The sequence below is a fragment of the Lagenorhynchus albirostris genome, chromosome 14 (genome assembly GCF_949774975.1).
Source record: "Lagenorhynchus albirostris chromosome 14, mLagAlb1.1, whole genome shotgun sequence".
In the NCBI taxonomy this organism is placed as follows: Eukaryota; Metazoa; Chordata; class Mammalia; order Artiodactyla; family Delphinidae; genus Lagenorhynchus; species Lagenorhynchus albirostris.
The window spans coordinates 41784659-41856747 of record NC_083108.1 but is presented as its reverse complement, the minus strand read 5'-3'; the positions used below and the strand labels follow the sequence as shown (position 1 = coordinate 41856747).

The 72089-nt window shown below is 40.7% G+C and overlaps 1 protein-coding gene and 1 non-coding gene across 3 annotated transcripts; one reads left to right on the top strand and one right to left on the bottom strand.

The window, feature by feature from the left end:
* The first annotated feature begins 19584 nt into the window (after nt 1-19584).
* Nucleotides 19585-58453, top strand: RNF125 (ring finger protein 125). Of its 2 annotated transcripts, none has more exons than XM_060121290.1 (6): nt 19585-19927; nt 39165-39318; nt 43226-43320; nt 45691-45781; nt 53121-53228; nt 56189-58453. In XM_060121290.1, the coding sequence occupies exons 1-6, from the start codon at nt 19764-19766 to the stop codon at nt 56273-56275; spliced, it is 699 nt and encodes a 232-aa protein (XP_059977273.1). In that variant the 5' UTR covers nt 19585-19763; the 3' UTR covers nt 56276-58453. The 2 variants fall into 2 exon arrangements, with proteins under 2 accessions (XP_059977273.1, XP_059977274.1); XM_060121291.1 differs by lacking the exon at nt 19585-19927 and adding an exon at nt 38897-38997.
* A 10395-nt stretch (nt 58454-68848) lies between these two features.
* Nucleotides 68849-68955, bottom strand: LOC132504585 (U6 spliceosomal RNA). Its single transcript, XR_009534971.1, has one exon. It is a non-coding gene; the product is annotated as a U6 spliceosomal RNA (small nuclear RNA).
* Between the last annotated feature and the right edge of the window lie 3134 nt (nt 68956-72089).

Sequence of the window (72089 nt, the reverse complement as noted above, 5' to 3'; positions counted from 1 at the left end):
CCTGCAAGGGTCTGCAGCAGCACCCAGCAAAGGGTGACGGAATCTGATGAAGGAGTTACCATAGAGCAGTGACAACGCCCAATGGGAAAGGACTCTTTTGCAAGCATATGTGAGATACCTCTTGATAAGCCCCAGAAATACTTGTGGTCAAACTGAAAAAAAGTAGATGTCCTGCTTCAGTGATTGTGGGGCTGAGAATCACTGACATTTAAATGATGATTGTTAATATACTTCCATGTGTTCTACAAACGGATAAAGCCTTGGTAAACTGGCTCATTTTTTTTCCCATAAAGAATAGTTTTCACTACATATACATAAATGACATATTTATACACCTTAAGCAAATAGTTTTCAACTACTTTCAAATAATTTAGAAGACTTGGTTTGCTTATAAAGTTACGTTCCTGTTAACATTAACAATTCAATTTTTCAGGAACTCCCTATATTCTTATATTTTATGCTAAGCATGTAGATAGATGATAGAAGTAAAAGTTTCATTCCCGGAAGAGCTCATTTGAAAATTATCAGTAAATGTGGAGTGACTGTGAGTGGCTAGTTACAAGGAATTTCACTTGGCATTTAACAAACTTTCATCAAGTTCCCACCATGTTTAAGACCTTATGCTAGATATTAGGTCCATAAGGTTGAATGAGATCCCTATCTGGGGAGGCAGACAAAACAACTGATTACTGCATTTTTAGATAACCCTTGACAATAATTTCAAAGCCAGAACATCTAATGTAAAATGAACAATGAGTCACCATCATAATAGCAATACAAGTAAGGTCAAATAAATTAAGTTGCTCATTGTTCTTCTCTGTTGCTGACATAATCCCCTGTTGAGTTTTGTTTTTTGTTTTGTTTTGTTTTTGACAGCCATGTTATTTTAATGAAAGACAGAAGGATGCATACCACCGAATCAGGGAATAAATAACCAAAGCAGAGCAAACTGCACGACCTGCCAAAAGGAGTTTGGTCATGGTGGAGACGAGGACACAAAAAGTACACCTGGAGACTGGATCACAAACATCTGGGATGAGACAGGCAAGTACTTCTAAATCCATCCAACGTTTTTTTGTTTCCCCAAAGACACCAATACTCAGTCAAAAATAGTGGCTGCTGAATTATCTTGAGTAGACCATGCAAAAAAGCTCATAATATTGTTTGCTTCTTTTGATTTCTCTATGAAATTGAGTAAAGTAGTAAGATTATATATTCGGATTAAGAAGATGTGACTGAAATGACCTGCGGTCAAGGTGTGGACACCTTCACACACTCCACGAAGCCAGCCGTTCTCTCCTCACCATCCCCCAAGCCTTCTAAGGATGTAGCGCAAAACTGTGAGCGCGAAACATGTATATCCCAAGGGACTCACATCTGGACAAGCGTCCCATTAGAGCCAAATAATCCTAGTTAATTTAGTATTTCTCTTCCTGCTGACAAACTCTGTAACGGGAATAACATAAACTTGAACTTCAGTAAACGATTTTAAATGTTATTCCTTCCAAGGTGTTACTGCCTGAAAAGTTGTTGCCAAGGAATGGTACAGAAGGTGTCCCATACGGTGTTGACGATGAGCGGGAGTTGGTCTAGCTTATCACTGTCCCTTAGTTCGCTCGCCAGCTGAAACTGTGCACCTCTGATGGACTTGAACCCAGGTGCCGGGACTCAAACCCAGCCAAAACCCAGTTTGGGACTTGAACCCGTGGTCTTTTAACTGAGATCACAAACCTGGCCTTGGCCTCAGGACTTAATGAAGCTCAGGTTCTTGATGTCTCACAGCAGAAAAAATTCAGTGAGAGACAAAGTGATAGTTAAGAAGTAGATTTATTCAGAGAAGCACACTCCACAGAGTGTGGGCCATCTCAGAAGGTGAGAGGCCCTCTGTTAAGTTTTTACCTCAATTATATTCTAGAATAGATCATCTTTCTTAGGCAATTCATTAGGCTGAAAGTATAGTTTGGGATTCTTGAGTGTGATTGGAGATTAGCTTGCAAAATTATCAATTTTCATTAGTGCTCTATATATCCTGCCTACTCAACCAGTCGATCCAGTTGAATTACTGACTGACAGGGCAATATATAGATCACTTCCCATCATCAATTACTTCACTTCCCATTGTGTAGCCTCCAAATGGTTGAGAAACTGATGACAGCTATAGGGGTATTCCCCAACCTGATAAAATCACCCCCTTCCCCAATTATTACTGTAGGATCCCAGGCCTAAGTTATTGAAACCATTCTTATTTTGAGAATGATTATGACTTAATTCAGGCCAATAAGGGAAGTTTCTTAAGGCCTTTCTGGAAATGCCCTCACTTTGAACATCTGATGACCATTCAATCCCTACATAATCCCCATGAGCTGGAAAGCCTACCATCAGGAAATAGGTTGCGTAGGACTTCCCTGGTGGTACAGTGGTTAAGAATCTGCCTGCCAATGCAGGGGACACGGATTTGAGTCCTGGTCCAGGAGATCCCACAAACTGCATAGCAGCTAAGCCCGTGCACCACAACTCCTGAAGCCCACGCACCTAGAGCCCGTGCCCTGCAACAAGAGAAGCCACTGCAATGAGAAGCCCGCTCACTGCAACGAAGAGTAGCCCCCGCTCACTGCAACTAGAGAAAGGCTGTTTGCAGCAACGAAGACCCAACACAGCCAAAATTAATTAATTAATTAATTAAAAATAAAAGGAAATAGGTTGCATAATAGATGTAACCCTTAGGCGAGGATTCTGTGCTGATGCTCACCCCAGATATGGCCAAAGAGGACATTGGATAAAAGACATCATCCCAGAGGACAGAACTAGGGCTCAGTAAGGGCAAGAGAAAGGGTGATCCTCTCAGGGACACAACTCTGACTACCAGTGTGGTTAACCAAAGACCTCATGGCTCTGCATGGCATAGAGGACTCACTATTCCTGTCTTACAGGATATATGTGTTTGGAGCTGTATGTTGTTGCCCAGCCTCCCATTTTCCAGCTCTTTAATCAGTTATCTTGTTCTTTGATTACTGGGATATTGGAGGTTATTTGTTACTCAGATATAGGCCCCCTGAGGAGCTATGGCTAGAATTGGTAAAGATGATGACATAACACCCAGATTGCTGAGGTGCTAAGACCACAGTTGGATGTCTTTGGGTTGACTCCTGAGTGAATGCATCTCATGGAAGTGGGTGCAGGAAGGTGTAGGTACTGGATGTCACAGTGCACCACCCAGACCCCCCCTCCATGACCAAGCCACTCTTCCCCCACCAGCTTCCCTGAGTGATGTCTGCTAATGCCTCACCACCAAGTCCCACCCTAGAAATTGTCCTATCTCTGAATTAGACCTATCCTCAGGGGAAGCCTGCATCCAACGTTACTCACAGCGGGGCAGGGGTGTGGAATGAGGAGTGGAACAAAGGCCTCAATGAAGGACAGCTCCCTGCCCACCTCGCCCCACAGGCTCTGTTACAACAGCATCCCAAGTCAAGTTCTCCCTCTGCCCAATCCTAACCTCACTCACAGTGGTTGATCTCAAGAGTACTATCCAATAACTTTCCTACACCAAAATTCCTATCTCAGAGTCTATTTCCTGGAAATTCAAACTAAGATAATAAATGATAATGATAATAACTTTGGGGAATACTTAACGAGGACTTATCATGTACCAGCCACTCTTCAAAGTGTTTCACATGTATCAACTCACTAAATTCTCACAAGCCCGTGTCATAGGTGCTATTACTAACCTTGTTTTATCGATGAAGCAAAATGAAGCACAGAGAGGTTAAGCAAGCTCTCCAAGGTCACATGGCCAGCTGTTAAGTGCCAAAGCTGGGATCTAAGCCTAGGCATTCTTTTTTTTTTTTAATACATATGTATTTTTAAAATTTATTTATTTATGTATTTATTTTTGGCTGCGTTAGGTCTTCGTTGCTTTCTCTATTAATGAAGCCTGGGTTGCACGGGCTTTCTCTAGTTGCGGCAAGCAGGGGCTACTCTTCGTTGCGGTGTGTGGGCTTCTCATTGCGGTGGCTTCTCTTGTCGCAGAGCATGGGCTCTAGGTGTGCAGACTTCAGTAGTTATGGCACGTGGGCTCAGTACTTGTGGCACACGGGCTTAGTTGCTCTGCGGCATGTGAGATCTTCACAAACCAGGGATCGAAACCACGTCCCCTGTGTTAGCAGTAGGACCACTGCGCCACTAGGGAGGTCCCAGCCTAGGCACTCTGTTTTGAGATTTCTGTGCTCTTAACTGTGCTGCCTCTTAAACAATTGGGATAGTACTTACTATGTGCTGACCACTTCCACATCCAGTACCACTGCTGAGACATTCAGGGCCAAGAAAAATATCACATTGCCACAAGAAGCAGCCACAGTCCAGATAAAGTTTGGTGGTGAGCTTACCCACTCTCAGAGATCCCTGGACCATCCCTGGCCTCCCAGGCTGTCTCAGAAGGAGCAGTCATCAGCCATACTGAGGGCACCAGAGAGCAAAGGCTCCTCAGTGCAGATTAAAGACTCTAGTGCCTTCTTTAAGCAAAGAATATGACAGGGCCAGTGGCCGCTGAGGACAAGAAGAAGACTCAGAGGGAAGCCAAGATTCTGAAAAATCTCAGGCAGTCTGTATCCACAGCCAGTGCTGTTCATACTATACCCATTGTTTCTCAGCAAGGAGGAAGAAGGGGCACCTGTAAGGATGCTAGCGAGCCCAAAGGGGGGCTAGAGTGGACTCCAATATCTGTTCTACCCCCGCCCTACAGTAGCAACCATATTCTTTTTTTTAATTTTTATTTTATATTGGAGTATAGTTGATTAACAATGATGTGTTAGTTACAGGTGTACAGCAAAGTGATTCAGTTATACCCATACAAGTATCCATTCTTTTTCAAATTCTTCTCCCATTTAGGTTATTACAGAATATTGGGCCTAGTTCTCACTGCTATACTGTAGGTCCTTGTTGGTTATCTATTTTAAATATAGTAGTGGGTACATGTCAATCCCAAACTCCCAGTCTATCCCTCCCCACCCCACCCTTTCCCCCTGGTAACCATAAATTCATTCTCTGAGTCTGTGTTTCTGTTTTGAAAATAAGTTCATTTGTATCATTTTTTAGATTCCACATATAAGCCATATCACATGATATTTGTCTTTCTCTGTCTGACTTACTTCACTTAGTGTGATAATCTCCAGGTCCATCCACATTGCTGCAACTGGCATTATTTCATTCTTTTTCATGGCTGGGTAATATTCCACTGTATATATGTACCACATCTTCTGTATCCATTCATCTGTTGATGGACATTTAGGTTGCTTCCATGTCCTGGCTATTGTAAACGGCGCTGCAATGAACATGGGGGTGCATGTATCTTTTCGAACCATGGTTTTCTCCGGATATATGCCCAGGAGTGGGATTGCAGGATCATATGCAACCATGTTCTTCAGGAAGATAACCTTGTTAAATCTCCATCCTGCTTTCCAGACGTTAGTTCAGGAACTTGGGCCTCACCGTAGCACATGACATTGCCCTGGCCACAAGGATTGTAGCAAGAATTAATGTGAAATGTGTTAGGGACATTAGGAAAGTTTCCTTGAACTCATAGTTGGTTATCTCACCACTTGCCTGAGAAGGATGTGGGCATGGAGGTGACAAGATAAACAGAAATGGTGCTGATGTCCCCAGGTTAAGTCAGCCCAGAAGCTTGCGTTTCCTCCGCACTTGCAGCTGCAGAAGCCAGTAAGTCTTCCTTGCTGGTTAAGTCGATGTGAGTTGGACTGTCTTTGCCTGCACGTGATATGATAGAAGGGGCATCTCCAGACTTCACTCACACCACCGCTCCTCCAGACCTTTCGATGTTCTTATGAGACAGACAATTGGGAAACTGCTTAATGCATTTATTTTTTTTAATAGAGTATTAGTTCAGAACTCTTTTGGTTGCAAGTGACAAGAGTGGATTTTAGCTATCTTACACAAAAGAAAGAACTTTCTGGAAAATCAGGACACATCACAGAATCCAAGGACTGAGCCCCCACTGGGCATCAGGAATAAACTAAAGCCTGAAGCACTGTAGAGAATCCAAGGTCTTCCTCATTCTCCATGTCTCTCCAGTGCTTCTGCATTTTTCTTACTGCGAAAGGCTTTCTCTATTCTGCATTCCACGATGAAGAACATAATGACACAAAGCTTCAGAATTTTACAAGTTACAGCCAATGCAGAGAGGAACTGATTCATTTTCTCTCCCTTCCACCCTCCCTCCCTCCCTCCCTTCTCTATATTTTGAAATCTCTCTGCCCGAATTTCGAAATGCCTATGGAACAGAATTCTCAGCCAAGCTTCGGTCAGGTAGCCATCCCTGAACTAATAAACAGTGGCGGGGGACTTCCCTGGTGGTGCAGTGGTTAAGAATCCACCTGCCAATGCTGGGGACACGGGTTCGAGCCCTGGTCCGGGAAGATCCCACATGCTGCGGAGCAACGAAGTCCGTGCGCCACAGCTACTGAGCCTGCTCTCTAGAGCCCGTGAGCCACAACTACTGAGCCCACGCACCACAACTACTGAAGCCCTTGCACCTAGAGCCGGTGCTCTGCAACAAGAGAAGGCACCGCAATGAGAAGCCCGCGCATCACAACAAAGGGTAGCCCCCGCTTGCCACAATTAGAGAAAGCCCACACACAGCAACGAAGACTCAACGCAGCCAAATAAATTAAAAAATACAAATAAAGTAAAAAACAAAACAAAAACAGTGGAGGGTGGCTGGGGGCGGGGTGTTGGGTGCAAGGTCATTTCTAGGGAAGTGGTTACTCTTGCTAAACCGAAAGGATATAGTAGGTGGAGACAACAATAAACGGAAAAGAAGTTGCCATTGATATTCCTATGAATAATGAAAGGGAATGCAAGAAAATGAAAGCAGTTTTACCAGGGCTATGGGATTATTTATGAAGTTATTCTCTTAAATTCTGTACTTTAGAACAGAAAACATAGAACAGCAATTAAACTGAAACTTCATTGTCATACAGACCCGTGTCTACCTTCCAGCTCCACAACTTAACAAGCTGCATGGTCTTATGCCAGTTATTTAAGTTCACATTGAGGTAGTAATACCGGTTTTAAGAGTGAAGGATGAAATGAGCTAAACTATGTAATGTACTTCGCACTTTAACGGCACATGGTAAGTGCCTCATAAGTAGTAGCTAACGTTATTTATGAATTTTCCTTTTTTTGGGGGGGGGGGTACGCGGGCCTCTCATTGTTGTGGCCTCTCCCGTTGCGGAGCACATGCTCCAGACGCGCAGGCTCAGCGGCCATGGCTCACGGGCCCAGCCGCTCCGCGGCATGTGGGATCTTCCCGGACCGGGGCACAAACCCGTGTCCCCTGCATCGGCAGGCGGACTCTCAACCACTGTGCCACCAGGGATGAATTTTCTTTAACTGATTAAAATACCACTTCAACACAAATCAAAAGTGGAAAAGGGAGGAAATTTCTGCTGTTTTGTCTGAAAACCAAGTCATAACTCATTGGTACTGGGAAAAACAGTCTTTGCTAGGGCCTGTGGGTGAGACCGCGCCGGTGGCTTCCTCTACCTTGGAGGTCAGCGGTTCACGAGATATGAAGTCTGCAGCCCCGCCCTGCTGTATCGGAATTTTTCCACAGGGGATTTGACAATAACAGAACCATTAGCAAAATCTCCTTGAGAGCCATCTGGCATTGATTTTTCCACTGTTGCCTGAAGGAGTACTCTCCAGAGCCTGAAAGTGAAGGAAACACTGCTCCTTCTCTTACCTCTGCAACTGCCGACCTAGAATCCCCTGATTTTTCTGTATTCTCTTTGACACAGAGACAAGCTAGGAGGCCACCGCTATGCCATAGAAAAGGCCATTATTTCTGAGTTAGGCCAGGGGCACAGTGGTTCAGTTTACAATTCGTGGTTAGTTTTTCTTCTTGTAAGTTTTATGTTTAGGATAGGATTAACTCATAATTAATGTTAATTTTATATTATTCTAACATAAAAATTTTCCATTTAAATTTTGCTTGTCCTTTGCATTACTGCTACTCTACCATCACTATTGATAACTTCAGTTTTTGACCAACCTTTTGGCTACTCATTCTTATCTGGCAATGGAGTTCCAGATGATTCTCTGAAGCAAATCTAGTAAAGCAGTATTTCCATTAAATCTTTTGAGTGTGTTAGTTTATGTATTGCAGTTACCAGTTGTAAATACAAAGGTTAAATATAAGGCGAATATAGAGCTGCTTATTTCTCTTTTTTTGAGTGGAATCATGTTTGATTAGACTCATATGTAAATTTTAAATTTTATTTAAAAAATTGAGAAACTATTGCTGTGTTTCTTTTTTTAATTAATTTTTATTGGAGTATAATTGATTTACAATGTTGTGTTAGTTTCTGCTGTACAGCAAAGTGAATCAGTCATACATATATATATATCCACTCTTTATTAGATTTTATTCCCATATAGGTCATTACAGAGTATTGAGTAGGGTTCCCTGTGCTATACAGTAGGTCCTTATTATCTTTTTTTTTTTTTCTGGTACGCGGGCCTCTCACTGTTGTGGCCTCTCCCGTTGCGGAGCACAGGCTGCGCAGGCTCAGCGGCCATGGCTCACTGGCCCAGCCGCTCCACGGCTTGTGGGATCTTCCCGGACCGGGGCACGAACCCGTGTCCCCTGCATCGGCAGGCGGACTCTCAACCACTGCACCACCAAGGAAGCCCATTATTATCTATTTTGTATATAGTAGTGTGTATGTGTCAATCCCAGTCCCCCAATTTATCTCTCCTTCCCCATTACCCTCCATAAGTTTGTTTTCTACATCTGTGACTCTATTTCTGTTTTGTAAATAGGTTCACTTGTACCGTTTTTTAAGATTCCACACATAAGCGATATCATATGATTGATATGTTTCTGATAACTAAAACAAAAAAAGAAAATGCTCACTAGACCCTCATTGGCATTTTAATAGTGACTGGTTTTACATATTGGAAGGGAAGCCAGTTTTATACTGGGACCAATAAAAGAAGAAAATAGGCCAATACAATTCATTAGAGGTATATACATACACTACAAAACAATTGTGGCACATTCTACATGCTGGATCGAATTGCCTGGTGCTCTGAAGAAGGACTTATGGATTTAAGTTAATTCTCTTTGTATGATCTTTTATATAAATCTTGGATATTGTGCTTTTAATAAATTTCCATTTACAGTGATGATATGTTATTTTGGTGTACTCCAACTGCAGTTGGAGAACTGCTACACTTTTAATAATCCCAGTTGAAGTCTTAAAATTAATAAACTTACTCCAGTGTCCATTTGTCCACAACACCTCTTCTTTCAACATATGCTGTTAACTGTAAAGGGACACAAAGTGACCCCACCCAGCCAGCACCTCAGCACCTAACCTGTCCGGGCACCATCTGGAAAAAGGCTCTGTGTATCTAGTATGGCACCTGGAGGGTTGCTTCACAGCATGTCCTTATCCTGGCCCAGGGGTATGCACCTAATTCCCAGGTGGACCGTGTCTTTCCACCCTGTCCCACTTTTCCTATTGCTTGTGCAAAAGATCAGAAGACCAAATACAAACAGAGGAGGGAAAAGAGGAACACAAGCACTGCATAAAACGTATTTATTCTAGCAGTTTCTTATAGACAGTAGTTGTTTATTTCAACATCTGAGGCCACCGCTGGTCTTTCACATGGTGCAACTGATATGGATTTGGATATAATGTCAAAAAAATGACACCCACAACCTTTACTGCTATGCTACTTTTTAAGAGGAGAAGTTGTTCTTCAGTTTGAGACACAGAAAAAGAGCTCTTACCATTAATTTTCCCAGAAATTTCTTCATAAAATTCATACAGTAGCTGTTGTTGCCACTCCAGATCATTGGAGTTTAACCTCTACCATAATTTCTATGTCTCTTTTTCAACTGACGTACCTTTCAAATTGTGAGGGCATAGGCTAGAAATAAATGGTGTGTTAGGCCTATTTGTATGCTTGAGTTGTCCATTTGTAAAGTGGGAATAACAAAGTTTACACCTGCTTTATTCTAGGGACATCTTTAATACTGTAAGATATTTTCAGTTACCTATGTTATGCCTTAAAAAAATCAAGTCTGTTTTCACCATATCCTATATTATTTTCTGGATTTGGGAACTCAGAGTGTCAACCTAAGGAAACAAACAGCATAAATAAAACAGACTCAGTCCTACCTGTATATCTGACGCTATAATGGGAAAAACCTGACACCTGTAGCCTTGTGTAGTAACCACAAACATAGACTTAGGAGGCTGAGCTATGTGGTGCCAAACTCTGGCTCTGCCACATGGTGATTGTTCGACTTTGGACAAGTTACTCTCTTAGCCTAAATTTTGAAAAGGGGATCAGAAAGAAATGTGTCATTGAAACATTCAACTATACACACATATGTGTATAAACGCACATGTATGTATATGAATGTATACATGGCTTAATTGTTATAATACTGACATATACATACATCCATATATGTACTTGGCATTAAACATTGTGCATGATTTGTAGTAATCAATCAAATAGTATCTGTTGTTATCTTTACTATCTTCTAGCTTAAAGACTTCCATAATGGGAGCATATTTATATACACTCATGTGTATATAAATGAAAAGTCAATTCCTCCAAAGGAAGAGGATGTGGTGCTGTTACTGAAAAAGGTTAGGAGATACTGGGCAGACAAAAACAACAGCTTCCACTCCATTGAGTCTTTTTTTTTTTAATACATAAAGTATATATATATTTTTTTAATACATAAAGTATATTTTTGCCTTCCCCAGGTGAAAAGACACCTTTCTGCTTTTATCACAGAAAGCAATCACATTTTTTGGAATTAAAGCCTGAAGCATTGACATTATTCTGTGATAAAAGATGGATAGTTGTGTTCGTAATAGAAGAATATTCAATGGCAAATTGTTGCTGTTGTGCAAAATCACAAAGAGATCTTATATTTGTAAGCAATTAATCATGGACTACTTTGTTAATATTGCTTCTAATTTTGTCTTAAACTACTATTTAAATCATTTATTGTTACTTATCTTTTCATCATTGTGACCTTGCCTCCCCAAATAGACTATGTCGCTTATAAATGTGCCAATGCTTTCCGAGTACTTAATGCCTTAATTTTTCTATCAAATGTGTCCATTTGAAATGTTGAAGGATGCAGTGTAACTGCTTTCACTTCACTGGAAATCAGTTTACTAATCTGCAAAATGAGAGAACTGGGTCAGAAACCCTCTATGGTCCTTTCCCATTCTAGGCATGCCACGATTTCATGTTCGTTGAAGTAGAATGTTTGGTTCAAATATTACTCAGTTGTGCTGTCCACTGAAAGTTACAGAAATATTTCACCGAGTTATTCCTGGAGTCAGACAGCATGTTTTGAGAATATGCTGTAATGTGACTGTCCATGGTTGCAGAAAATGGCAATGGTCAGAAAGGCACGGGGACAGCTGCCCCTAACACGCTACCTGGGAAACCTAGCAACAAACAGCAGTGAGATTGCTTAGCAGGAAAACTGAGGACAATATTCAAGTATGAAAAACCAATTATGCTGAAACCAGAGACGAAGATTTAGGACCTTACCTGGGGGGGAACTCATAGGTCTTTCATTCAGCAAAACTTCATTTGTGATGGTGTTCTTCTCCCTTTAAGAGAATCGTGCCTCATTGTACCATCAAATGACACTTCAGATTGTGGAGGTGTGCTAACACCGTTCAGGTTCACATGTCGGATGCCCATATTTCTGATGAACACTATGAATCTTTATTACTCTCGATAGGTTTATAGGTAGGAATTTTTAAATTGTCTTTGTAAATACAGAGATATGTATGTTTTGGTGCCATGGTATTTACCAGTGTAATTTCATCCAGTATTGAGGAGGCAGGGTCAAGGTGGTGGACAGATTACATTAGCAATGCATGTAAGTAACTCTCTCCTGGAAACTGACATCTCTGCTGTTGTCAAAGTAACCCAAAGGATCTGCTGCTTGCCCATGATGTGGAACCACATTTCTCAAGGAATGGTCCATTGACCCCCTGCATCAGAACCAGCTGGGGGACTGTTAAAAATGCAGCTTCCATAGCTCACTCCTGGCTCCCTGAATTGAAATACCTTGGAGTGAGGCCATTTTAATAAACTCCTCAGGTGATTCTGATGCTACATAACGTTCGAGAACCCTTGACATGAACAGAGTGACTTGTCAAAATCGCAGTATGGCCATTTCACTCTTCTACCTAACCTCCTAACTGGCTCCACTAAGCCACAGAAGCAAGTTGAAATTTTTTCACCTGTCAAATGATATAACCTCTGCCTAGGTCTCTGGTTTTTTTCTCTCCTTACCACCTGCTGTGTGCTTAAAATTGCAGCAACAGAACTGCTTGTAGACTCTAACAGAACATGCTGCTGCTTGCCTCCTTATCTGTGCTCACCAGGTCCTCTCTCTGGAATGCTCTGCCCTTCTGTCTTTTATTCCAGATTCCCTCTATTTGGAATGCTCTTTCTTTCTCCTCCCCTTCATTACATTCCACCTGGGCTAAGTCAGCACCAATAATGATCTTTCTCTGTATAGATTGGTCTTATCATCTTGAGTTACAAAAGTAATGCTATTTTTCTGTCCATCTTACCTACTTGGCCATGAAAGTCCTTGAGAACGCAGAATAAATATGTAAGTGAGTTTGGTGGCAAGCAACAGAACTCAACTCAATAAATTAATCAAGAAAAAAGAGGAAGCACTGGTAAGATACTGCATAGCTAGGAGATAAATAGGAAGTGTGTCAACTGTACTTAGGAAGGACAGACACCAGGGAAGCTGCAGATCCCAGCAACAGGAACTCCTACTCAGGACAGGGGAGGGCAATGAGGGCTACAAAGCAGACACATGATTGGTGGCTCCACTGAGGTCATGTGAGATGAAAAGTCAATTCCTCCAAAGGAAGAGGATGTGGTGCTGTTACTGAAAAAGGTTAGGAGATACTGGGTAGACAAAAACAACAGCTTCCACTCCATTGAGTCTTTTTTTTTTTAATACATAAATCTATTTATTTATTTATTTATGGCTGTGTTGGATCTTTGTTGCTGCGTGTGGGCTTTCTCTAGCTGAGGTGAGCGGGGGCTACTCTTCGTTGCGGTGCGCAGGCTTCTCATTGCGGTGGCTTCTCTTGTTGCAGAGCACAGGCTCTAGGTGCGTGGGCTTCAGTAGTTGTGGCACACGGGCTCAGTAGTTGTGGTTCGTGGGCTCTAGAGCACAGGCTTAGTAGTTGTGATGCACGGGCTTAGTTGCTCCACGGTATGTGGGATCTTCCTGGACCAGGGATTGAACCCATGTCCCCTGCATTGGCAGGCAGATTCTTAACCACTGCACCACCTGGGAAGCCCTTCCATTGAGTCTTGCTCCTGCTTGTGTCCCCAGAGTCTAGTGAGGAGCGTGACACCCGGTAGGCTCTCCTTGGATGTTTGCTGAATAAACAAAGCCAGAGATAACTAACATTTATTTAATACTACCTGCCAGGCAATGAGCAAGGGTTTCAACATTATTGCATTTGACCTCTCACAACAGTTCTACAAGTAAACATTATCTGTGTTTTGAAAATGAGGAAACGAAATCAAAGAAGTAACTTGCCAAGATCACTCAGCAAGAGAAAGAGCTAGGACCTTGAACATGTACTGCACTGCCTTCCCCCAGTGAGAAATATATAATGCTTTTTCTTCATAAGAAGTATAACATTTCTTTTTTCAACAATATCCCTGTTTAGTTAACAGTGTCTTAGAGATACCTCCCATGTTATCCCAGGGAAGGCCAGTATTGCATAGTGGTTAAATTCGTAGGTACTGAGAGAGATTTCCTGGATTGGACTCCCAGCTCTGCTTTTTACCATGAATGTGATCTGAGGCAAGTTTTTAACCTATCTGCACCTCTGTTTCTCTGGAAAATCAGGAGGACAGAATTAGTTACCTATGTCATAGGGTTACCTCAAGGATCAAATTAGTTACTATATATAAAGCATTTAGCTTAATACCTGATATATAGTTAAGTGCTATAAAACTTTGCTTGTTCTTTTTATTACTGCATTGCCTTCCACAGAATGTGTGTACCATAATATATTTAATCATTCCCCATGGAAATTTTGTTAGCTGCATATTTTTGATATTATAGACAATGCTTCAAAGAACATTTCTGTTTGTATCTCCTTGTTATATGTTTGTCTACACATTAGTTCAACGATTAGAATTATTGAGTTAAAGGGTGTATGTATGTTAAAATTAATTTTTATCTATTACAGTGCATATACAGCACAAATATCAAAATATGCAAAAGATCATGCAATAAAATTACTTCTTCCCATTCTTGCTCCCCAGCAACCAATTAGTTCCCCTCCCTTAAGGCAATCACACTTATTCATTCCTTGTGTATAGTTTTAAGGATATTAATATGCGTATGCCAGTACAAATATGTGTGTGTGTATGTATGTGTGGATGCATGCATATGGGCTTTAAAAAATATAAATGATAGTATTCAATACATACAGTTGTGCTCCTAAAGCCTTTTTCACAACAATATATGTTGGAGAGCTTCCTTTGAGGAGAGTTACAGAGTTGCTCTTCTTTTTTAAAGACTGCTAGTATTCCATTGTAAAGATGTACCATAATGTATTTAATCACTCTTGTATTGGTAGACATTCAAAGTATTTCTAATATTTTGCTATTACAAACAGTACTATAATAAACATCCCTGTCTTTTCACCCACATGCATTTTTAAAATGAAACACTACAAACGGGCCTAAAAATGGCAAGCTGCACGTTTTTTGGGGGTGGGGAGATGGCTGCGTTGGGTCTTTGTTGCTGTGTGCGGGCTTTCTCCAGTTGCGGCGAGCAGGGGACTACTCTTCCTTGCAGTGCGCGAGCTTCTCATTGCGGTGGCTTCTCTTGTTGCGGAGCACGGGCCCCAGGCATGTGCGGGCTTCAGTAGTTGTGGCTCGAGGGCTCTAGAGCGCAGGCTAGTTGCTCCGTGGCACGTGGGATCTTCCAGGACTAGGGTTCGAGCCCCTGTCCCCTGCACTGGCAGGTGGATTCTTAACCACTGCACCACCAGGGAAGTCCAAGCTGCACATTTTTAAATGGTGCTTTATCTGTTCGTTAAGTAAATTTACCATACTTTACAAAAACATTTTCCTATTATGGACATTTAGATTTCCTCTAAGTTTCCGGTATGAACAATAAACTTCAAAGAATATAGAGACGTCTTTCTCATATCTTCAGCACTACTTAAAATTGTAAATTCATTTCTTTTCATTACTCCTGGAAGGAACTAAGTAAGGAAAGTATGTATTTTTTCTGGCAATTTTATTCTCCTTTTAATTTAGTGAGAGATTCATCAGCCTTCTTGATACCAGAGATGTTGATTATAGGGCTTTCAAATTTTTTTTGTACTAACCTATACTTCTGATGCCTTTCAGGGCCTAGAGTCTGGATTGTAAATTCATTCTCTGGCTGATTCCTCCATCATCATCATCATCATTACTGTCAATTTTATAAGTCTATTAAGAGCCTTATAAATAATATCAGATGTTTAATTTTCATCCAGCCTCCCAGGTCCCAGTTTCCTGCCTTAATTTATCTAATTTTTGTCTTATTCTTTTCTAAGATTCTTAGTACTTCTCATCTCTACACAAGTGCCTTAGTGAAAAACACATGGATTTTAAAACAAAAGATCTGGTATTAAAGTATGGGTCTGCCACATATTTGCTATGTGACCTTTGCTAAGTTACATTCTCTGAGCCTATAAAATGGGAACATATAATATCTATCTTGTGAAATTAGTATTGAATCACATATATAAAGATAAATACATGTATCAGCTCCTACACGCAAGGCTCCTCCTACACTTCACCTTCATTATGTCTACTCTTAGAGTAGCCGCCACAGGAGAAATAGGAAGGCCAATACCGCAGACTATGAGAAAATCAAGGAGATGATAGTATGAGATGGATGTGGTGTAGAAAGTCACCAAACTAAGACCTGAGATTTGAATTAGAGGAGCTGAGAGTTGTGGGTGTTGGTAGGAAGTGTTCAGACAGAGCAAAAAAGCATGTATAAAGGCGCTGAGGTCAGAAAGAGCTTGGTACAGTCAAGAAATTATAAGAAGTAGAGAAATTTAGGACCATACAGAATAAGGGAGAGAATGATAGCAGATGGGGCCCACAGTGGTATTTTGGGAGGCCCTATTGTTGGCCTATCCAATTTCCTTATCTTCTTCTTTCCCAGTAAAGAACCCCTAATTGTATTGGTCAGACAACTGAAGAGCCAAGCCCGGTGGAGTTTATTATGAGTTTAAGCCAGTTAGAGTACCCTCATTATCCTCTGCCGGTGACTGCTTTAAGAACCATCATGGGGCCCAGTTTAGACAAATAGGATATAAGGGGAAGTCTGCAGAAGAAGGCCCCTAGGAAGTGTTTTCCTCCCACTTTAAAAGGAGAAGGAGCTAATAGAAGGAAACTCTATCTTTCCTTTCTGTTTTTGGAGATGGTTGTGTGTAGATGTGATTATTGGAGCACTTCCTGCCATCCTTCTGCCATGAGGAAGACACTACTGATACACTGGGGATGGCAAAGGGCTGAGACCTTAAGGACATCTTTAACTGCTGAGCCAACTCTGGAACTGCTTCGCTCTGGACTAATTTACATATTAGATAATAAATACCCTTATTGATTAAGGCGCATTCAGTTGAATTTCTATTCCCTGCTGCTGAAGGTATTCTACTGATTATAGTTATGGAAGGAGTAAGATCATGGAGAGCTTCGTAGATCATGCTAAGTATTTGAAATGTAATCCTAAGGGTTATGGAGAACCATTTAAGTCTTTTGAGCATGGAGTGACACAAGATAGGATATCTTTTCAAAAGGTCACTTTAGTTGCGATGTGGATAATAGATTGGACAGTGGCAATTGTGGATGCAGGTGGAGCAGATAGGAACTATTGCAACAGGTCACACAAGAGAACACAGTGGTTTAAAGTAAGTGGTGGCTGGCCATGGGAATAGAGAAAAATGAAACAATTCAAGAACTGTTGAGAGATATATTGGAGGCAGAACTGTGATTGGGATTGATTCAATGTGAGTGAAGACGAGGAAGAAATCAAAGATGGCTCCCAGGTGTCTGGACTGAGCTACTAGGTAGATTATGATGCCATTTACTAAGAGAGGAATAAACAACTGGAGGTAGAACAGGTGGGAAGTCACAATAATGAGTTCATTGTTGGCGGTGTTGAGTTGAAGGTGCCTGAAGCAACCAGGTGATTATATCAAGCAAGCAGGTGGGCATTTGAGTGCCTAGAGGAAAGATAAAGAGTTTGGAATCTAGATGGTAACAGAATCTGTGATTTTTGAGATTCTTAGGTAGGGAATGAGTGATCAGAAGGGAAAAGGTCCCAAGACAGAATCCTACGATCCCTAGCATTTAGCTTTTCCATGGAGCAGGGGAGTCCAGTGAAGGAGACTGAGAAAGAAGAGCCAGAAAGAAAGAAGGAAAGCCAAAGCATGTTTCTACAAGGAGGGAGCAGTCAGCACTGACAAATGCAGTTGAGAGGTGAAGCAAGAAAAGGACTGAAAGGAGTCTATTCGATTTATCCACATAAAAGCCACCCACCACTGACACTGATGACGAAGCAGTTTTTGGACAGATAAAGTGGTCAGCTCAGAACCCAGGTTAGATGGCATAAGGATGGAGTAATTAAGAAATGAAGACCTAAAAAGTAGAGAATTGGGTCAAGAAATTTGGCCTTAAAGAAGACATAGTGTAGGAGCTGAGGGAAATGTGGGACCAAGGGAAGGTTTTTGTTTATCTTTTACAGGTAGCAATAGCTATCTTTCCTTCACTCCTATACCCAATTCATTAGCAAGCCCATTTAGGTCTTTGTCTAAAATATATCACAAACCTGTCCATCTCTCACCTACTACCCAGATGACTCCCTGGTTTGGGCCATTATTATCCTCACTTGGATTCATTCAGTAGCCTCCTAACTGGTTTCTCTGCTTATTCTTATTTTGTTCCTGTCTTTTCCAAACCACACAGCAGTGGAATTAAATCAAACATGGCACCTGGAATAAAACCCAAGCTCTTGGTCTTGCCCTGTAAGACTGGGTATGATCAGGACCGTCTCCTACCTCATCTCATGCCATTTACAGCCCTGGTCCCTCATGCTCCAGCCCCACACCCTGGTTTTTGTTGTTGTTGTTCTTGCCTTGCTCACTGTTCCCAGAGCTTAGCAAGCTTCTTCCTAAATCTCTGAGTGGCTGACTCCTCTTCATTATTCATGACTCTGCTCAAATGTCACTGCATCCAAGAAGTCTTCCCTGACCTTCTTACCCTCCCCACCCCCATCCTCACTCCCTGTTTTATCTTCTTTTTGGCTCTTATCAGCTGAAATGAACTTGTTCATTTATTTATTTATTGTTGATTACTTATATCTTCTCATTAAAAGTAAAGTCTGGGGAAAACTGGGTGAAGTTTATAGGATTATTATGTATTATTGTTTGTGTGTATTGCATATGCATATTATGTATTACCATGGATTTTTTTAAATAAAAAGAGCGTGGGACTTCCCTGCTGGCGCAGTGGTTGAGAGTCCGCCTGCCGATGCAGGGGACACGGGTTCGTGCCCCGGTCCGGGAAGATCCCACATGCCGCGGAGCGGCTGGGCCCGTGAGCCATGGCCGCTGAGCCTGCGCGTCCAGAGCCTGTGCTCCGCAACGGGAGAGGCCACAACAGTGAGAGGCCCGCGTACAGCAAAAATAAATAAATAAATAAAAATAAAAGAGCATGAATTTATATCTCCAAAAAAAAAAATGTTTTTAAAGTAAGTTCTGTGAGAACTGGGATTTTGTTTGCTTGTTGGGAACTGTGTCCCCATCACCAGAAAGGAGTCTGGCATGCAGTGGGCATTAAAGCCTTATTAAATGCGTGAATTAATAAATGCTATATTTGGTCATAAATATTCAAAAGAGGATGGAGAGGGGAATACAAACAACAGCAGGAGATTCTAAGGCGACGAAACTGGACGGGGTGGGGGGTCGGGAGGGTCCTAGGATTTTAGCACTAGAATCCCTGTCCTAGCGTTAGGATTCGAATCCAGGTCCCAGAACTCTTTCCACTACTGCATGCTACCTCTCCATTTATGCAGTGTTGATTACATGACGGAAGTGGTGATTAGCACTTTCTTAGGAGACGCTCGTAGATCATCTTTGTGGCCTATTATGATTACAACAGTGCAGGACCCATAGGACAACCACCTTACAAATGGGTGTTCTCTGACTGCCTTCAAAGGGGACCACGCCCGCACTTTCATTCACTTGCTACAGTGGTTCGCAAGGAGGAGGCGGGCGATTGCTTGGAAGACTCACTGCCCGCCCAGGTCCTCAGCTCTGCAGTTGAGGTGTCAGGTTTCAATCCTCCCAGGGCCACTGGACGTCGCGGCGTGCCCGGTGCGGCGGCCGCCTCCGCCTCCAAGCCTAGACTTAGGCAGCGAGCGAAGGCTCACTTCAGACGCGCGGCCGCGCACTCGGCCTGCCGCAGACCGAGGCTGGGCCGCGCGGCGGAGGCTGCTTCGGGGCTGCGCTGGCTGCGCGCTCTGGGCGGCGGCGATCGCGGCTGGGCCGGGACTTACTTCCTCTACCGCAGGACAACAAAACAAGCCGGCTGCAGGCACCGGGCTCTTGGCAACGGTCTGGGCCGTAGGCGCAGCGATGGGCTCCGTGCTGAGCAGCGATAGCGGAAAATCCGCGCCCGCCTCGGCCACCCCGCGGGCCCTGGAGCGCAGGGGGGACCCCGAGCTGCCCGTTACGTCCTTCGACTGCTCCGTCTGCCTCGAGGTGTTGCACCACCCCGTCCGGACCCGCTGTGGCCACGTGTAAGTGCCAGGGGAGCTGGGTTTGCGCGCCCACCCCCTGGGGAGGGCGATGTTAGCGGAGCCGTTGGGGATCGGGGGGTTCAGAAGCCGGCGCTTGAAGGAAACTGCTGCAGGGAGAGACCTGGACCCGTCGAGTGCGGACCACGGGGAAAGTGCCCTGTCGGAAGGTGACACAGGATTTCAGGAGGAGAAAACAGCAACAAGCGGGCCCTGCAGCCGCCGTAGAGCCGCCTCCTCCCGCAGCCCAAGTGCGGAGTCCCTGGGACGGGAATTCCGGGCGCGAGAGCCGCGGGGAGCAAGGGCTTGCCGGCTGAGGAGAGTGCGCTTGGCTGGAGAAGCAGCACCCGCCTGGGCCCAAGGCAGGGGCTCCCGCCGAGCGCAGTTCCCGCTCCACTCGGTTAATCGGGCGGTGCTTCCTTCTCCGCCCGGAACCGGGGTCGGTTTTGTTTTGCTGGCTCTGTGCACGTGTTCTAGAACGCCCGCGAGGCTGGGCTCTTGAGCAAACAAGGATCTGTGCAAACTGTCCTTCCATCCCCACCTCCCTTTTCCAACACAGACGCCCAAACCCCTCAAAGATCAATCAAACGGGAACGTCCAAGTGACTTGCTGTAGTCGTTAGAGTTGAACAAGCCGCCAGGGCTGGGTCTGCGGCTTGAACGTTACCCCCAAGCCCGTAAATGCAGCAGTTAAAAACACAGCCAACCGAGTGAAGGAGGTTGCAGACTACCTGCCTTACGCACAGCCTCCCCACCGCGGTAGGAAGTAGAGATAAAAATAACTGTCTTAGAAACCACGTACACACCAACTAAAACTCGCTGTTAGCGCACATCCGTGGTAGTTTCTAGGAAGAGTTTAAAAACAAAATCCCTTTATAAAATTGGCACGTCCTTAACGTGTGCCTGAGTAGTAGTAGGGGTTGGATCTGTGAGTTTGTGTTCTATTTGCTTAAAAGCTTTCTTCCCGTGGATGCGTGGGTGTGTGACTGTGTGGGTGAGATTGGTGGGGGACGGGCGGGGGAGGGGATTGCATAGAGCATGAGCGGAAACCCACTTACTGTCTTCTCTGGACCGCCGACTAACTAGTTTGATGAAGCCCCGAGGCAGTAAGTGCTTTGTGGCTTACCAGGAAAAAAGAAGTATCATAAATCATGAATGCAAGTGCACAAACCGTCTTTAAAAGGACTTAGGTGGTCCTTGACACCTATAGCCTAGTATCTGAGAAGCAGTTTTCAATACTGAAAAGCGCCCCAGAGAGCCAGGGAGAAAAATCTGCAGCCCACACAATGTTTAAAGAAAAAGTGTCCCTGGGCATTCTTTTGTGGCCATATTTTCAGGGCCTGTTGTTTCAGCTCTGTACTTTAAACTCAAGGCTAATTTAGCTCCTGTCTGATTACTGACGTTGTTTCCCAGCTGTCCAGATGTAGCTCATTGACGTAATTCCTCAAGGCCAAGATGGAAGCTAAGATGTTATTGCGTTATATGAAATACATTGATTAGTTCAGAGCAGTAATAACCTCAGGATACCCAGCCTACATTTAAATTTAGTCTGTATTAGTATTAAAACTTTTAGGTTGCACCAAAGACACACAGTGGGCCTCAAGTCTTGGAAGATTTTCTTTCGTAGAACTGAACTGGGCAGCTTTGCTATTGGAGATTGTTATCTGATTGTTTTCCCTGGTTTGGACTTTGAATGCTATAACTTTGTGCAGTGTTTTGCTTCTGCTAAAGAGAAATATAAATTTGCAAAATGTTGAATCCTTTGTTTTATCCTTTTCTTTGTTAGAGTGAATAGGAAACCAGCAACTGGAAAAATAGTCGTGAAGTAGCACAATAAGGGCTGGACAAATTGCCTTCCCTCACTTTACTGTTCTTTGTTTTGACAAATCTATGTCCATTGTTCTGGCGGGGGGGGGGGAAGAATTTCCATATTCCTACTTTTGGCAAATTTACTTGGGCCTCTTCCACTTTGTAAATGTTAACTGGAGTCCCTTCTGCTTTTGGGGATGGTGAGCCTTCCTAACACCGTTTGTACTTCCTAAATGAATTACTCTCTTCCATTGAACTTAAATTGGAAAATGAGGAAATGCAAATGAAACCTCTATATTATCCCATACTTAAGCTTATTTCCAAACTTGCTGAACTAGGTTGTTTATGCCAATTTCTGTTTATAAACTAGTTTCAAGTCAAGCAAGTATAATATGGCAACATACCTTGAATGAATATGTATATATGTATTGTGATGCAGTAAAACTGTGAGAGCTTCATAGCCACTAACCAGCTGTGTAATCACCACTTTGGTTAATCTTTTTGAATCTCAGCTTCTTCATTTGTAAAATAAGGTGAGTAATGGAATTTTTATGAGTATTTAAAGTGTAAAAGTAGCCCATAATATAGGCTCAAAACATTTCTTTTTTTGTTGTTGTTTAACTTTTATTGGAGTATAGTTGATTTACAATGTTGTGTTAGTTTCAGGTGTCAAAACATAGTTTCTATTTCCATCGAAGTCATTCTGTAAAGCAAGCAAAAACCCATGAACCGGTTTTATTTCTTTTAAAAAATAATTAATTAATTTACTTTTGGCTGTGCTGGGTCTTCGTTGCTGTGCGCGGGCTTTCCCTAGTTGCGGCGAGCGGGGGCTACTTTTTGTTGTGCATGGGCTTCTCATTCTGTTTTTATTGCGGAGCACAGGCTCTAGGTGCTCGGAGTTAGGGAGTTGTGGCTCTCGGGCGCCACAGCGTAGACTCAGTAGTTGTGGCGCACGGGCTTAGCTTCTCTGCGGCATGAGGGATCTTCCTGGACCAGGGCTCGAACCCGTGTCCCTTGAGTTGGCAGATGGATTCTTAACCACTGCGCCACCAGGGAAGCCCCCAGGTTTTATTTCTTATCTTTATGCTTCTTTTGGGATAAAACTGGGCCACAAAAGATAAGTCTATGACATTTCCAAGATGTCCCAGATAGCCTTACTTTTAGCTTAGTTCTTTTTTCATTTGGTGGACTTTAATTTAAGAAGTTCCATTTTAATGTCTGTTATTTCAAACTGACGTTATTCATATCTCAGTATCAGTTGTAAAAGTAGATTTGGGGGAAAAGACTTCCTACCTCTGCCTTTTTTCTATTAACAGTGAGCTGGGAAAAGAGGGAGTAGATGAGTTGAAACTGCATAAGGGAAACTAAAACGGAATCTGATTTACATTTAAAAGAAATATTCAAGAAATTTGGTATGGTATATATCGAGGGAGACAAAAGTTGAAGACAGAGATACAGGGGGACAGAGTTTAGCTCAGGAGGAAGTTAATGAACTCACAATTAAGCCTGTTGAATGTACACTAGTCTGATAGGGAGACATCTAAATGGAAATGTCTCAGAGGCACTGGGAAAGTGGGTTTAGGGACACAGCTCAAGGCTGGAGCTAAGGGAGTTACCAGAAAGGGTCAAGAGGTTGAGAATGGGCCTAAGAGAGCTAAATACAAACCAGAGCAGACCATACAGTACAAAGAGCCACATCGCCATAGACCTGAGTTGGGTTGAGTTGCTCCAAGTCACAGAATTTGCCATTTTTTTAAATGAAACTGTTGAAGATAATTCTGAAGTGCTTTCTGGTAAATGGATTAAAACGTTCCATTTGTGGTAAAGTATGAGCATCAAATTCATGGTTCTCTAAGTAGAGTCTGAGGGTTTCCTGATGTGTTTTAAACTGACCCAGAAATAGACATCAGTGCTTTCATTCTTTTTTTTTTAATTTTAGTATATTTTATTTTATATTAAAATTTTTATTGAGGTAAAATTGACATATAACATTATATTAGTTTCAGGTGTATGGCGTAATGATTCAATTTTTGTAAATATTGCAAAATGATCACCACCAAAAGTCTAGTTAACATCTGTCAGAATACATGGTTATAAAATTTTTCTTTCTTGTGATGATAACTTTTAAGATCTACTCTCTTTTTTTCCTAATTAATTAATTTATTTATTTTTGGCTGCGTTGGGTCTTCGTTGCTGCACGCGGGCTTTCTGTAGTTGGGGTGAGCGGGGGCTACTCCTCGTTGCAGTGTGCAGGCTTCTCATTGCAGTGGCTTCTCTTGTTGCAGAGCACGGGCTCTAGGCACGCAGGCTTCAGTAGTTGTGGCACACGGGCTCAGTAGTTGTGGTGCATGGGCTTAGTTGCTCCGTGGCATGTGGGATCTTCCCAGACCAGGGATGGAACCACTTAACCACTGTGCCACCAGGGAAGTCCCAAGGTCTACTCTCTTAGCATCTTTCAAATAAGTAATACAGTATTATTAACTATAGTCACCATGCTGTATATTACATAGTCACCATGCTGTATATTACATCCCATGACTTACTTATTTTATAACTCAAAGTTTATACCTTTTGACTCCCTTTACCCTTTTCACTTACAAAGCCCACAGTGCTTTCATTCTTACAGGAGGTATGCAATCCCAAAGACTTCTTTTTAACCTAAGATTAAAGCTACTTATCCTATTATTTATTATAGATATTTATACATATTTTCTATCAGTGAGGATTCTCCAGAGAAACAACCAATAGGTTATATATAAATATATGGAGAGAGAGAGAAAGAGAGATTGATTTTAAGGAATTGATTTACATTATTGAGGATAATCACTCTACTTGAAGTCAACTGATTATAGATGTTAACCACATCTACAAAATACCTTCACAGCAACATTTGCTTAAGTGTTGAATTAAACTGAGTACTATAGGCTGGCTAAGTTGATACATAAGACTAACTGTCACATCTTTTCAACAGGCTTTTAAGGGTTATTAAAATCTGGTGATAAAACCAAAAATTAGATCATTATCAGGCTTCACTAGAAGACACTTCAGAATTCTCTTAAGAAGCCTGACTATCAGGCAGCCATGCACACACCTACATGTTGCTCAAGCAAACAGTAGGAATCCACAGTTTTCCACAGTAGGAATCCACAGTTTTCTTAAAATTAAAATCATTGTTCATTTAGCTTTATCATTTTAGTTTGCTGTGGGTTGTTTGGTTAGACCTACTATTGCATGGAGTGCATTCGTTTTTTGATCCAGCCAACGTGGCCTGCTCTGTGCTGAGCACACAGACACAAAGGCTTATCCTTTTGGAGTTTGCATTCTTATGAGGAAGATGGACAATAAACAAGATACAGGTGTTAAGTATGTAGTTTGTTATATAGTGTTAAGGATTAAACAAAATAAGACAAAGAAGTGAGATAGGAAGTATATGGGAGTTGCAATATTCAGATATTTAGAGAAGTGCATCTTAAATTATCTGTTGTAAAGAACCTCTGAAGTGTTTTGTTTTAATTTCCAGCCCACCACAGACCAATAATTTTATAAAATAAAAAATGTATTGTGGAAAAATGAAATTTAAAAATACCAAAGATAGGGAGTTCCCTGGCAGTCCAGTGGTTAGGGCTCGGTGCTTTCAGTGCCGTGGCCTGGGTTCCGTCCCTGGTTGGGGTACTAAGATCCCACAAGCCATGAAGTATGGCAAATAAATAAATAAATAAATATGTATATATAAAATACAAGCCATCATTTGAAAAATTGTTATTAGATTCAACAGCATAATATTACTGTCAGATTCCTATACAGTTTTCTAAATATTACTTCTCTCAATTTCTATTCTTAGTTAAGCATGGACTCTTAATAAACAGGGCCTGATTTTGTACAGTGTTGGTCCAGAGGAAAGCAGGAGGTGAGGAAGCTAGTTTGACTGGTGTGGGGACATTTATAAGAAGTTTGCCTTTTCCTCTGAGTGAGGATTTTGAGCAGATTCATGGCTTGAGCTGATTTAAAAGCATCTGTCGGGCTGCTGAGAATAGTCTGTAGCGGGAGGAGCAAGCTGAGGAGATTGAGTTCAGAGGCCACCGTAGTGATCCAGGTGGGAAAGGATGGGACTAGCATGGGGACCGTGGAGGTGGTGAGAATAGTAGAACTATAGACATATCTTTGAAGGTGCCGGTAACACGATGGATTTGATGCGGAGTGTGGAAGAAAGTGAAGAATCAAGGATGGCTGCAAAGTGCTTGGCCTTAGCGAAGGCTGCAGCCGCTCTGAGATGGGAGAGACTAAGAGGACGGGATGAAGATCATGTTTAAGTCAAGAGTTCAGTTACTGACAAGCCAAGTTTCAGACAACCGAGTGGAGCTGTTGAGTGGACAATTGGATATGTGAGCTTGGAGTTCAGAGGAGCTGGGCTGTAGGTAATAAACTTGGGAATCATAAACATATACTCGATATAAATCCATGGGACTGGATGAGCTCATCAAGAAGTTAAGTATAGTTAGAAAAGAATAGAGGTCCAAGGACTGAGCAGCGGTGCCCACCGATATTTAGAAGCTGGGACATGGGGACTTCCCCAGTGGCGCAGTGGTTGACTCCACACTCCCAATGCAGGGGGCCCGGGTTCGATCCCTGGTCAGGGAACTAGATCCCACATGCATGCCGCAACTAAGAGTTCGCAGGCTGCAACTAAGAGTTTGCAGGCCACAACTAAGAGTTTGCAGGCCGCAACTAAGGAGCTCGCCTGCCACAACTAAGACCCGCAACCAAATTAATTAATTAATTATTTATTTTAAAAAGAAGAAGAAGAAGAAGCTGGGACATGGAAGCCAGAAAAGCAGCAGCCAAAGGAGAGGAAGGAAACCCCCAGGTGTCCTGGAGGCTGAGTGAGTGCAAGAAGTATTTTCCGGGAAAGAGCGACCCGCTGAATCCAGTGCTGCTTTAAAGGTCAAGTACGTGATAGATGGAGAGTAGAGAAAGCCCTTTCATGAAGTTTAGAGGCAAAGGGAAGAGAGAAATTGGGCAATAGCTGGAAAAAGAAGTGGGATCAAGAGAATTTTCTTTTAAAAGAAGCATGGAATCTTTTGTATGCTGATGGAAATAAACCAATAGTGAGGGAAATTTTGATGCACAGGAGAGAAGAGAAAATCGCGGGGCTAGGATTTACAGTGGGGGGTTTGGCCTTAGGCAGGAGAATGGACAGTTCATCCATTTAAGAGGATGTAGAATATTTAAATGGGCACAGATGCAAGTAGTTGAATTGAAGTAGTGGGAGTTCGTGGAAGGTTCCCATCTGATTGCAACTTATGTTGACATAATATTTGACCTGTGATTTGATTTTTTTTTGAAGTATAGTTGCTGTACAATATTATATGTTACAGGTGTATAATATAGTAATTCATAATTATTAAAGGTTATACTCCATTTAGTTATAAAATATTGGCTATATTCCCCGTTTTGTACAATATATCCTTGTAACTTATTTTATACCTAATAGTTTGTACCTCTTAATCCCCTACCTCTAAAGTGCCTCTCCCCCTTCCCTCTCCCCACTGACAACCACTAGTTTGTTCTCTGTGAGTCTGTTTCTTTTTTGTTATATTCTCTAGTTTGTTGTATTTTTTAGATTCCACGTGTGATATCATACAGTATCTGTCTTTTTCTGTCTGACTTATTTCACTTAGCATAATGCTCTCCAAGTCCATCCATGTTGCTGCAAATGGCAAAATTTTGTTCCTTTTCTATGGCTCAGTAGTAGTCCATTCCTTTTCTTCATCCATTCATCTGTTGATGGACACTTAGGTTGCTTCCGTATCTTAGCTATTGTAAATAATGCTGTTATGAATGTTGGGGTGTGTGTATCTTTTCAAATTAGTGTTTTCATTTTTTTCAGATATATACCCAGGAGTGGAATTGCTGAGTCATAGGGTAGTTCTATTTTTAGTTTTTTGAGAAACTTTCATACCATTTTCTTACAGTGGCTGCACCAATCTACATTCTCACCAACAGTGTACGAGGGTTCCCTTTTCTCCACATCCTCTCCAACATTTGTTACTTGTGTTCTTTTTGGTGATAGCCATTCTGACAGGTGTGAGGTGATATCTCATTGTGGTTTTGATTTGCATTTCCCTCATGATTAGCAATCTTGAGCATCCTTTCATGTGCCTGTTGACCTGTGATTTGATTTTAAGACGAAATCATCCAGGCCCCTGATGCTAAAACAAATGTATATAGAATGCTTCCTCCTTCTAATGTACTTGGATAAGCATCACTTAAAATAGGATGATTGGAGTCTTTTGTACCATCAAGACCCAAAACTCTTGAGAGCCGTTGCTCTAATAAAGGAATGCTACTTTCCACCTTGCCACTCCTTTAAGGTCTGGTGCTTAGTAGGTGTTAAGTATGTTGAATTAATGAATGACTCTAAGACAAAATTTGGGGGACTGCCCTGGTGGTCCAGTGGTTAAGAATCCACCTTCCAATGCACGGGACGCAGGTTTGATCCCTGGTCGGGGAACTAAGATCCCACATGCGTACCGCAACTACAGAAGCCATGTGCTCTGGAGCCCGGGTGCCACTACTGGAGGGAAGCCCAAGTGCTGCAACCAAGAGCCTGTGCATTGCAATGAAAGATTCGTGCCTCAACTAAGACCCGATGCGGCCAAAAATAAATTAATTAATTAATTTAAAAATAATAATAATAAGACAAAATTTGGGGCTTCCCTGGTGGTGCAGTGGTTAAGAATCTGCCTGCCAATGCAGGGGACACGAACGGGTTCAAGCCCTGGTCTGGGAAGATCCCACATGCCGTGCAGCAACTAAGCCCGTGCACCACAACTACTGAGCCTGCATGCCACAACTACTGAAGCCCGTGTGCCTAGAACCCGTGCTCCGCAACAAGAGAAGCCACTGCAATGAGAAACCCGCGCACCAAAAGAAAGAGCAGCCCCTGCTTGCCACAACTAGAGAAAGCCCACGTGCAGCAACGAAGACCCAATGCAGCCAAAAGTAAATAAAAAATAAATTTATTTTTAAAAAAAAGACAAAATTTGGATACTTTGGTGAGCACAACTTTGGACAACTATTTCATAGTGCCAGCCAGCTGGTGCTATGGAGTTTGAGTCATAGATAGGAGTCCCATGATAGTTTTTGAACTCCCTTTTATAGGGTTACTCATCTGTGCCCGTATTACCGAGAATTTTAGAAAGATGTAATAAGCTGGCCTGAAATTTGCCTCATCTGGTGGTTGGACTGCTCTGTGTTACTTAGCAACATTAGTGTTGTCGTAGGCACATTAAATATTAGTGATCTATTAAATTACGTATTCTCCAACAAACAGAACCTAAGTAATGTTGCAGACTGAGTTTTACACCAGGATTCTCTTTAGCACCTGACTACTGGTCCTAGGACCAGCAGCATTGCAGAATCTCAGCCCCCAACTCAAATCTGCTGAATCGCAATCTGCATTTTTACAAGATGCCCATGTGATTTATATGCATTTTAAGATTTGAGAAGTACAGCCTCAGATAACCCTATGTAATTGACAGTAAGATACTGCAAGTTGAGGACAGTGTTTGACGGTTATAGAGAGGCACCCCTCTAAGACTGTAGATTAAAGGAAATAAAATTTTCCTTAGGGGGCTAAATATAAAAATCAACATGTAAAGGAGTGTAGAGATATGCAGAGTCAATTTTTGGAGGCTGAATGATTCCCAGGATGGACTTTGAGCATGACCTAATTGAATACATAAACACCTCCAAGGAAATCTTGAGGGACAGTGGCTAAAGGCCTGTGCTCTAAGAATAGCTGCGCTTGGGACTGTCCAGGCTGATCGATCCATCATTGGATCACTGAAGAGGGAGACTGGTTGTGTGTGTATGTGTGTGTGTGTATTGTCCTATACTGGAGTATTTTAGCCCGAGACTCTCATCCTCCCTTTGAATAACAATTGCAACTCCCCTTATTCTATTTATATGTTCCAGCTCCCCAAAGGAGCCCAAGATTTTCGTTCACCTTCATATTGGCCTGCCCACAGTGAGGCAGCCCAGTGTTGCGAACTTAACGAAAATGTTAGACCGACCACACGTTGCCAAGGGCTTCTTCCAGAACCACATTTAGGGACCACCTCTGGCTACTTATTTTGCCTGTCTAGCCCTAGGCCCCATGGAGTCCCTAATACAGCCCTTTCCTCTTTAATTCTCCTATACTTAGGGTGCAGTTTTCCCCCTTAAGATTGCGTGCATAACTACCCAGTGTCCTCAGCAACCCTTTCCCCATTTTCCTCCAATACCTTGCCGCCCTTTCCTTATATGAGTTTTATTGCTAACCACTTAATTAGAGAAACAGAAAGGGGTTAATAAAATAAACAATGGGGGTGGGATAATTAAGTTCCCAGCTGGTTTTAAAGTTCTTAGAGTCATTATCTGGTTCCTGATTGATGTCATCAGGAGCTGCAAACTCAGCAGGGGGGAGGCAAGGGGTGTGAGTGAGTGAGGAGGATGGGTATCTACAGGAAGGGGCACCGACCCATGTGGCCACGTGGGAAATGAGTCCAGAGTTGCAGGAGACTTAGCTTTTCAAGAGAAGCCAGAAATTTGAATTTGTGTGTGAAATCTGATTTTAAAGCTATGACCACTTGTGCTTCCACTGCAGGGGGCACGGGTTCTATCCCTGGTCAGGGAACTAAGATCCCGCATGCCACAAGGCATGGCCAAAAAAAAAAGGCAACAACAACTCATTCAGAATTCTTGAAAACATTAAATCAGTCTTTAAAAAAACTGCAGTTGACTTCTATCTTTTCCCTACATTCTCCTAATTCTGATCATGTCTGTTGGATTCGTCATTCTCAGCCACCTTATGGAGGGGGAGAGGGGGACAGACAAATAGGAATTTCTTATCTCTGGGGTTCATGTTCATTTTTACCCCTTGGGTTCTTCCAGAGGATACAACACTTATTTATTAATGGGAACATTGGGCCCTGCCCAGAAAATTCCCCTTTGGCCCATTCCTCATAACTGATTTAGTTATTTCAATCTACTAACCATTTACTGAGTAGCTACTCTGTACCTGGGGCTGTGTGGGAGGGACCCCTACAGGATTCTGAATGGTTCTGTGCTGTGTGTATTTCTGTGACTCTCATGCAGTGTTGTTGTTACTGACCTGTCGTCACTGGGGCATGTTTTGTTTAGCTGGGCTGCGTTTTTTCAGCTTTATTGAGGTGATACAGTACATAATTGTATACAATCATATAACCACCACCACAAACAAGATCTAGAACAGTTAGTTCCATTACCCTAAGAAGTTCCCTCGAATCCTTTACAGTCAATCCACTCCCCAAACTCCTGGACCCCAGGCAACCCCATCAGCTTTCTGTCACTGAGCTTTGGAGTCATACAGTAAATAGTCTTGTATTTGACTTCTTTCACTTGGCATAATGGGGCATATATTTGTTGTCATTTGGTATATTGTAAGCCCTTTTGCCTCTGCTTCCTAAATCAATCGTAAATCTGACTGTCCACTTACACTGTCTGCTGCTCCTTTGCTGGGCTAAGCCACCATCCTCTCTTGAACCAACGCTTACAATGGAATTAACACTGGTCTCTGAGCCATGACTCTCGTACCTCTGTAATCCATTCTTCACAGAGGAGCCAGTGATCTATATAATGTAAATCAAGTCGTATCACTCTCCCACTTAAGACCCTCCAGTGCCTTCCCATCACGCTTAGCTCTGGCTTTGTGGTTGGTCTCCTACCTACCTTACTGTCCCACATATTGCCAGTTACCCTCCCCTGGGCCCCCTGCATTTCAACCACGCTGGCTTTCTGTACCTCAGCAAAATGGTCCCTGTTTTCAGCTGGGAAAACCATTCCCAGATCTTCCCAAGACTGATGCCTTCAATTGTCATCTGAGGAACCACCCATCTTACTGCTCCCTCTGCCCCACCCACTCAATTTTTGTTGTCAACAGTTTTATTCTTCTCAGAGCATTTATCGTTTGCCAGTCTTTTTGTTTACCTTCTCATTTCCTCTCTCCTCCTTCTAGAACTCTTGAGAGCAGGGACCTCGGGCACTGCCATGGTTTCATCTCTGGCATGTCAAACATTGGCAATCATAAGCTATTAGTGAAAATTTCTTTAGTGAATGCATGCTTGTATGGTTGGGTGTGGGGAGACTTGTGCATGTTTTATAAATCTTCATTATAACCATGCAATTACTGTTCTTGCTCAAAGCCACACGAATTCATTTTTTTACAGTTTTGTTTTCTCTCCCTTCAGCCTTATATTATCTTTCAAATTGTTCTGTGCTCTTTAAATTTATTTAAATAATCATAAATGCAAAGTAATCTTTTCCTCACACTGAATTTGGATGCTCTTAAAAATATCATTTTAAAAAATGTTTTTCTCTTCAAATCACATTCTATTAAATATTTCAGGTCTCTCATCCTCCAAGCATTTCCCTTCCCGGTTTTCCAACTAAATTTTTCTGAAAAGTAAAGAAAATTTAAGTCATAGTAAGGTGGTTAATTTTCCCTAACATTTTATTATGAAAAATGTCAAACATACAGCTAAGTTGAAAGAATTGTACAGTGAACAACCATATATCCATACGTATTTCTACAATTGTTAATTTTACCGTATTTGCTTTTACCTCTCACTTTATCACATACCTATCCATCCATCAATCCATCTTATTTTTTTGATGCATTTTAGAGTAGGTTACAAACATCAGCACACTCTACCCCTTCTCATATCAGCATGCATAATATTAACCAGAGTTCACAATTTGTTTATGGGATTTGCTAAAGGTAAATTACACATAGAGTGAAATGCATACATCCTAGGTATAACATTTGCAGAGCTTTGACCAATGTTTAGCCCAAACCCCTAACAAGGTATAGAATAGTCTCATTACCCCCCATATGGTTCCCTTATGCCCCTTCCCGGCCATCCCCGTCCGTGTACCCCCATAGGCAATCACTGTTGTGTTATTTTTTTTCCCTATCATAGATCAGTTTTACCTATTCAAAAATTTCAAATAAGTGGAATTACACAAGATGTACTTTCTTGTGTCTGGCTTCTTTTTTTAAATTTTATTTTATTGAAGTATAGTTGATTTACAATGTTGTGTTAGTTTCTGGTGTATGGCAAAGTGATTGTTACATATATTTATATATATTCTTTTTCATATTCTTTTCCATTATGGTTTATTACAGGATATTGAATACAGTTCCCTGTGCTATACAGTAGGACCTTGTTGCTTATCCATTCTATATATAATAGTTCGCATCTGCTAATCCCAAACTCCCAATCCATCCATCCCCCACATCCCATCCCCCTTGGCGACCACAAGTCTGTTCTCTATGTCTGTGAGTCTGTTTCTGTTTCGTAGATAAGTTCATGTGTCTGGCTTCTTAGTATGTCTCTGAGAGTCATCCATGTTATGGTGTGTGTCAGTAATTTGTTCTTTTTTATTGCTGTGTAGTGTTCCATTGTAGGAATGTGCCATGGGTTGTTTATTCATTTTCTTGTTGATAAATATCTGGGTTATTTCCAGGTTGGGTCTACTGTGAAAACATTCCTTCTGAATACAGATGGACATATTTTTTAACTTCTCGAGTAAAACGTGGGCTTGGTACTGCAGGGTCAAGGGGTGCCTGTAATTTTGTTTTATCAGACACTACCAGACCAGTTATCCCAAGTGGTTGTAGGTAATTAACTTTTTAAAAGAATTGTTTATTGTGTAAGTAATAAGGTTATATGGTTCACACTTAAAATTCAACAGTGAAAATACCCTTCTTCTACCATATACCCCTTTCTCTCCCATTCCCATTTCTCCAACAGGTAGGTAAATGTTCTTATTCTCTTTACCCTAGATGTTTTTACACATCTGCAAACCTGTAAGAAGCTCACACTCTATACACACTTCTACACTTTGCTTTCTAAGAGGTTTTAGTTTAGAGTTATCTTGTCTCTGTGCCCTGTTGTATAATATATATTAACTAAAGCTGAGTAGCCCTGTGAGGATTCTGATTAGACAATTCAGAAAATGATCACTTGTATACTTTTCATGCCAAGGTGCTAGGGTAAGGATGGTAGATGCTTCAGCTCTCATGACTTGAATTTGATAACTGTACCTTTAAGGAGAGAATGTTCCCCTCAGATCTTTTGAACTAAGCAGTTCTGCAGTCTTGCTTCTGCACCCCAGAAAGTGAGACTTGAGGTGCAGCAGCATCCAGTACCTTTCCATGGTAACACTTCTAAAGCTGTGGTTTTTATATACTCATAATCAGTAAGTTCAATCTGTTCCAAAACACCTTGATCTTGATGTGTTTTCTCCAGTTCATAATCACTTCTATTAAAAGTACGGTTAATTGACTAATCTACCGGATTTGAAACTAATATTCTCACATAATGCAACGACATCTATATAATGCTCATTTGAGAGTTTCATGCCACAGATAACACCACTGTACAGACTTAGTCGGGGGGGGGGTTATAGGGAGGGACTTGATTTTTAAAACGCCTCAATAAACTGATATAGCCACTATGGGGAACAGTATGGAGGTTCCTTAAAAAACTAAAAATAGAACTACCATATGACCCAGCAATCCCACTATTGGGCATATACCCAGAGAAAACCATAATTCAAAAAGATACATCTACCCCAGTGTTCATTGCAGCACTGTTTACAATAGCCAGGATATGGAAGCAACTGAAATGTCCATCAACAGAGGAATGGATGAAGAAGATGTGGTACATATATACAATGGATTATTACTCAGCCATAAAAACAAACAAAATTGTGCCATTTGCAGAGACTTGGATGGACCTAGAGACTGTCATACAGAGTGAAGTAAGTCAGAAACAGAAAAACAAATATCGTATATTAAGCCATATATGTGGAATCTAGAAAAACGGTATAGATGAACTTGTTTGCAAAGCAGAAATAGAGACACAGACGTAGAGAACAAATGTATGGATACCAAGGGGGTAAGGGTGGGGTGGGATGGATTGGGAGATTGGGACTGACATATATTCACTACTACATATAAAATAGATACATAATGAGAACAGACTGTATAGCACAGAGAACTCTACTCAATGCTCTGTGGTGACCTAAATGGGAAGGAGTCCAAGGAAGAGGGGATATGTGTATACGTGTGACTGATACACTTTGCTGCACAGCAGAAACTAACACAACAGTGTAATGCAACTATACGCCAATAAAAAAATTTTTTTAATGCCTCAAGTATGCTACTTTTCATGAATACTAGGAACTTCCATTGTTGTGGTTATCAATCATAGTTACAAAAACATGTATGAAGTATTTATAAAATAACAGCAGAGGGGCTTCCCTGGTAGCGCAGTGGTTGAGAGTCCGCCTGCCGATGCAGGGGACATGGGTTCGTGCCCAGATCCAGGAAGATCCCACATGCCGCGGAGCAGCTGGGCCCGTGAGCCATGGCCGCTGAGCCTGCGTGCCCGGAGCCTGTGCTCCGCAACGGGAGAGGCCACAACAATGAGAGGCCCGCGTACCGCAATCAATCAATTAATCAATAAACTAACTAACAGAAATGTACCCTAGGTAAAGCCCACTGGCTTATACAGCTACATCAGTGATCTCAAACCTTTGCTGCCTCTGCTTGTCACCGGGAGGAATTAAAGTGTCTTTAAGAAGACTACAGGGACTTCCCTGGTGATGCAGTGGTTAAGAATCCGCCTGCCAATGCAGGGGACACAGGTTCGAGCCCTGGTCCGGGAAGATCCCACATGCCGCAGAGCAACTAAGCCTGTGCACCACAGCTACTGAGCCTGTGCTCTAGACCCCGCGAGCCACAACTACTGAGCCCACAAGTCACAACTACTGAAGCCCGTGCTCCACAGCAAGAGAAGCCACCGCAATGAGAAGCCCGAGCACCGCAACAAAGAGTAGCCCCCCGCTCGCCGCAACTAGAGAAAGCCTGCGCACAGCAACAAAGACCCAACACAGCCCCAAAATAAATAAATAAATAAATAAATAAATAAATGTATTTTAAAAAAAAGACTACAAATTTTGAGCCTCTCCCAAAACAGTTTGATGATAAAAATACTACTATCTTCTGGCTCTGTGACTTGGGCAAGTTTTTATACCTCTCTGAACTTCAGTTTGCTATCAGTCAGGATGAGGAGAAAGAGCAGCATTTAGGATTGCTGTGAGAGCGAAATGAGGTAAAATGAGCTGATGTGTATCAGTGCCTACCACGGGGCTTGGCACCAGTATATTTTGTTTGTGTGTCTTGCGTGTCCCCTGCATTGGCAGGCAGATTCTTAACTACTGTGCCACCAGGGAAGTCCCTTTGCACCAATATTCATCTTCTGTTTGTATTAGCATAAAACTCAAACAAACTGAGAAAGGGGGGAAGACTTTTAGCTGACAAGAAACACAGTGTTATCTGCTTGCTCCTAAATTATGTAAACAAAGAATTCCTGTCAGAACCACAGGTGTTGTATTAGAAATGTTAATTATGAGTTGAGCATTTGGACCATTTGTAATAAATACCCTTCAAAGCTTACACTTTGAGAACCAATTCTTAGGAACTAAAAGAAATGCAAGGACAAATGTGCCTTAGAACTTACAATTAATCACCTGAGGCAGATAGAAGTAAAATACAGCAGGGGAAGAACCTAGGGGTAAGACAGGAATAAAGACACAGACCTACTAGAGAACGGACTTGAGGATATGGGGAGGAGGAAGGGTGAGCTGTGACAAAGCAAGAGAGAGGCATGGACACATACACACTACCAAACGTAAGGTAGATAGCTAGTGGGAAGCAGCCGCATAGCACAGGGAGATCAGCTCGGTGCTTTGTGACGGCCTGGAGGGGTGGGATAGGGAGGGTGGGAGGGAGGGAGACGCAAAAGGGAAGAGATATGGGAACATATGTATATGTATAACTGATTCACTTTGTTATAAAGCAGAAACTAACACACCATTGTAAAGCAATTATACTCCAATAAAGATGTAAAAAAAAATACAGCAGGGGATTTAGGTCTTTTGATTCTGAAAGTATTGCTCTTTCCAACTGGGGTAGCTGCGGTTGTGGAAAGATAGGTCACTGAATTCTGAGTCAGGAAACCTCAGCTTAAGGTCAACAAAGTCCAGGCACTTTCTGTAGCTGTGACCTTGCTGATGTAACTTAACCTCCACGTACCTCAGTTTCCTCATCTATAAAGGAAATAATGATCTTTCTTAGGGGTTTATTAAGGTTAAATGAATTAAGGTATGTGGAAGTGTTTTAAATTTTTGTAAATTAAAAAAAGCAGTGTATCAAATTTGAAATTATATCAAAATATAAAGTTACCAAGCAACATTAATAACAAAAACACCCAGGAAGAAAAGGGTAGGAACCTAGGCAGGTCTAGGGTTCTAAATAAAGAGCAGGATAGTCCTATCAAGTTGTTGCTGAATCAGTCTTTATGTCACTCTGTTTAGTATTCATCTCCCAGAGAGAGGGTTTACTTAGTGTGGCCGACATAAGGCGCTCTGCCTTCAGCAGGGGATTATGGGCACCCGGATTGAGGTCCCACCAAATTGTATCTCATAAAAGAGGTGTAGTTCTGCAGAGCAAAATCAGGATGCTGTGGCCAGAAAAAGGGGAAATGGGTGCTGGGCAGGCATCAACATCAAGCAGATGCCTCAAGAACAGTGCAGACGTAAGCATCCTCTGTGTGCGTATAAGAATTTTATAACAGAGGCAGAAGAGAATACTTTTAAGAATCAGTAATGGCTGGGCTTCCCTGGTGATGCAGTGGCTAAGAATCCACCTGCCAATGCAGGGGACACGGGTTCGAGCCCTGGTCCGGGAAGATCCCTCATGCCATGGAGCAACTAAGCCCATGTGCCACAACTACTGAGCCTGTGCTCTAGAGCCCGCGTGCCACAACTACTGAAGCCCGCGTGCTTAGAGCCCATGCTCTGCAACAAGAGAAGCCACCCAATGAGAAGCCCGTGCACCCCAACGAAGAGTAGCCCCTGCTCACCGCAACTAGAGAAAAGTCCGTGCGCAGCAATGAAGACCCAGTGTAGCTAAAAATGAAAAGAAATAAATTTTAAAAATAAAAAGACTCAGTAATGGCTAATATACTAGGAATTTTGTTTGTGAAACGTCATTCAGCTGTATGTATACCCATGATATATGAACTTTTCAGTATATATAGTTTACTTAAACAGCTTAACTTTTGCCATGTATAAATATTCGCAAATATATATTACATGCTGAGTTAAGAGCTGTCAGCTCATGCTGATGTGTATAACCTATTGAAATGCTCACTTTTACTTCTGTGCACATGTAGCCTTCAGCAGCTCCCATAAATAGGTCAAGCTTTTCTGTGAATTCTGTTGACTGTGTTAAGATTTTATCATGATCATCTTTAAGTAAACAGAGAATATATTTCTTGACGTGGAGGACATTCCTAAAGCGGTAGTTTTGATTAGATAATTTCCTGCATCTGAGGATGAGTTTTAAATTATTTTATGAAAACTTTAACGTGTTTCGTATTTTTACCTCCTCAACTTGCTGCTATTTTCTTATCTAACACACAGAATCTCACAGAGCAAAGACCTATTCCCCCCAGCCCCACAGATTTTAAGGTAAAATCGGATTAAAGAAAAGAAAGAACACGTTAGATATCCTTTGAGTTATAGGGGGGTTTTTTGAAGTATAGTTGATATACAGTGTTTTGTTAGTTTCAGGTATCCAGGAAAGTGATTCATTTATACACACACATAAGTATAGATATAGATATATTCTTTTTCAGATTCTTTTCCATTATAGGTTATTAAGATATTGAATATAGTTCCCTATGTTATACAGTTGGCCCTTGTTGTTTATGTATTTTACATATAGTAGTATGTATCTGCTAATCCCAAACTCCTAATTTGTCCCTCCCTCCCCCTTTCCCTTTTGGTAATCATAAGTTTATTTTCTATGTCTGTGAGTCTGTTTCTGTTTTGTAAATAATTTATTTGTATCATTTGTTTAGATTCTACATATAAGTGATACCATGTGATATTTGTCTTTCTCTGACTTACTGCACTTAGTATGATCATCTCTAGGTCCATCCATGTTGCTGAAATGACATTATTTCATTCTTTTTTATGGCTAGCAATATTTGAGTTATAGTTTTCATTCTGTTTGTAGGAAGGCTGTTTCACCACTTTGTCACCTTCTGTTTAAATGCGTGCAGCACACGTGGTGAGAACATGTGGCCCCAGGGAGGTCTTACAGGGAAGGTAAGAGACTCCTCAGCAGCTGTAGGACGCAGATGGAGCTTTCGTTTGGCAGAACAGCTCTTAGTGTACAAGGTGTCATTAAAATACGGTTTCCATAAGTGAACACCTAGTGGTGGCTCCTTTATCCTGTTAAGGAAAGTGATGTGTTCTTGGTTTGTGTCCTGTAGATTCTGCCGTTCTTGCATTGCTACCAGTCTCAAGAACAATAAGTGGACCTGTCCTTACTGCCGGGCATATCTTCCTTCTGAAGGAGTTCCAGCAACTGATGTAGCCAAGAAAATGAAATCCGAGTTCCAGAAGTGCACTGAGTGTGACACCCTGGTATGTGACCCTGCCTTTGCTCATAGTTACCGGCGTAGAACTCTGAGAAAACTGTTTTGCAGCCAGTCATTTCACCTACGCCTTTGACCTCATCCTACCCCGGCTTTCCAAAATTTATTGTCTCAGCCTCTCCTCTTCCTTTCCTCTGGTTCCCTATGTATGGGCTGCTGGACAGCAGTCACCTGATGCCCACCATCACCTAATTTTTCAAACCAAGGCTTTCATTGACCACCTCCATTTCCTCTCTTCCCATTACTCCCATGACCCCCTATTATGTGGCCTCCATTCCTGCTATGCTGTTGCAGCCCACCCAATGAATAGCTTTATTTTCAATTCCAGTGGCACAATTCCACCTCTACTGTTCTGGGCTTTGCAGTATTTATCTCTGTTGACCACTTCCTCCTTGTTGCAGTTTTCCTCCGTTGTTATTATGCTAGCCTGGTTAGATCATGTGAGGTCTTAGAAGCTGTGACAAAGATTCTAGATTTTATCTTAAACGCAATAGTGAGTCACAGAAAAAGTATAAGCTTTTGATCAGGTTTATATTTTTAAGATGTCACTCTAGCATGTGAGTGGAAAATGGTTTGGAGGAAGCAAAAGCAGGATTGGTGAAGCCAATTCAGTGGATTTTAGGATAGGTGTTAAGGAAGCTGGGTTAGGGTAATAGCATTAGGTATGGAATAAGAAGTTGTTTCAAGGTGTATTCTGGAGAGGGATTGAAGGAAATTCATAATTAACTGGATGTGGAGGTGAGTGACAGTGAGGTATCAAAATACTCCCCAAGTTTCTGAGACGAGTAGGTGAAGGTGCTAATATGGCGAGCAAATTTAGAGAAGAATCCACAAAGTTAAGTCTTAGATACATTAAATTTGAACTGCTAACAGAAGGATATTTAGGTATTACCAGTCTAGAGATCAAAAGAGAGATCGTGTACTGAAGATCTAAATTTCTCTAGAGAACCTTTCTTGATTGTTCATCTAAAATATAGCCTGTTACACTTTCTCTTAGCAGTCTGTGCTTTCTCTTCATAGCACTTATCACCATTTGTAATTATGCTTTTGTGAATTTTGAAATTTAATGTCCATTATCCATTATCTCCACAAGATTCCCTGAGGGTAAGGACCATGACTATTTTATTGACAGCTGTAAACCCAGCACTTTGAAGAGTGACTGGCACATAATAAATGCTCAATGCATTTTCGAATATTTTTGTAAGACTCAAAAATCTATTCATGGCTGCCTGATTCTGGAATCCATGCATGGTCTTTGGAGTCAGACATCCTGGGATTAAACACTAATTCTCTCCCTTACTCTTTGTGATTTGGGGCAAGTTATTAATCTAAGTTTTTGTTTGACTCTTTTAAATTGAGGGAAAAGGTAATGCTCGTGTCACAGAGTGGTTGTAAAGGTAAACAACAAAATGTAAGTGGCTTTTAGCACTGTGGAACATAGTGAATGCTCAAAATCAATAGCTTTTCACATTCTTAATATCATTCGTGATTATTTTTACTTTGATATTTTGCCATCATTTAAAATTCAACATGCACAAAATCAAACTCAGCATATTATTTTGTCTTCCAGTTCTTTATCCCATCTTTGGTACCTGTCAGAAATAAGAGTATTCTCTCAGTTATCCTGGGTGGAGATCCCCTTCCTTTTTCACCCCCCTGCATTTCTGATTATTCACAAGTATTTTGATCTTTCCTTTGAGGTATTTCTTGTATCTGTCTCTACCTCTTGTCAGGAATACTGCCGCTCCTTCTGTAGCCATTTTCAACTCTTCTTACTGTTCAGAATCCTCCTTACCTCCCTGCCAAGAGCCTGGCTTTAGTATTCCAGTCCCCAGTATCAAACGGTTTCCTCTCTGCTTATCTTCACATCTTTTGTTTGTTTGTTTTTCCTCCATTAGATGATAAGTACCTTTAGCGCAAGCTCAGTGGCTTCTGCTCCTTCTGCCACCTCTGACAGTGGCTTTCACAGTTTTGTGTCTGGGGTAGACGCTCTATGCATTTATCAATTCATCTGTCAAGACATAGTCCCCAGATTGCTAATTTATATGAAGAATGTGTCTCTTTGTTGATCAAGGAATATAAAGAAGAAGAAAGAAACTTTTAAGAAAAGTCATAAGGAGATGAGAGAGCACTACTAATGTGCAAGGTTGGATGTTAAAAGCTGTAAAACAGTCTGTTGGTTTTTTTTTTTTTTAATTATTTTATTTATTTGCTTTTGGCTGCGTTGGGTCTTCGTTGCTGCGCGCGGGCTTTCTCTAGTTGCGGCGAACGGGGGCTACTCTTCGTTGCGGTGCGTGGGTTTCTCATTGCGGTGGCTTCTCTTGTTGTGGGACAGGGGCTCTAGGCACGCGGGCTTCAGTAGTTGTGGCACGTGGGCTCTAGGGTGCAAGCTCAGCAGTTGTGGCGCATGGGCTTAGATGCTCCGTGGCACACGGGATCTTCCCAGACCCGTGTCCCCTGCATTGACAGGCGCATTCTTAACCACTGCACCACCAGGGAAGCCCCAAACAGTCTGTTTTAAGACAGATGCCTAGATCGGTCCTAGCTTTTACGTCTTTTTAGATGGATAGTTATAAAGCAAGGATTTGTTCTTATTTTCCATTTGCTTTTTTTTTTTTTTTTAATTATTTGTGGCTGCGTTGGGTCTTCATTGCTGTGTGCGGGCTTTCTCTAGTTGCGGCAAGCAGAGGCTACTCTTTGTTGTGGCTCGCAGGCTCTAGAGTGCAGGCTCAGTAGTTGTGGTGCATGGGCTTGGTTGCTCCGCGGCATGTGGGATCTTCCCGGACCAGGGATTGAAACCGTGTCCCCTGAATTGGCAGGTGGATTCTTAACCACTGTGCCACCAGGGAAGCCCCCCATTTGCTTTTATTTTTGTCTTTTGTGACAGTTATAACGGTTTTCTTGACATGGTAGATTTCATGTCTGAGGTTTAACTTCCGTAGCTTGGGCAAAATGAAGCAGGGTGGGTCGGCCACCTTACAGCTGTACAGAGCTTCCTTTAGCACAAGATCTTATCAGAGTTTCTAATGACACATTTAGTAGAGTATGTGTTATTTAGCAACAGATCCCTCATGGTTAGGAAATCTGAATGTATATCTGGAAGGACAAGGGCTCTTTATTCTGCCTTGATAAAAATGGACTGCAGTAGCTGTCCTTTATGTTTGCTCTTAATGGGGCCATTAAGTATACTGTATATTGTGAATGCATGTAATACTACTGGATGTATTATAAAGCCATGGTATTTATATCTTTCCCTGAAGCACAGGGTTTCTTTTTACTTACTCTGGACATCTCTAAAATCCATCTATTTATTCTTTTTACCTCTCTTTGTTTTTCTTTCTCTCTTTTTACTTTTTTTCCTTTCCTTCCTTTTGCTCTTTTTCCCCTCCCCTTTTTCTTCCTTACTTCCCTCTTTCCATCACCGATTTAGGTAATAGTATCCAAAAAAAGTAAATTTGATTTAATATACATCTTTGCCCTTTAAAAAACTTATACTTTGTAGAAGAACCAAATTCAAGAACTCAGCTTTTGGATCTTCTAGTTGTAAGAAAATTTTAAAATAGTGTTTTCCTTGGGACTTCCCTGCCAGTCCAGTGGTTAAGACTCTGCGCTCCCAATGCAGGGGGTGGGGGTTCAATCCCTGGTCGGGGAACAAAGATCCCACATGCCACGTGACACGGCCAAAAAAAAAAAAAAACTATTTAAGATAGTGTTATTCTTGATAATGCCTTAAATTGGTTGTACTATTATCATAACTGCATCCTTTTAATCAACTGACCCCACACTATGACCTTATTTGAAATAAGGAAAGCAATACAGCTGGGTCACAAAAGACTTCATTGACTGAAATGAGCCCCTTTTCAACAGTGAGCTTATTTTAATCTGCTTCTATATAGGTTTGCCTCAGTGAAATGAGGGCACACATAAGAACATGTCAGAAGTACATAGATAAGTATGGACCACTACAAGAACTTGGAGAGACAGCAACAAGGTTTGTTTCAGTACAATTTAGTTTAACGCTAAATTTGATATGCTTATAGAGAACTTAATGAGCCAGAAAGCTTAACATTTTTGTCCTGAAAATATGTATGTAGTTATGTTTTGGCTTCTAACCATAATACCTATTATTGGTAATCATTTGTTAATGGGAATAATTACAAAAGAATTTTGTTCTCTCTGCTTTAAAAACTTTGTATGGGGAGAGCCAACTGAACACTGGAGAGATTGTGGAAACTTCCTCAGACAAGTTTATATGGAGGAAGATACAAAAATAGAAAACAGAACTGTTCAATTTCTGCTAGGCTGTATTTTGTGACTAATAGAGTCGTGAAGTAGATGATGGTTTAGAGGTTGTTGTCTTTACTTTTCCATCACCTCCTCTCAGTTCCCCCAGCTCATTCTCTCTCATTTTGCTGGTTTCTCTTTAGAAGGGACGAAGTGACATCTCAGTATGTATTCTAACAAGAAAGAACAGGCGTGGGGCAGGCATTCTGAATCCCATACCTGTTTTCTGGGTAATCTTATATGGGGCTGGAGGAAGGATGGAGGTGGCTAGTAGGTGTAATGGAGGATATTGATCATTAATTATTTTTTCTTAAAAAAAAAAGAAAGAAAATTGAGTTATTACTCTCCTGATGGGCAGAGGAATTAAAAAGTTTGGCATCTGCCTCTGCTAAAGAAATAAAGAAATGATTTGTGTTCTCCTGCATAGGGATGATGGTTTTGAAACCATTAAATCTTCTTATGAACGCAGCAATCCAAAGAGGTATTCAGTATAATTTCTTCTTTTCTCCTGAAGATAAATGTTAGTTCTGCTTATTTTTAAAAAATGCATGTATAGCCCAGGGATAGATACCCAATATTTTGTAATAACCTATAAGGGAAAAGAATCTGAAAAAGAATATATATGTATGAGATATATATAACTGAATCACTGTGCTGTGCACCTGAAACTAACACAACATTGTAAATCAACTGTACTTAAATAAAAATGTTTAAAAAAAGAAAATATACTACTCAGAATGTAACTTAAATTTCCTAACCCAAAAGTCTAAATGATCACCCCATTCCTCTCGTTTTACTAGAGATTACTTTGCAAATGTACCTTTTATTATAGGATTATACCATTCTGTTAAATTGTAAGTGAGTATTTTAGCTCTAGGCAGAGTATGAATTCTGTATGGTTTGATTGTAAGGTTGATAGGCTTTATGAAAATTTTAAAATATACAAAACCTAATTTAAATACTAATTTCTCCTGCTAGTTAGAATGAAATAATAAAGAATTGAAATAACAGAAAATGAGAAGGGTTGTTGATTAATCAGTATTACAGGATAGATTAATATTTGCATTTAAGATAGAAATCTTTGCTTTATGGAAGAACTTACTACATAATTCAAATTTTAAAAATTCTTATGCAGGGAGCTTGTCCAGAATACAACTCTTGGGGAACAGGAAGTTATATCTACAATGGAAAGTGAGCAAAAAATTCCAAGTCTCCCCATTGTCCCTAAGAATTTAAGGCAGCACTGTGCAATGGAAACATAATGCAGAGCACATATGTAGCTTTAAATTCTCTAATAGCCATACTCAAAAAAGTAAAAAGAAACAAGTGAAATTAATTTGTAATATATTTTATTTAACTGAATATAGCCAAGGTCTTATCCTTTGAACATGTAATCAATATATAAATTATTGAGATATTTAACTTTTTTATGTATATATAAAGCCCTCAAAATTGAGTGTGTGTTTTATACTTCCAGCATATCTCAGTTTGGACTAACCCAGTAGACACATACCGAATGTCTAGTCCGTTGGACAGCACAGATGTGAGGGACAGATACCCCTAGGTGTGCATAAGGATGTAACAAGGTAGTTGCAGGCCATTTTCCATTCTTCACTGGATGCTAATACTGTGAGTTGACACCTTTAGTTATATATGCCAGTGTTGTTAGATATGCTAGTAGGAGAACAAAACAACACTCCATTCAGATGTTACCTGATTTAGGAAAGGGAGGAAGTAAAAGGGACAGAAGAAGTAACCTAGGCACAGCTGGGTGGTTTGTTCCTCTGTTTCTCAGTTTATGGGGTGCTCAGATTGTACTTCTCTTCCAAAGAAAATAAAGTGCTTCAAGTGCACTATAACTGATTCTCTATCCTGCCCCTGTGAGGTTACACATTTACATTTCTCATGAGAAAAACTTTAGGCACCAAGATTATTATCAGGATTGGAAAAAGAACATCAACTCAGAAAGAATGAGGACTAGAAACTAACTTACATTCTATTGTTTAACCTCTAGTTAAGTGACTACTGTCTAATTATCAACAATTTCAGTAATGTTTGTATTCTATGTAATTTCCAGGTGTGTATGTCCATTTTGTCAGAAGGAATTGGATGAAGACAGCTTGCTGGATCATTGCATTACTCATCACAGATCAGAAAGGAGACCTGTGGTGAGGATTTGTGTTACTATACATTTCTGCAGTGTCTAAATTTGATACACATTAGAAAACGTGGAGTCCTAACCACTGAACCGCCAGGGAGTTCCCCTTATAATTTTCATTTTTGTATAGTTGAGAGGTAAGGCAGGGTGATGATGGATACGTCATCATTTACTTAGCCATTTTGCTATTTTAGAACATTTGGATTGGTGACAATTTTTAGGATTTGCATTCACATTCTTGTACATTTAAACTTTTCCTTCTAAAGTACTTTTTTCCTAAGAGGAAATTCCTTAGATTGATATTTCTGGGACCAAGAGTGCAAGTTTTTATTAACTCTTGCAATGTGTTCTAAATAGTTTGAGTCAATTTATACTTGTGTCAGCAATTTATGAGTAAACCACTTTCACCTTAACCTGGCCAAGATTGTGTACATTTATTTATTTATTTAAAAAATTTTTTTTGATTTAGGAGACTGTCTTGAATTACCCAATAAGAGAGTTTTTTACACAGTAATATCCTGTAGCATATTTCTAACTCAGAGAAAAAGGACAAAATATGATCAACAAAGTCAGAGTAGAGACTATTCTTACATGGAAATAAATTATAAAATGATGGTATGAACACAAATATATGGACTTTTGAGTGTTGTACTTATAAGGGATAAATTATGCGTACATTTATTTTTAACTTATCTAGGCTTAACAGATGTAAAATGATACCTTGAAGAGTTTTTTGAATTTTATTTTAGTTTTATGTTGTATATGTGTACATGTGTATATATGTGTATGTGTGTTTTTCATATATATGAGTTTGGGGGTTTTTTAATTTGTTTTAAGGTTTGTTTGTTTTTTTTCCATAAAATCCTTTCGGAAAGTGGATGAAGTTGAAATGTAAGTATATTAGATAGGTGATTGATGGAGAGATAGCTAGATAGCCCTTACGACAATCCTATGAGATAGATATGATTCTTATCCCCATTTTACAAGTGATAAACTGAGGCTCAGAGAGGTTAAGTCTTACGAGCTAAGTCTCATAGCTGGTAAATAAGCAGAGCTAAAGTTTGAACCCAGTAGTCTAGCTCCAGGGCATAGACACTATGCTCCACTAGCAAGTTCAAGACAAAAGTCCTCCCACAGCACAGTCAAAGGAATTTGTTATTTATCCTAATGGCCCAGAGGTTTGGTTCTTGGAATGGCTAGCTAAGAGCTTGATATGTGTTGGGGCAGCAGAGGAGGTTGTCATGGGCTTTTCCTGCTCAAGTTGCTCTGTGGGAGGAACTGGGCTAAGGAGGTGTTTTATGATAGGTCCCTGGGGAACCGTCCTAGAGGAAGCTTGAAGAAAGCATTAGGATGGCATAATAGTGACTACCATTTACTGAGTTCTGGGTGCCTCTTTGCCTTCTAGCAACCCTATGAAGGAGATATTATCGACACAGTCTGAGCCCTGACCAGTAGTGCCCGGGGTGCTGCTCTGGCTGGAGGAACACTAGGCACTCTGGACCATGGGCCACATTACAGCATCCCTCCAGGGCGGGCCCCATATTTGTCCATCCATTGGTACTGTGTACCTGCTCCGCAGAAGTCCAGTCCACATGCCGCTCAGTTTGGCCATCAGACTGAAGGTGGCCCATGGAAACTGGGTCTTCTATGATTTAGAGGTCATAGAGGTCACTGAAGAAAGCCGACATAAGGACAGAGATAAACCAGGAATCGTGGAATTTAGTAGTTAAAATGCTTAGGCTTCGCTGGGGCAAAGTGAGAGTAGCATGGACATATATACACTACCGAATGTAAAATAGTTGGCTGGTGGGAAGCAGCAGCATAGCACAAGGAGATCGGCTCGGTGCTTTGCCATGACCTAGAGGGGTGGGATGGGGGGGTGGAGGGAGGCTCAAGAGGGAGGGGATATGGGGACACGTGTATGCATATGGCTGATTCACTTTGTTGTGCAACAGAAACTAACACGGTATTGTGAAGCGATTATACTTCAATAAAGTTCTATTAAAATAATAATAATAATTTGTATATCTGGAGTTATATACAACATATTATTAAAATTAATCCCACCTGTTTCCTTTTAGTTTTTGTAATGTGGCTACTCAAACAATAAAATTATGTGTGTGGCTTCTGTTACATTTCTATTGAATAGCAATGCCCTGGGGTCGGGGGAGGAAAGCCTAGGCTTTGGAGGAGATAAGCTTTGGTGCAAATCGCAGAAAATCCCATTAACCTCTTTGCCTCTGTTTCATCCTTTGTAAAATGGAGATGATGATGCCTTTTTCACAGGGTAGTAGCAAATGAGTCAGGTGGTGATGCCGGGTTACTACCATTTTTGCAGCTATATCAAATCAAGGCTAGAGCAGATTTCTCAGAGGAAGCCATGTACTCTCACAGTTGGGGAACCCAACCTGGGAGAGGTGGAGGAGGTGAAGTAAATTTTACCACAAGACCAGGATGCTAGCAAGGCCTTCAGGCAGGAACAGATTGCTCAGAAAAGCCATGGTTCTGTAATACACCAGGGCTGTGTAAAAGTGGTCTCTGGAACAGAAAACCTTCAGGTTTCCTGTGTTAGTGTTCCGTGCTTAAGTGTAGAAGCTTAAGACACATGCACTCTGCAGCATCTAGTGCCACTAGAAGTCCGGAAAAACCCTGTGGTTAGAAAAAGGCTGGATGCAGATACTGTGGCAGGGCTGGGGTCACGTGCTTAGGGATCCTCTGGGGGCACGTAGGTGAAAACACCTGGTGGAATCCTTGGATGAGGAGGGCTGAGTCCAAGGCTGCTTCTGGATTGGTGTGGAAGTTAACAAGGAATTATTGCTCTAAAGGACTGAATTGCTGGGTTTGCCTTCAGATAAGATCAGTGACATCATCTGACTTACCAGATGTAAGAAGTTTCAGGGCGGTTAGAGATTTGGGCAAATGATTCTGCCTTCCAGATAGAATTAGGTAATTCAGAGATCAAACCACAAGCAACTAATCTTTTCTTTCTGAGTTGCTGAAGCAAACAGGGGTAAGTAAGTTATGAACCTCAAGGAATTTTGACTGTTCTCATGTGCAGCCTTCAGAACAGCTCCTTTTTGTCACACAGTAATTATATTCTGCCATGTTTTTTTCTTTTTGAAAAATTATATCTATGGAATATTGGACTCAAAAAAGGCAAATGACACACACAGCATGCTTCAGATTGAATTATGAGACCACTCTTGAGAGAAATTTAATATTTTATTTTATAAAGGGAAGACGTTTCAGCAAGAACCACACTTTCTGGCTCTTCTCGCTTTCCAGTGTTTTCTTTCACTGGTTGGTTCTTTTTTTCGTGTGCTTCCTGCCCCACCCCCAACCCCCCCCACCGCCCCACCCCCGCTCTGCCCGGCATGTGAGATCTTAGCTCCCCAACCAGGGATTGAACCTGCGCCCCCTGCAGTGGAAGCGTGGAGTCTTAACCACTGGACCGCTAAGGAAGTCCCCACTGGTTGGTTCTTATTTATCCTTTAGAACTCAACATAAATTGCACTTCTCTGACACCCAAATTAATTTCAGCTCTTGCTTTTCTCCCCTCTTTTTTCTCACTTATCACAATTCGTTAATAGTGTATTTGTGTCTGTCTCTCCCTCCAAATTATTAGGTTCATGAAGCCATAGAACTTAATTTCTTTGTTCAGCACTGCATGCCCAGCTCTTGGCAGAGAACCTAGCACATAGTAGGATGTAGTGATATGAAAAATAGGATATTTTAAAAATCATATTTCCATTCACACAGGTTCAAAGGTAGCCTTACTTTCTGCCTTGATCCTGAGGTTCATTCCTTATGGGAAGGGACAGGACTTCAGTTGGTTTGGAATTAAAAGCTGTAGTGACAAGAGCCTGAGCCCTCATTCCCACAGCAGTTTATTTCCGTGGGTATTCAGAATATCTGTGGCTGGACTGGGCAGTGGGAGCGTATATGCATAAACGTGTTAGAAGGAGAAAATCTTCATTAGATATGCTTCCAAACTCGTATTAAATTAGATGTGTCATCTGGTACCTTAAGTTTGGTTGCATATTTGTCTATAATTATTTTCAGTGCATGTCTCTTTTGGCATTGGATTCCGTTATCTTTAATTTCTAAACCCAAATGGTATTTACCATTATATAGAAAGTGTCCTGTAATTGGCTGAGTTGCTGTGGCAGTTAATCGAAACCGCGGATAGAGCTGGGTGTCCATTGTAATAGATGCTCCAAAGGATTGAGGTTAGTGGTAGCTTCTAATATGGTGGCTGTTATTTGCCCATTGCGTTCACTGTCATATAAAGTCCATGCCGAGGTGAGGCCAACATCCTTTTTTTTTTTTCAATTGAAGTACAGATGATGTACAATATTATATAAGTTACAGGTGTAGGTATACAATATAGTGAGTCACAATTTTTAAAGGTTATACTCCATTTATAATAATTATAAAATATTGGCCATAATCCCAATATGTGGGATATATGTTGTAAAATATATCCTTGTAGCTTATTTTATATATAATAGTTTGTACCCCTTAATCCCCTACCTCTTAATCCTCTACCTCTATGTTACCCCTCCTCTTCCCTTACTGGTCACCACTAGTTTGTTCTCTATATCTGTGAGTCTACTTCTTTTTTGTTATATTCACTAGTTTGTTGTAATTTTTTTAGATTCCACATATAAGTGGTATCATACAGAATTTGCCTTTCTCTGACTGACTTATTTCCCTTAGCATAATACCCTCCAAGTCCATCCATGTTGCTGCAAATGACAATATTTACTTTTTATGGCTGAATAGTATTCCACTGTGTGTGTGTGTGTGTGTGTGTGTGTGTGTGTGTGTGTGTGTATACATATCTTCTTTATCCATTCATCTGTTGATGGACACTTAGGTTGTTTCTATTATTAAAATATTTATTGGTCTCAGCTCTGTTCTCACTATGTAGGGGTCTCAGGGTAGATGGAGTGCTATTTTGGGATAGCCATGTTGTCAGTTAACCAAGATAGCTAGAACGTAAGGAAATCATTAATTATTATAAAGCAATAATAATTTAGATGATGTAATTTTATTTAAAATAAGACATTAAGATTAATTGAGTAGAGCAGAATTTTTAAATGGCCTTATTTATAGAAGTTGAGCATATTGAAACTGGGACTCCCCCTCCCCAATAAAATAATAAGACAGAAAAGAATTATGTAAAGTTCTCATTTAAATTTAGAGAAAAACATCATCCAAGCTGATAAATTAGACACTGTTATAATATGAAAAGGACATTGGATTGTCTAGTAGAGGCCTAGATTCCAGCTCTGATACTTGAAGTGGTGTAGATTTAAGCTAATTTTTTTCCTCTCTGAAATTGGGTTAATCAACAAAATAAAGATGATAATTCACTGGGTTTCTATGAGAATCAAGTGAGAATACCACCTCATTTATTGCCTAACATATACTTGGAACTCAGTAATGATTCTGCATCTCATTTTTCAAAATGAATACACGAAGAAATACAATTTTTTAAAAAAAAACCTATGTTAAGACGTAATAAAGTGGTATATATTAAAAGAAAGAGTCATTTATATTAGCCATTTGAGAATTACAAATTAAAACCATGATGAGATACCACTACATGCCTATGAAAACAGCTAAAATAGAAAAATGTTGACAGTAACTAATGCTGGTGAGAATAAGGAAAAACTAGATAATTCACTCATTGCTTGTGGGAATGTAAAATGGTCCAGCCATTTACAAACAAAATAGTTTGGCAGTTTTTTACAAAGTTAACTGTAACACTAACCCAGCACTCACACTCCTAGAAATTAATCCTAGAAAAATGAAAATATGTTTACACAAAACATCTATGCGCACATGTTCATTGCAGCTCTATTTGTAGCAGCCCAAAACAACAAATGTCCTTCAAAGGTAAATGGATAACTGTGGTACATCCATACCATGGAATACTACTCAGCAGTAAAAAGGAAGGAACTATATTGATGCACTCAACAATTTGGATGAATCCCAAGGCCATTATGCTTAGTGAAAAAAAGCCAGTCTCAAAAGTTCTGGAGAAGAGATCGGTGGTTGCCAGGGTTTGGGAGAGAAGAGGAAGTTAAGGAGCAGAACAAGGGAGTTCTTTGTAGTGAGAGAACAGTTTTGTATCTTGATTGTGTCGGTAGTTACATGCATTTCTATATGTGTGATAAAATTTCATAGAACTATACATACATACCCAAAAAAATGAGTTCATGCAAAAAATGGTGAAATCTAAGTCAAATGTTGTCTAGTTAATTGCCGATTTCCTGGTTTTGGTAATGTACCACAGTTATGTAAGAAATTACCATTAAGGGAAGCTGGGTTATTGTGACATGGTACCTCTCTGCGTTATTTTTGTAATTTCTTGTGAGCTTATAAATATTTCAAAATGCAAAAGTTTTATTAGAGAGCCATTAATGGCTATTAAATTAGGAAAATATGTATAAATACTAACACCTGATGCTGGTATTATTATTTGATGCTGGTGTATTATAATCTGCATTGCTGGTGGCAGTATAAAACTATAGAGTAATATATATTATGAACTGTGAAGTTCGTAACTTTGACCCTCTAATCTCCATTTATGGTCATGTATCCTAAGAAAATAATGCCCCCAAAAGTAAACAATATAGATACTATAATTTGTAATAATAGAATATCCACATACCAAGAAAATGTCAGTATTCCAAGAGGTAGGTAACTAATTAAATTATGGCACACCTACTGACTGTAATATTGTTTAAATGATAAAGTGATAGGGACTTCTCTGGTGGTACAGTGGTTAAGAATCTGACTGCCAATGCAGGGGACATGTGTTCGAGCCCTGGTCTGGGAAGATCCCACATGCTGCATAGCAACTAAGCCCGTGTGCCACAACTGCTGAGCCTACGCTCTAGAGCCTGTGAGCCACAACTACTGAGCCCTCGTGCCACAACTACTGAAGCCCATGTGCCTAGAGCCCGTGCTCTGCAACAAGAGAAGCCACCGCAATGAGAAGCCCGCGCACTGCAACAGAGTAACCCCCGCTCGCCACAACTAGAGAAAGCCCTGTGCACAGCAACAAAGACCCAATGCAGCCAAAAATACATAAATTAATTTTTTTTAAATGATAAACATATACTTTTATATACAAGAAATGCATGTGAAGAAATAAGTGCAATTTTATTTCTTTATGTTGCTTTAATATTTATACAATTCTAAAACAATACCAAGGTATGGCCAATAGATTCATAAAATTAAAATTCATTTTGTTGAATGGTTATTTAATTTTTTAATTCTGACAATAATGATTATTTAAAATTCTTTCTTGAACTCTTGATCTTGTTTATTTCCAGTTCTGTCCACTTTGCCGTTTAGTACCTAATGAGAATCCAGGCAGCTTCAATGGCAGCTTAATAAGACATTTGCAAGTCAGTCACACTTTGTTTTATGATGATTTCATAGTAAGTATATTTTCTTACTTTTACATTATGTTTTTATGCTGTGTTTAGCTTACCTTTCTTAATCCAAGTGAGTAAGATTGTAGAGGAAAAAATGTATGTGTAGCTAAAATGTTAAGTATTGGGCTTCCCTGGTGGCGCAGTGGTTGAGAGTCCGCCTGCCGATGCAGGGGACGCGGGTTCGTGCCCGGATCCGGGAAGATCCCACATGCCGCAGAGCGGCTGGGCCCGTGAGCCATGGCTGCTGAGCCTGCATGTCCGGAGCCTGTGCTCCGCAACGGGAGAGGCCACAACAGTGAGAGGCCCGCATACCGCAAAAAAAAAAAAAAAAAAATGTTAAGTATTAGCATTAAGTAGGAAATCATAAAAACATGCTGTTTTATAAACTGTTAATAGTGAAGTAGTTACCTGCCTTAGACAAAATCATTTTCTTTGTAATGTAAATAATTAGCCATCGTGTAAAGACCTAGATTTCACTTTCACATTATTTTAATTTCTACTCTAGTGCCTCCCAATATGTTAATAGTTATAATTTTTATGAAGTTAAAAACTTATATAGCTGAGAGGAAATCATATCGGTAAGGAAATGGCTCAGAGAATTTGCGTTCATTTTATAATATACTGAATGGCTAGTAACAGACATGACATTATCAGTGTAGCGAGACACACGGGCTCTATTTTTAATTTAAATTCTATAAAACACAACTCTCGGGCTTCCCTGGTGGCGCAGTGCTTGAGAGTCCACCTGCCGATGCAGGGGACATGGGTTCGTGCCCCAGTCCGGGAAGATCCCACATGCCGCGGAGCGGCTGGGCCCGTGAGCCATGGCCGCTGAGCCTGCGCGTCCCGAGCCTGTGCTCCGCAACGGGAGAGGCCACAACAGTGAGAGGCCTGCGTACCGCAAAAAAAAACAAAAAACAAAAAACACAACTCTCATGTTTATTGGACTTTTTTAAACGTTAGAAAAATTTATTATGAAAAAATTTTAAACATATACAGAAGTAGGATAATATAATGAACCCCTGTATACCCATCAGCTACCCATCAATAACTACCAACTCATGGCCAATCTCATTATATTAAGGATTTTTTTAAGATGAAAGAAAAATGTGGTATAGTATGAATAGTTCTAATACTTACGACCGTAGTTTCTGTTATCAGAAATGGTAATAACAAGCAAAAGGTTGACATAGCCTTTTTTCTACGCATTGTCATGTGAGAGTAATGCTTTGTCCCCTGAGTCCCTTTCAGCAAAGGGGTATTGCCTATCATGAGCAGAAAAATCACTCATAGCCATGTTCTGAAATAGTACATTTTATTGTTACGTTATCTAAATACATGAAATGTTAAGGGTTAAATTTGAATTTGCATATAATTTTCACATGATTTTGACTATTTTTATGCAGTTTCAAGATGGAATTTAATAATTGCTGAAGATTGTCATTGGAAATTTTTCTCCATGCATTCTGATCTGCCCACTATGATTATCCAGATTATCCAGGGAACCTGGGTTCTGACCTGGGTTTCAGTAACAGCCCTGTCACAGCTGTGTGACCTTAGGCAAGGCATTTAACATTGGAGCCTCTGTTTGTTCATTTGTTAAGTGAGGAGAGCAAAGTACATACTGCTTCCAGAAGCTGTTGTGGGAATTAAATGAGATAATGCATGTAGAGTGATTTGCAGTTAGGGCACGGATGTTAGGCAAACTGGAGATGGGGAGAGAGTAAATGGGAATATCAGGACCACTTGAAGAATCAAACAAACCACACTACAGAGGCTTCATATTCTTTCCTCCGTCTCTCAAATAATGTCTTTTCTGGCCACCAAGGCACACAAGCCCTCAACAGAGCCATGTGTTATCATTTTTCATAACACGTAGGGGTTCCTCTTTATCTTAGCTCCATAAGACGTTCTAAAAGCCAGGTTGATTCCATGCCTGTCTTGGCTGTTCATGTTCAGTCCATTCTTCTCAAGATCATTCAAAGTATGACCCAGGGCTGGTCAGGAAGAAGCCACTTTGATGAGAATACTTTACACCCACTCAAAACCATATTCTTGGATGTGGAAGTGAGGTTGAAACAGTGTTCTTTGTTTTGATTTTTTGTTTCCTAAACTACCAAGTACTATGCTAAGCATTTAATGCAAATTATCTCATTTTATTCCTTGCAGCAACTTCTGTGAAGTGAGTACTATATCATTATCCTTACTTAGCTATGAAATATCTGATGCTCAAAGGTTAATAAATTGCCTCAGGACAACCTGGCATTGAGTCCAAATCTTGTGCTCTGCTGTGCTTTATAGCTTTCCTTTGGATTTCATTTATTTGCTTTTATGTCTTAGAGTGGACTTCCAATAAAGATTTTATTTTATTTTTTTAGTTTATTGGCGAAGAGGAGATGGATTGCAGAGGATGGGGCTCTTAATACTTTTTGCTCTATTTATAGAATGTGCTGACCTAAAGTTTTGAATTCCGTTTTGACCATAGGGAAGCAAGGAGAAAGAGCGTTTTGTTTTCAACCTTTTTTTTTTCAAAACTAGATATTCAGTAGTACTGCTGGGATTGATGAGTCCTGTGGGAATGTCTTAACTTTACATGTCTTAACTATTACATGTCTTATCTATGGGAATGTCTTAACTATTACATGTTTATGTGGAGCATAGCACTCTGACAGGATTCGTACTGTTGACTAAAAACTACTAGTTAGATCAGATAAAAACTTTAAATTCCGGATCAAAACTATTTTACTATGACTGTAGCTAGTTAATTGATAGGCAGTAAAAATGAAATAGAAAATGCACAGGCCCCAAAGCAAAAGTCCTGGGTTCTATGATTTTTTGTGGAAACTTGGACTAAATTCAGGGCTTCACTTTGCAAAATGAGGCATTGTCTTAACTCTCATCCTCCAATTTCTGAAAACTGTCATCTCTGACTGTATGTTTCTAATTATTTTTCTTTATTGTAGGATTTTAATATAATTGAGGAAGCTCTTATTCAAAGGGTTTTAGACCGGTCACTTCTGGAATATGTGAATCACTCGAACACCACATAATTGTATTAAAAGAAAAGGGAAGGAGATCGTACAATTGCACCATTTTTTTCAAGATGCTGCTTGAAGAATTGGAGGGAAACTGTCAATGTTTGATGGGCAAAAAAGTGTACAACACAGTTATATGTTTGTCCATGTTTATTGTTATACTGCATTTTAAAACTGCTTTCATTTTGGTGGTTTAGGTCTGTTTTACATTCTTGAGTTTCTCAGACACTTAACAGCAAAAAAAGTCTCCATCAGCCATTAATACATGGAAGAGAACATAAGGCTGAGTATGTGGGTGAAGGATCTATATTTGCAAATTGGATGACATTGTGTGTAATGCTACATATTGATAACTTCCCTCATGGTTGGTCAAATAACTAATCTTTGTTCTATGGTGATTGAAACAAAGTGTGGTCATTCAAGGAAATGTGAAATCTCTTCTAGAGTTCACGTTCTAACCGCTAATAGAATAAAAGGAATAACCTTGTATGGAGTAGGAAAGGAAAATTTTGGCAGTCGACAACATCCATTTAACCAAATTGTATAACATAATACTGTAATAAAATAAATTTCATGTTAGGAATGTATACTTGATGCTTTGATTTTTTATAACTATGCACACATAAGAATTTGATTTTATATTTTTCAAATATTTGTAGCTTATTATTTAGAAATATTTCTATAATACAGGCAACTTCTTAAGAACCGTCAGCTGATATTTACAGTAGAAGTATGCACATCCATAATTTTTAGTGGAAAATCCTAAGGGCTTTGATTTTTTTTAATTTTATCTTTTAGGAAAATTATAAAATAAACAGAAATACTGAAAACCAAACAGAAAATATATAGCTTATTACATTCTCATAAGGAAACATTCTTTTACAACTCTGCCAGTCACCTTCGATGTCTTCTCTGTGTCTTGTCACAGTTAACAAACCTCTTTCTCAACCCCACAAAAGTAAACACTACATTGATTTTAATAGTACTCACTTCCTTGCGTTTCTTTCTTAGTTTATCCCCCAAGTGTGTGTCTCTACACACTAGCTTTTAATCTTTCTGGGTTTCTCCTTCTTTCTTTTCCTTAAAATTTACCTACAGAAGAAACTGGTTTTATAAATTTCCCACTGTCTATGTTTTGTTAATTGCATACTCATGGCACAATTCAGCATGTTCTTCTATCCTCTGGATATTGACACATGGATCCAGAGATCTGAGCAGACTCAGGTTCAACCTTTTGGCCAGACCATAGATCATGGTGTATTCTTTCAACAGAGGGCGCAGAATGTCTGGTTCCTTCTTGGGATGTCAGCTGAAATTGATACTCAGTGTCTAGATCCATTGATTTGTTGTGGGTTGGAGAATATTCTATCATTTCTTTTTCATTTATTAGTTGGAACAGTTTTATAAAGAGGTGTTTCCCCATATCTACTATTTGGTTAACCAGTGGTCAAGTTCATATAGGAAAGGGAAAATAAACTTGAATTTTCCCCTTTATTTACCGAATTTCAAGATAATAAACTTGTTTTCTATCATCCTCTGTAGATCACTTTTTTTAAGTGTTGTGAACTCATGGATTCAAACATATTTGATAGGCTTTAATCCATTTCACATATTGCCTTATTAAAGCCCAAATTGTCCTATCTTTGGTCATTGGGGGCCTTATCAAGTTGACTCTGAGTCCTTTTGATACTACTCTAGCAGTCTTTACTGGCTTCCTTGTAGTCTCGTATGACAGACTATTCCAGGCTCAACTTGGATGTTTCCTGCCCCAGACCTGGTATCAGCCATTTCTCTTAATGAGCCTGGTTACTTTCAGTGAGAAATAGTGCTTCAGAACTGTAATTGTGACTGTTAAGTTCACTGTGGCTATATTGGTCTTTGTTTCTAGGAGAGAGCTAGGAAATATCCTTTTTTTTAAGATAAAACACTTATTCATGAGTTTATTTTGATACTTGCAAATCAAATTAAGTACTACAGGGTTTTTGCCTAGTCTTTTCTATTACATTTGTGTCTCTTGTTTTTCTCTACTGAGAATCCTGGTCTTCAAGGACACAGGAATATCCCACAATTATTCGTTTCCTTCATCTACTTTATGCATGCAACAGTCTCAGAATAATAATACTAATAAACCATCACCAATATGATAGCTGGTACAATTAAAAATGTTTTTCATTTGTTCTCCCTAATCTCCTATTTTTTTTTTCCTAATCTCCTATTTTTTAAAGTTGTGCTATATCAACATTTTCAAGGAATTCCCTGGCGGTCCAGTGGTTAGGACTCTGTGTTCTCACTGCCCAGGGCCCGGGTCTGACCCCTGAACGGGGAGAACTAAGATCCTGCAAGCCGCATGGCGTGGCCAGAACAAAAAAAAAAAATGTTCTTTTTGTTTTGTTTTGTTTTTTTGCGGTACACAGGCCTCTCACCGTTGTGGCCTCTCCCGTTGCAGAGCACAGGCTCCAGATGTGCAGGCTCAGCGGCCATGGCTCACGGGCCCAGCTGCTCCGCGGCACGTGGGAACTTCCCGGACCGGGACACGAACCCGTGTCCCCTGCATCGGCAGGCTGACTCTCAACCACTGCGCCACCAGGGAAGACCAAAAAAAACGTTTTTTGAGAACCTATTGGTGTAACATACAATACTCTCTTCTATCCCCCATTTAGCTTAGTTCTTCAAGTACCTGTATGTTTAGTGCTTGCTACAACTCCTTATTTGATGGCTCCGTTTTTCATATTTGGCTCTCTAATGACAAATCCAGGACATAGAGTAATATTTCCATCTTGAAGGCAAGCAAAGAAGCTACGAAGATGCGTGATTTCAGCTCCTGAGGATAAAGTGTTACTTGGTTGTGGTTAGCTTCTTAACTGTAATCGTCTATAAACATCTTTGTTACTTACGCGTAAATGTAGTCATAGCCATGTTCCCCAAAATTTTCTATAGTAAATTATCCATTACTTCTTAAAAGCCTTGCTTACCATTCTGCCATCCACCGCAAGGTAATTAGAAAAACGTAAAGCTGGGTGAAACCTAGAGGGCCATATTTCCTCCCTTTTAGATACTAGTTTCAAGCTTGCTTTTCACAGCTGCTAACAAGCAACAACAGATTTTTAGTTTCACCACCTCTCTTCCTACAGTTTGGATGGCTCAACCAGTAAAGCAAAACCTATTGGACAACAAGGGCAAAAGGAGAGGAACTTTTAAGAGGTAATCATTAGATTGAAAATATAGTCCCAGAAGAATAAAAGAATATATTTCTGAGTATTAGTACTCACTATCCAGAAAATAAATTTTTGTTAATTCCAAGCAATACAAAAGGCATCTTTAAATCTGTAAAACTTGAAAAAAAACTTCAAAACTGTATTTTGAGTAAAGCTTTAAGTCACCTGCCACTGTTAAACCTCAGTGCAGCAATTCTACATCCTGTCCCTGGATATCCCTTATGATAATTTTGCCCCCTACGGGACAAACCAGGTGCTGGCCACCTGAATTATTTTGCCTTTTGAATTATTTTGAGTTCTAAAATAGTGAAGTGCAACTATTATTCATTGTTTCACTGTGCCTTTAATCTTTTATTAAACGAAAACCAATATTTGAAGCTGTTGACTAAGCAAAAAATTTCACTCCTTTTTTTTAATAGCACCTCAAGGTGCCAATTTTTTAAGGCCTTATGAGGGAAAAACTGATTGACATATTATTCTTTAAAAACTAAATTCTTCTAATCCTACAAAAACCTATGGAGATTTTCCTTTTACTTTTTTTTTTTTTTTTTTTTTTTTTTGCGCGGTACGCGGGCCTCTCACTGTTGTGGCCTCTCCTGTTGCAGAGCACAGGCTCTGGATGCGCAGGCTCAGCGGCCATGGCTCATGGCTCATGGGCCCAGCCGCTCCGCGGCATGTGGGATCTTCCCGGACCGGGGCACGAACCCGTGTCCCCTGCATCGGCAGGCGGACTCTTGACCACTGTGCCACCAGGGAAGCCCTCCTTTTACATAATTTTTTCACCCAAGTTTCTAAAACGTATATTTAGAAATTGGATTGGGAATCTACGGTGAAGATAGTTCCAGGTCAGATCTAAAAGATCCTGGCTCTAATGATGTTACTTTATTACTTTTACTGGGTGCTAAGTGTCCTTTGTTTTCAAGCGAGCTTACAACAGTTACTGAACACATTTAACATATAATTAGTATCTTCAAGTAACATTGAAATTATTTTAAAAAGTCACTAAGAGATTCATCCTTTTATTATTCAACTGCAAAAAATAAATCTGTATAATGATCAGAAATTAAAATGTACAATTCCTTTTCTTCTGTAAATATGTGTTATTGTGAGAAATAAAGAATGGCAGGACCATTGCTTTCATTAAAATAACTACTGTGTCTGTTCTTAAACATGGTTCTTGATAATTTTTTACATCTAATACCCTTTTATGCTTTTAAACCTCATATGTTGTTTAAATTGTCATCATTCAGCAATATCTATCATGAAAATATACTTTCATTTAGGCCAGTAGTTCTCAAAAGGGAGCAATTTTGCCTCCTAGGGGACACTTGACAATGTCAAGACATTTGGGGTTGTCATAACTGTGATGTGCTATTGCCCAGGATGTGGATCAAAGCCAGGGATGCTACTCAACATTCTACAGTGCACAGGACAGCCCCTCACAGCAAAGGATTACCCTTCCTGTCAATAGTGATGAGGTTTAGAAACCCTGGTTTGAGTCAAGGTAAAGCTGAGCATCATGGAGTTATTATTGGCTCTGCTTCCAAGGGACTCCATTGAAATTTAAAAGGCAAGATGAAGATGAATTTTGTATCTCTATCCCTGCTAAATACATACTAAGTTTGGGGTGGCTATAGCTGTCATATGTACCCCAGTTCAGAATATACTAAAACATAGGAAAGTTTTTTTGGATTTTTTCACAAGAAGAGGAACAGGCCAGATCACAGGTCTTAATAGCATGACCTCTGATGACTGTTTGCTGAGTGACATCCTAAAAGATACCGGGAACCCAGAATGGTTTGGGAAGACTTACTTTCATCACTTAGGTTAGAGTTATTGAAGTAAATACGGTAAAATGGGACTTCCCCGGTGGCACAGTGGATAAGACTCCGTACTCCCAATGCAGGGGACCCAGGTTTGATCCCTGGTCAGGGAACTAGATCTCACACGCATGCCACAACTAAGGAGCCCTAGTGCTGCAACTAAGGAGACGGTGAGCCACAACTAAGACCTCGCGCAAACAAAAAATAAATAAGGTAAATATATAACAGAGGGACACCTATGTCTGAGATCCTTGAGGCTAAGAAATATTTAAGCTTTTATCTTATGTCTAGAAAAATCATCTGGTATTTTATTTTAATTTTTTTTTTTTTGCGGTACGCAGGCCTCTCACTGTTGTGGCCTCTCCCGTTGCGGAGCACAGGCTCCGGGCGCGCAGGCTCAGCGGCCATGGCTCACGGGCCTAGCTGCTCCGTGGCATGTGGGATCTTCCCGGACCGGGGCACGAACCCGTATCCCCTGCATCAGCAGGCGGACTCTCAACCACTGCGCCAACAGGGAAGCCCTCATCTAGTATTTTAATCCTGCAGGCTTCAGAGAAGACCATACACGGGTCTTGATTAGGGCTAATCATTGCCGCAAAGCAGCCATTTAAAAGGCCCATGGAACTTACCTGGTGGTCCAGTGGTGAAGAATCTGCCTTCCAATGCAGGGGACATCCGTTCCATCCCTCTTCAGGAAACCAAGATCCCCCATGCCGTGGGGCATCTAAGCCCGTGCTTAGCCCAAAACTACTGAGCTCGTGAGCCTCAGTGAGAGAGCCCACGTGCTGCAACTATAGAGCCCACGCGCTCTGGAGCCCAGCGCTGCAACTAGAGAGAGAAAACCCGCGTGCCACAACTAGAGAGAGAAAACCCGCATGCCACAACTAGAGAGAAGCCCGCGCGAGGCAATGAAGAGCCCGCGCACCACAATGAAAGATCCTGCGTGCCTCTATGAAGATCCCATGCGCTGCTGCCACTAACACACAGCACAGCCAAAAAATAAAATAAATTAATTAATTAAATGTTTAAATAAATAAATAAAAATAAAAGGCCCAGTGGGGACTTCCCTGGTTGTCCAGTGGTTAAGACTCCACGCTTCCATTGCAGGGGGCACGGGTTCGATCCCTGGTCGAGGAACTAAGATCCTGCATGCCATGTGGTACGGCCGAAAAAAAAAAAAAGGGCCCAGTGAAGGTGAAACAGAGATTCGTCAAGATAGATTAGGTCATGCTTCGATTACAAACAACCCCCAAATCTCAGCAGTCACCCAAGGTCTACTGTGGATCTTGGCTCTTCTCCAGGCAGCTGTTCTCCAATCTCAGAATTCTGCCTTACTTTGATCTCATAGCATTTGTATATGACCATGTGCCTCTCCAGCCACCCCTCACCACAACGGACTGGAGAATAGGTTACAGAGGTCATTTCCACTCACATTTCATTGGCCAAGGAAAGTAATGGCCACACGTAATTTCAAGGCATTGGAGAAGTGCAATTTCAGGTAGAAGAGAACTGGATTTTGGGATATAATATTAATGCCAACCATGGAGGTACAAGCCGAGAAGAGCTGACAGAGAAGCAGAGGTCCATAGGGGAAAAGTCTTAAAAATATCTTTGAAAAGGAGGGGTGAAAGTCAAAATGAGACTGGGTTTTTAAAAACAGGAAATAATATTCTTTTTTGCCATGGTAATTTTTTCATTAATTTTATTCACAATTGGGGATCAGTTTACCAAATGAAAAACCTGTCCATTTCTCAAACATAAGACAATAATTTCTTTTTTGAATCATTTTTCTTATTTATTAAAAGAAACACCAAGTGCATTCTCAGTCTTTACCACTGTATTTTCTCAGTATACTTGTGTACCTTCATCAGAACCACTTGGGTTACTTGGTATAACTGCATTTTTCTCAGCCCTCGCCAGATGTACAGAATTAGAATGTCTGAAATTCTGATGGATTCATCAGCAAGTCATCAAAATACATTCAGATCTATCAATTTCTCACTATCTCCACGATTACAATTTTAATCTAAACCATCATCATCTGTTTCCTGGATCCCTGTAGTAAACGTCCGGTTGGCCTCCCTCCACTTACGGCATTATGGACCATTATCCACAGAGCAGTCAGAGAGATCTTCAAAAGCATAAATCTGATCCCACCCCCTTCCCACTGCTTAAAATGCACCAAGGGCTTCCCATTGTTACTTGAATAAAATCTAAACGCCTTTCCATTCCCTTCCAAAGTTCCTCATGATCTGGCCCCTGCCTATCTTTCCAATTTCATCTCTACTCTCTCCTTTAATCCCTACGTTTCAGCCACACTCGTCTTTAGGTTAAGCACACCAAAAATTAGTGGTTCCTGCACCTTGGCACCTTCTATTCCTTCTGTTTGAAAAGCCCTTTCCCAGAGTTTGACATGGCTGCCTTCTAATCTTTAACTCCCAGATCAAATGTCATCTTCTCATAAAGGATTTTTCTCATAATTCTAGCCAAAGTCATTTCCCCCTTTTGTATATTACCCTATTATAGTTTCTTCTTAACTGCTATTAGAATTTGAAATTAGCTTACATGATTATTTTCATTTTTATTGGGTGTCTCCCCTCTCTAGAATATAAATTCTTTGAGTGCAGGTATACACCACTAATCTACCCAACATCTTAATGTGCATCTTAAGACAAAACCAAAAACAGTGGCACATGGTAAGTACTTAGTAAATATTTCTGCTAATCTATCATTATAGTTATGATGATATAAAAACATGTAAAAACATAATGTTTTTATCACATGGAGTTCACAAGAGTGATAAAAAATATTAAAACCCTAGTAATCTAGCTCAAAGTCTTCATGAAACCAAGAAGTGTAAATTAATTCGTTAGTAAGAATACCTCAATATTTTTTACAGTCATTTAGCAGACTATAAAAAAATACCATAGGCTGATAAAAAAAGATTGAAATAATGCCATTTGCAGCAACATGGATGGACCTAGAGATTATCATGCTAAGTGAAGTCAGACAGAGAAAGACAAGTACCATATGATATCACTTATATGTGGAACCTAAAATATGACACAAATGAACTTATTTACAAAACAGAAACAGATTCACAGACATAGAAAACAAACTTAAAGTTGCCAAAGGGGAAAGCGGGTGGAGGAGGGAAAAATTTGGAGTTTGGGATTAGCAGATACAAACTATTATATATAAAATAGAAAAACAACAAGGTCCTACTGTATAGCACAGGGAAATACATTCAATAACCTATAAGCCATAATGGAAAAGAATATATATATATATATATATATATATATATATCTGAATCAGTTTGCTGTACACCAGAAACTAACAACATTGTAAATCAACTATACTTCAATTTTTAAAAAAATACCGTATGGGAATTCCCTGGTGGTCCAGTGGCTAGGACTCCAAGCTTTCACTGCTGAGGGTGTGGTTCAATCCCTGCTCAGGGAACTAAGATCCCACAAGCCGCAGGATGTGGCCAAAAAAGAAAAGAAACAAAAAAAATACCATAGTCTGGGTGGCTTAAACAATAGACATTTATTTCTCATGGTTCTGGAGGCTGGGAAGTCCAAAATCTAGGTGTCAGCAGATTTTGTTATTGGTGAGGTCCCTCCTTCTGGCTTGTTGATGGCCACCTTCTTGCTGAATCCTCATGGCAGAGACAGTGAGCTCTGGTCTCTTCCTCTTCTTATAACAGTACTAATCTGCTCAGGACCCCATCTAAACCTAATTACCCTCAAAGATCCACCTCCAAATACCATCACATAAGGGGTTAGGGCTTCAGCATGAATTTTTGGGGACACAAACATTCAGCCCATAACAATAAGTATGCAATAATATAAATATAAATAAGAATAGAGAGAAATAGCTAGTAAAACACATATAAAACATGCAAATACAATAATTAAAGATATTAATTTGAACTCTATAGTGACGTATTATTTTTCTATCTAACACAATGTCTGACATAGTGTAAGCTCTCAGTAAATATTTTTTGAATCAGTCTATTAGCAAATTTCTCAACTGATGGTCCCCCATGCAAAGAAGATGTGGAGGAACTGGCACACTGGGATGGTGTTAGTGGTAGAATTTACACATTACAAAGCAACTTGGTAGTGGCACCTTACCTCTCCTTATAATAAATTTCATAATTTCTCTGAGAAGACTTCTTTGAGCTATCCAAGCAGACTCAATCACACCATCCTTTATATCACTAGACCACACTATCTCTGGACCACACCTCCTTTGCTATAGATACCATATTATATTTCTTTGTTTATATGACTGATACTCATGAGATTGGGCATTCCTTAAGGGCGAGGTTTACATTCACAGGACCTTACTAGAAACTCAATACATGTGTCTTAGTTTGCTAGGGCTGTCATAACATAACACCATACACTGGGTGGCTTAGACAGAAATTTATTTTCTCACAGTTCTGGAGGCTGGAAAGTCTGCCATCAAGGACCTTCAGGGTTCAGTTTCTGGTGAGGGGTCTCTTCCTGGCTTACAGACAGTCACATTCTCACTGTGTCCTCACATGGCAGAGAGAGTGAGCAAGAGATCAAGTATTCTAGTGTCTCTTCTTATAAAGGCACCAATCCCGTCTTGAGAGCACCACCTTCATGACCTCATCTAACCCTCATTACCTCCAAAATGTCCTGTCTACAAATACCATTACATTGGGGATTAGGGTTTCAACATATGCATTTGAGGGGGACAGAAAATCAGGCCATAACAATATGTTTGTTGAACGGAAAAATGAGTGGTTGACAAGTGGATCAGAATACTCATGTTAGCTCCTCAGTATATCCTTTCCTCACTAATAAAGTCTATATGGGGAGCAAAATTATAGTAAAAAGAGCAACTTTATGTCTGAATTTGCTCATCACTATTTCCCCAGAACTTAGCACAGTGCATCTATGGGCACTCAATAAATATCGGATGAATAAATTAGTGAATAAATTGTAGTTTGAGAAGCATAGGCAAGATGTTCTTAACGAATAAAGTCTTCAAGCCAGGTGCAGCTCTTCTTTTTAGAGATGGACTTGTCAAGTGAACCAAACTACTAGGCAGCTTCTCTCCTAGACAGAGTTTTAAAGCAGTGAGCAGTCCAGTAACATAGCTCCTACAGGACAAGCAGTATTATTTCACGTTCATTCGGTGATATTAGAGGTATTGCACTAATTCTGAAGGACAACTGTACATTGTATTTTACAGTTGCTGAGTTTAACTTGCTCCAGATTATACAGTGTAGTAATTTGCTGCAGAGTTACTGTAGACAACTAAATAAAACCCAGATAATCAGATAAAATGAAGGAAATGTTTAGTTCTTATATCTACTATATTTTGATATGCCTCTAAATGTATTTCACCTTGTTCCCTTGACACATCCTTAATACATGCAAGAAGGTCAAAGTCTTATATATAAAATCATACTATGCTTTGACAGTATTTCAAGAGCGTGTTCTCCAGAAATTTCAGTCTCAAGGCTTTTTGATTTTAAAACTACCTTAGGGGGATTCCCTAGCGGTTCAGTGGTTAAGACTCTGCACTTCCATTGCAGGGGGCACGGGTTCAATCCCTGGTTGGGGAATTAAGAAACTGCAAGCCAAGTGGCACGGCCAAAAATTTGTAACGAAATTTTTTTTCCTAAAGTAGTCAAACTCTTAGAAACAGAAAATAGAATGGTTGTTGCCAGGGGGCAGAGGGAGGGTGAAAAGAGGAATTATTCAATGGATATAGAGTTTCAGTTTTGCAAGATGAAAAAGTTCTAGAGACCTGTTGCATAGCATAACAAGGTACATATAGTTAACACTACTGAATCGTACAGTTAAAAATGGTTAAAATGGAAAAATTTTTTAATTTATTTATTTTAAAAATTATTTTATTTATTTATTTTTGGCTGCATAGGGTCTTCGTTGCTGCACGCGGGCTTTCTCTAGTTGCGGCAAGTGGGGGCTACTCTTCGTTGCATTGCACAGTCTTCTCATTGTGGTGGCTTCTCTTGTTGCGGAGCATGGGCTCTAGGCACGTGGGTTTCAGTAGTTGTAGCACACGGGCTCAGTAGCTGTGGTGCATGGGCTTAGTGGCTCCATGGTATGTGGGATCTTCCTGGAGCAGGTCTCAAACCCATGTCTCCTGCATTGGCAGGCGGATTCTTAACCACTGCGCCACCAGGGAAGCCCAAAATGGAAAATTTAATGCTTTTTTTTTTAACCACAGTAAACAAACAGACAAACAAAATTGGTATGTGGGTAAACCAAATACCAATTTATATGCCAAATATATAGTTCCATGCCTCCCAGTTTGGGAAATTACAATTGTTGGTGAAATTTAGGAAAGAAGTATCATGTCACTCGTGAAGCCCTTGAGGTTTCAAAAATAAAGTATTTAAATATAGAGACTGAACAATGCTTCTCCCTGTTGCTTTTGTTTCCCCACCCCCAGGTCTCTCTCCAGACTTCTGATGAAACTTAGAGCACACAGCTTTGTTTGCCTGTTTTTTCCCCCATTTGCAGTTGTACATTCTCTTAGATATTTACTGATTTGAGTTGCCAGTCTGAGTTAGCATCACTTCTTTATAGGAATTTTGATGGAACTCTTAGGACGAGAAGGCAGTTCTTGTTTTTTTTATGGGTACTGTTGAAATCGAGCAGGATTCTGCGGGACCCTCCCAGGTACAATAGCCTTTCTGTGTCTCCTCATTTCTTGTTTGTAGGAAAAAGACTTCAGCCTCTTAGACCTGCTTTGAGTTCCAAAGGGCAGATTCAAACTGTTACTAATCAGGGAAATGAGGGAATGCAGAAACAAAGGAAAAGTGGTCAGAAAGAATAGTGCAGCGATGGGGCAGAGTTCTGGTTCCTCCTAGGGGGGGATATGCATAGCAGTCTGGTATATATCTCTGAGCTCTTCTACAGCAACTAAGGCCCCCATTCAGTGTGGAGGATGGTGACTTCAGGCTGGGCACAAGCATGTGGACACCAGAATGATTGGAGCCAGAAGGCTGATAATTGGGATTCCTGGAATGCCACCCTGTTACCTTACCACCAACCAATCAGAAGAAAATCATACACCCTGCAGCCCTCCCCCCAAATTTTGCCAATAAAAACTCTTCCCCAAAAACCATAAGGGAGTTTGGGCTTTTTGAGTTCGAGCTGTCCGTCTCCTTGCTTGGCTCCGCAACAAACCTTTCTCTGCTCCAAACTCTGATGTTTCTGCTTGTTTGGTCTCACCATGCACCAGGCACAGGAATTTGGGTTTGACCACACTGTTGTTGTTGTTTTTCACACTAAATACCCTGAGCTTAAATAATTTCGCCTTTGGGGACCACCAGGAGGGAAGAGTTTGCCTGAAGCAAACTAGAGGACAGACTTCCAGCAAGTTCCAACAGCATGGCGTCACAGTGACTTCTCTGCCACCCTGTGAGCCCCAGCTGGGCCCTTCTCCAGCAAGGTCTGGACAAAGGTCTGGAGGTGGAGGTAGAGTCCTTCTTTGGGTACTCTATCTCAACCCTGTATTATTTTTTTTTTCTTTTAAATACGGAATGCATCATGAATTCGAGTGTCATCCTTGCACAGGGGCCATGCTAATCTTCTCTGTATTGTTCTGATTTTAGTACCTGTGCTGCTGAAGCAAGCACTCAACTCTATATTTTTTAGAGTTCTCTTTTTTTACTTTAATTTTTGTTGGAGTATAGTTGATTTAGCATGTGGTGTTAGTTTCAGGGGTCCAGTAAAGTGAATCAATTATACATGTACATATGTCCACTCTTTTTTAGCTTCTTTTCCCATATAGACCATTACAGAGTACTGAGTTCCCTGTGCTATACAGTAGGTCCTTATTAGTTTTCTATTTTACCTATAGTAGTGCATATATGTCAATCCCGATCTCCCAGTTTATCCCCTCCCCCTTTACTTCTCATGTTAATCCCCCAGTAGAGTTAAAAATTCTTCATATTAAACTTTCTCTGTTCAAATGATTGTTGGTTCAAATCTCTTTCCTGATTGGACCCAGACTGAAAATCAGATACTGTTAAATTTTCCTGAGTACCTTCAATAAAGTACAACAAGAAATTTGCATGCTCTCATTGAGACTTTCCTGGATGCAGGTAGAGAAAAAGAAGAATTGGTAAGTGAGAATGCTGAGGTCCAACTCAAGAAAGTAATCATCTGCTGGACCAAAGTGAAGAGCTCAAGTTCCCTGATTCAGTTCCCTTTCTGTGCGTAAGATTACAGCGTTCACTGAGAAAGGGTGAGATCCTGGCCACTGGGGAGGAATGAATGGAGGATTTGGGGTACCCTGCCTTGCTGCGCTGTACCACAGTGCCACGCACTGGCTCCCCTCCTGACAAACAGGATGGCAATGCCATGGCAAAGTATATTGGACTGGAATTCAGTCTGGGGGGTAGAGTGATATTCTAGAAGACAGAGAGCAAGAGTTCTCTGCCAGTCCAGCCAGTTTCTCCATCTACACTGTCCTAAGACAAAGTTTGTCAGACAGAGTGCCCTGAATGTGTGTTATCCCCAGAGTTGCTGCTAACAAATAGAAAATCTGAGGGTCGCCCAGTCTTGTCTTCAATTTAGCAGCCCCATGACCTGACACATTTTTTGGTGTTTACTGTGAGGAAGTTCCCCTAAAATGAAACTTGATAAACAGATGACTACAGTTTTATCAGAAATGTAGCACCAGCAGAAACCCAACCTGTGACAGGCCTGTGATTCATTAAAATCAACAGGGCAGCATTTACCAAAATTCATCAAACTAGATGATCAAAGTAGGTGCATTTTCTCATACATAAATAATACTTCAATAAAGCTGATTTTTAAAAATAAATAAAAAGTAAACTCAATAAGACAGAATGTCCTAATTCCTTAGAGTCTCAACAAGAGTCTCATCTTGGTACCCCAATACCTTTAACAAAAAAATGAATTGCAAATGAGATAGACGCCTTCCTTCTCCTTAGACAGGCTAGTCTATGCTAATGTCCTTTGAGGTGTTCCCCTGGCAACAGTAATTATCCCAGCAGGTAATATCGGAGACCCAGATTCATTGACAACGGGATTCTCACCACGCTCAAGTCAACCATGAGACTCAGTTGTTCTCTGCTTTGCTTCATTAACTCTGTCCAACAGCAGACGGTACATATTCTATGGTTCCTTCTCCTTTCTCCATGTTCTAAATGGAAATTCTTATTGTAGTTGTATTTGTTTTACATTGTGGCACATGAGAGGTGGTTGATAGGGATTACATTTATGATTTAGCCTAAGACTGCAGGATGGGACTTCCCTGGTGGTCCAGTGGGTAAGACTCCAAACTCCCAATGCAGGGGACCCAGGTTCGATCCCTGGTTGGGGAAATAGATCCCACGTGCGTGCCTTAACTAAAACCTGGCACAACCTAAATAAATAAATAAATATTTTAAAAAATTCATTACCATATGCAGAGAGTGAGAAAGCAAATGTGGCAAAATATTAATTTAAAAAGAAAAACACTGCAGGATGATGAGATATTAAAACTGGACCAGGGGAATTCTGTGGCCATCCAGTGGTTGGGACTCTGAGCTTTCACTGCCAAGCGCACGAGTTCAATCCCTGGTGGAGGAACTAAAATCCCACAAGCCGTGGGGCACAGCCAAAACAAACAAACAAAAGCAAACAAACAAAACTGGACTAGATTAAGACTCAACTAAAGGAAGAAGTAAGAGATATTGCACTGGAAAAAATAGTAGTCTTGTGACATTGCCTCTAGAAGCACAGCTGGAAGGGGCTTTAGATTGTCTCCTTTTGAGGAAGTACAAATGCATATGTATTGAGGGGGAAATGGCTGGAATAATTAACTTTAAGAACAGAAAGAAGAGTGGTTATGTTCTGAACTGTTCTTCTAGTTCCCTAAAAATTAGGCTTTGTTTGCTTTTAAAAACTGATGTGAAGCTTTTGCCTCCACTGTTATACTAGAACTAATCTTGTAATAGTTGCCTTTGTCCTGGCTGTGAGCCCAGAACCGAACAATGCACAGAAGATGTCAATAAATGTGTGAAGTAAATGAAAGCAAAAAAGGAAAAAGAAAAAGGGAGGAGGAGGAAGGGAGAAGGTGGGTAGGAGGACAAAGGACGGGGAGAGGGATCTTTTTCTTCTATAACTTTCTCTCAAACATCATCAAAGAAAATTTGGAATGTGAGTTGATTTGTTGAAATCTCTTGCCATTTCTGGTCTAATCTATAGCTCTGCCTCTGAGGACAGCATAGTTTATCCAGTGAAACAACTTTAGCTACATTCAGAATATGTTTTTCACTGCTGGCTTGCTCTCTACAGATTGGCTTTCTACGCCTGGGGAAGGAAGGAGGTGGCTGCTCCACAGCTCCTGTTAACATACCTTCCAAGTTAATGTAAGCAGATAAATAAGGGGGTCTCCGGAGAAAGAGAACCAGGAACCGCTTTCTTGACATAAGAGAAGCCATTTTGGTCTCAGACATTTTGTGATCTGAGCCTGGCCACGATGCTTGCCCTTGAACAGGTCTCAGTATTAATGATCATAAGGGAACAAAGGAATTCAGGAAGAGAGAAAAGCACAGTGATAAAACAGAGTCCTAGTTCCTCCTCAAGGGATATACATAATAATATATCTTTCAGTGCTGAAGGAACTAAGCACTCCCCTCCCACCCCCCACCCCGCCCCGCCCTGACCAGGTGCAGGATGGAAGAAATGTGATGTTGACCCTCTTGACTTCAATCAACTAAATCTTGGACTCTGTCAACCTTTGCCCCAGTTCTATGCT

What these genes read in the sequence shown, in the direction of transcription:
- RNF125 (XM_060121290.1), top strand. Translation starts at nt 19,764, where the DNA reads ATGGGCTCCGTGCTGAGCAGCGATAGCGGAAAATCCGCGCCCGCCTCG. An exon ending in GATCAGAAAGGAGACCTGTG is followed by an intron (nt 45,782 to 53,120) that starts GTGAGGATTTGT and finishes GTTTATTTCCAG; the next exon opens with TTCTGTCCACTTTGCCGTTT. An exon ending in TGTTTTATGATGATTTCATA is followed by an intron (nt 53,229 to 56,188) that starts GTAAGTATATTT and finishes TCTTTATTGTAG; the next exon opens with GATTTTAATATAATTGAGGA.